This window comes from Rosa rugosa, chromosome 3, assembly GCF_958449725.1.
Source record: "Rosa rugosa chromosome 3, drRosRugo1.1, whole genome shotgun sequence".
Classification (NCBI taxonomy): domain Eukaryota; kingdom Viridiplantae; phylum Streptophyta; class Magnoliopsida; order Rosales; family Rosaceae; genus Rosa; species Rosa rugosa.
Genome location: NC_084822.1, coordinates 41,384,167 through 41,452,265, shown reverse-complemented (window position 1 = coordinate 41,452,265; position 68,099 = coordinate 41,384,167). Strand labels below are relative to the sequence as shown.

The 68,099-nt window shown below is 38.3% G+C and overlaps 3 protein-coding genes, 5 long non-coding RNA genes and 1 pseudogene across 10 annotated transcripts in view; 3 read left to right on the top strand and 6 right to left on the bottom strand.

Moving 5' to 3' along the window:
• The window catches only part of LOC133737743 (uncharacterized), a 2,566-nt pseudogene extending 2,006 nt beyond the window's left edge, over window positions 1-560 (bottom strand).
• Window positions 561-1,433: 873 nt separating this feature from the next.
• On the bottom strand, window positions 1,434-5,045 carry LOC133737741 (uncharacterized). The gene has a single exon (XM_062165245.1). The coding sequence runs from the start codon at window positions 5,043-5,045 to the stop codon at window positions 1,434-1,436; it is 3,612 nt and encodes a 1,203-aa protein (XP_062021229.1).
• A 62-nt stretch (window positions 5,046-5,107) lies between these two features.
• On the bottom strand, window positions 5,108-6,490 carry LOC133737740 (uncharacterized). The gene has a single exon (XM_062165244.1). It carries the CDS (start codon window positions 6,488-6,490, stop codon window positions 5,108-5,110), a length of 1,383 nt encoding a protein of 460 aa, XP_062021228.1.
• A 9,622-nt stretch (window positions 6,491-16,112) lies between these two features.
• On the top strand, window positions 16,113-19,176 carry LOC133740219 (uncharacterized). The gene is made up of 3 exons (XR_009861074.1): window positions 16,113-17,370; window positions 17,882-17,958; window positions 19,035-19,176. It is a non-coding gene; the product is annotated as an uncharacterized LOC133740219 (long non-coding RNA).
• Window positions 19,177-21,431: 2,255 nt separating this feature from the next.
• Window positions 21,432-26,733, top strand: LOC133735896 (uncharacterized). Its single transcript, XR_009859329.1, has 3 exons — window positions 21,432-24,927; window positions 25,439-25,515; window positions 26,592-26,733. It is a non-coding gene; the product is annotated as an uncharacterized LOC133735896 (long non-coding RNA).
• A 3,715-nt stretch (window positions 26,734-30,448) lies between these two features.
• Window positions 30,449-34,294, top strand: LOC133735946 (uncharacterized). The gene is made up of 3 exons (XR_009859357.1): window positions 30,449-32,484; window positions 32,996-33,072; window positions 34,153-34,294. It is a non-coding gene; the product is annotated as an uncharacterized LOC133735946 (long non-coding RNA).
• Window positions 34,295-40,982: 6,688 nt separating this feature from the next.
• LOC133735498 (protein FAR1-RELATED SEQUENCE 5-like) lies at window positions 40,983-45,398 on the bottom strand. Of its 3 annotated transcripts, XR_009859062.1 has the most exons (5): window positions 45,230-45,398; window positions 45,081-45,134; window positions 44,815-44,950; window positions 41,784-44,542; window positions 40,983-41,701 (listed from the first exon to the last, which is right to left on the bottom strand). XR_009859062.1 is itself a non-coding variant. In XM_062162906.1 (4 exons), exon 4 carries the CDS (start codon window positions 44,525-44,527, stop codon window positions 42,074-42,076), a length of 2,454 nt encoding a protein of 817 aa, XP_062018890.1. In that variant the 5' UTR covers window positions 44,528-44,542; window positions 44,815-44,950; window positions 45,051-45,134; window positions 45,230-45,398; the 3' UTR covers window positions 41,671-42,073. The 3 variants fall into 3 exon arrangements, 2 of the variants coding, with proteins under 2 accessions (XP_062018890.1, XP_062018889.1); XM_062162906.1 differs by having other exon boundaries at window positions 41,671-44,542; window positions 45,051-45,134; XM_062162905.1 differs by having other exon boundaries at window positions 41,671-44,542.
• Window positions 45,399-59,809: 14,411 nt separating this feature from the next.
• On the bottom strand, window positions 59,810-63,163 carry LOC133741386 (uncharacterized). The gene is made up of 3 exons (XR_009861864.1): window positions 62,751-63,163; window positions 61,306-61,370; window positions 59,810-60,436 (listed from the first exon to the last, which is right to left on the bottom strand). It is a non-coding gene; the product is annotated as an uncharacterized LOC133741386 (long non-coding RNA).
• A 4,500-nt stretch (window positions 63,164-67,663) lies between these two features.
• Window positions 67,664-68,099, bottom strand: part of LOC133739559 (uncharacterized) — a 1,565-nt gene continuing 1,129 nt past the window's right edge. Inside the window, exon 2 of the long non-coding RNA XR_009860684.1 lies at window positions 67,664-68,099. This exon is cut by the window's right edge and continues 109 nt beyond it. This is a non-coding gene — a long non-coding RNA (uncharacterized LOC133739559).

Below are 68,099 nucleotides of genomic sequence, written 5' to 3'. Positions count from 1 at the left end.
TAACTTTGCCATAAAAGAACTAGTTCACCCAATAAACACTAACCAAAACATTAAATCTTAAAAATCCCTAACCTTAGGGAAAGAAGCAGCAGATGTCATTTCAGAAATAGCCCCATCAAGTTCCATCACAGAGTCCACATAATCATCAGAGCTGCTAAAGCTCCCCAGAAACTAACCATACAAAGCCAAAATCAAAACTTTGCACCAAATAAACGACAAGAATTCTGAAATACCCTTAAAATTGAAACCAAATATGAATTGGGGGAGTAGTGAATACTCACATTTTCGAAGAAGAGGCCCCATTGGAAGGCCTTCTTGATATTCTGGGAGTCCCAGTGAGCAAGACGACCAGAGGATTGGTACCCAGAAAGCAGAATCAGAATATCGACGAACCCTTTAACCAGTTTCATGAATTCTTCCAATGAAATATCTGGGTGGCTCCAACTCATTGTCTTGTTCGCCCCGTCAAAGTTTTCACTGTGCAATTACTTGTGTTTTTTTTTGGAAATTTTCGAGGACTGAAAGGAAGCCGGAGATGCGTTGATGAAAAGAAATAAAGAATGAATGGGTAAAGTGAATTGGACGATGCAATTCAGCAATTGAGAAGAAGGGTTGGCTATTCTGATTTTCCCGCCCTCCGGGACCTTTTTTTTTGGCCCATTTTCAAGATATTAATTAAGCAAATAAAGGCTTTTTTTTTTTTTTTTTTTTTTTTTTTTTTTTATTTATTTAATAAAGATGAAAACAAAAATACAAGAGGGATGGAGGACTAAGCCAAGGCCAATCCCAGAAAAGATACACCAATATGGAAGCATAGCAAGGAACATTCTAGAATGTTCATAACCAAACTCAATATATTGTGCATCACATGGCCTCCCTCGGACAAAGGGAAAGATCCTGACCACCTAGACAATGAGAAAAGGATGAACAGTGGAGGCTGCAAAGGAAGGCAGCTTTAACGAGCTTCACATGGCTCCCAAACGCACTCACCAGACAGGAAAAAGGCATCTGAACGAGAGTTTGTATGGCAATTTCAGCTGTAGGCTCGGTTTTGATTTCTAAACCCCACTTCTGCACGCGTGAAGAAGCGTGCTCCACCGCGCAGTACCAGTTGGTTTTTTAAAGCATAAAAAACCGGAGGAGCCTGAAGAGCAGGTACACAGATCGCAGTATCATACACCCCACAGCAGTCCCAAAACAATGGAAACAGTGGGGGAACGAAGATGATGTAGACCCACATTTGGACCCGTGAAAAAGCATGCTCCACCACATTGTTTCAGTTGGATTTGTAAAACACAAATAACAGAATAAGTGTCCGAAGACAGATGGTAGTATGAACCCCCTCCCCCCCCCCCCCCCCCCCAACAGTCCCAAAACTTTGAAATGCGTGACAGTGTTGGGTAAGGAGCTGTGGGAGACTTGAATAAGTGTTATCATGGTGGATGATAGAGTGAAACCAGTTCCAAAGAATGGAAGGACGGAATAAAACTAGCAGCAGCAGCTGACAATTGAGAGATCCCAAGAATAGAGTAAATAGAAGCAATTGTGTGCTTTTTGTAGGGATGGAAAGAAAGTTTAGCAGACTCCTTGAACAACTCCAAAAGCTGACGCTGGGCATCCAAAACATCAAACACCTTAGCCTCAAAACGCAGCAGATTTCTAGTGATCCAAATATACCAAATTAGATTGCCAATTACTAGAAACCAAAGCTGACGCTTATGTTTAGAGAGAGTAGAAGCAAAATCTCCAAAAAACACTTCCTCAAGAGTATTCCAAGGGGAGAAAGAATGAGAAAAAAGAAGACAAATCCATTTCCATAAAGGCACAATTTGAGGACAGTGTAGGAGAAGATGCGTATATGACTCGGCATGACTACCACAGAAAGAGCAACAGGATGGGAGGGAAAAACCTCGCCGCTGCAATGCATCATCCGTAAGCAGCCGCCCATGAAGAGCTTTCCAAACAACAAGGCTTTTGCGTGGCTGAATTGCTTTGTTCCATATGACTTGACCCCAATTCCGACGATCAATGTGACTTGAAAAGAAAGTAAAGGCTTCTTTAGCTGTCAGAACACCTGAGGAGGAACCAGGCCACAAAAGGGAATCAGTTGTGTCTTCCACAGGCAAAGCAATTTGCTTTATTTTACCAGCAACTTGAGGAAAGGAAGCTATAAAATCTTCTGGAAGAACCCAATTCGAATCCACAATAAACTCATGCAGTTTGGCTTGGAGCGGAATGGCGCCAGCTACTCCAATAGTGGAAGCTAAAGGCTCACCTAACCAATTATCAAACCAAAAGGAAATTTTCCGACCATTGCCAACACACCATTGTAGAGAATTGAAGAATGTAGGCCAAACCTTTTTGAGACCCAACCAAACTGAGGATTTTTTAAAAGATTTTAGAGGTTGAAAGTCTTCATTTAAAAACCGAGTCCTTACCAAAATAGAAGCAGGAGAGGAAGAAGAGAGCACCTCCCAACACCGCTTTATTAGAAGAGCACGATTAGCCTCAAAGAGATCACGTAATCCCAAACCTCCTTCCACCTTGGGTTTACAGCAAATACGCCAAGCTAGAAGAGGCATGCCTCTTTTTAAAGGATCACCAGTCCAAAAAAAATTCCTAATACAAGATTGCAGGTCACGAAGCAGGCATGTCGGCCACTCATAAATTTGGAAACTGTAGACCAAAATGCCTTGTATCACTGACTGAATAAGCTGAATCCTACCTGCTTGTGAAAGCAAAGAACCTTTCCAAGATGCCAGTTTACATCGTACTCTATCTGCAATGGCCTGAAAATATAGTTTTTTTGGACGTCCCTGGAATATAGGGACGCCAAGATAAGTGAAAGGAAGAGAACCTTGCTTAACACCAAGAAACTTCCGGATAATAAAACGACGACGGGCGGCATATTTCCCCAAAAAAACTAGAGATTTTGCTCTGTTGATTCGCTGCCCCGAATTCAAGCCATATTCCTCCATAAAAAGCATTAGATTTCTCAACGAACGCTTAGTACCCCGCATGAAAACCATAATATCATCTGCAAAAAGAACATGAGAGGGCGGAGTAATACCAAGAGGAGCTGACATCAAGGCAGTACGCCCATCCTCTGCCAACTTGGTGAGACCCCTACTCAAAACCTCTTCAGCAAGACAAAATAGAATAGGTGATAAGGGATCACCTTGTCGAACACCCCGAGAACAGGAGAAGAAACCCTCCGTTGCACCATTAATAAGAATTGACAAGTGTGCAGAATTCAAAATAGCTTTAATCCAATCCGCAAAAGGATCAGAAAAACCAAAAGCCTTCAGTACGCGAATTAAGAATCTCCAGTCCAGGGTATCAAAAGCCTTTTGCACATCAAATTTAATTGCTATGTTTCCACCCTTGCACTTATGATCCAGGAGGTTGATGCACTCTGATGTCAATATAATAGGATCTGCAATAGTGCGACCTTTAAGAAAAGCACTTTGATTTGGGGATATAATCCGAGCTGCAATACAACCCAATCTATCTGCTATAATTTTTGTGATAAGCTTGAAAACAAAATTCGCCATAGCAATAGGACGCAGCTGTGTTACCGAGTCTGCACCAGGAACTTTAGGAATCAAAATCATCAAGTTTGAGTTAAAGTGGGGGAGAATGTACCCATGAGTGAAAAAACTTTGAACAGCCTGGATAACATCCTCACCAACAATCGACCAGCATTTCATATAGAAAACTCCCCCAAAACCATCTGGACCTGGAGAGCTATTATGATCCATGGAACACATAACTTGAAAAATTTCTTCGGAAGTGGGAATTGCCGTAAGCTGAGCATTTTCTTCATTAGTTACAATCTTGGGAATTACTTGAGAAACCAAACCAGTGTCAATAACAGAAGAATCAGCAGTGAAAAGGTCGCTAAAATAATTAATAACATGGTCACTGATCTCCTTCGGATCGTCAATAACACGGCTGCCATCCCTCAAAACCGATAAGGAATGCTTAAGTTGACGAACCTTTACCATTGCATGGAAGAAAGATGTGTTACGATCACCTTCTGAAAGCCACTTAATCCTTGATTTATCACAGTAAAATCTTTCTTGATGAGCAAGGGCCATATGAACTTGAGCGCTAGCCACACTTTCCTGGGAAAGCCTGTCATCTGAAGGCCCCAAACTAGCAATTTCCTGCTGAATTCTGTCCAAGTCCAGAAAAGAATTCTCCACCATTTTGTTGACATCCCCAAATTCAGTTTTATTCCAAGCCCGAAACCGTTGTTTAAGAGTCCTAAGCTTAGAAGCCAACACAAACATTGGATTACCAAAGAATTGAGCACTCTGCCAGACATCTGTTACCAAAGAAAGAAAACTTGGATGATCCAACCACATGCGTTGAAACCGGAACGGTGGTCGCTGAATTAGCATGAGCCTTGAGAAGGACACTAAAAGAGGAGAATGATCTGAGGAACAACGAGGGAGGGTGGAGCACTCCAACTTGCGCCAAACATCAATCCAAGAAAAATTACTGAGACACCGATCGAGCCTCATTTCAACATTCGCACTAACCCCCCTTTTATTCGTCCAAGTATAAGGCAAGCCCTTAGTAGGAAGATGAATTAGTTCACAATTAGTTGACATATCTTGAAACTCAGAACAAGAAATGGCACTGGGAAGAAGTCCTCCTCTTTTTTCATGAGCTCCAAGAACACAATTAAAATCTCCCAACACTATCCATGGACCTTGAACAAAGGTATTTTTAACCTGTAGAAGATCTCTCCAAAGCAGACGACGGTCCGGCACCGTTGTCTTAGCATAAACCCAGGTGATAACACACTTGACAGTGTCCAGAGTGCAGGAAACCGTGAGCTGCTGATCAGTAGCTAGTAACACGGTCGGTTGAACAGCCTGATCACAAAGGAGCCAAATATTTGGGGGTTGGTCTCCCCGATCATTCACTGCAGCCGGAAACATCTTCAAAGAATGCCAAAAAGAAGATTTAAGTGCACTTAGATTAATAAAAGGTTCAGAAATACCAACAATTGAAGGTTGGTATCTATGAACCATCCTACGCAAGACTCTTTGAGTGGGGGCGTTACCCAAGCCCCGAGCATTCCAAAAAAGAACCTTCATAGGTTAAGGCGAGGAGTGGGAGCCCTATTGCGGGTGGGATAGCGGTCAGAAACTTGCTCCTGGACTGTTTCCTTATGCGTTTTCTTCTTTTGCTTCTTTCTCTGCGATTTAGAAAGAACAATAGTCATATCATCTTCCTTCCCTTGAACAACTACTTCATCTCCCTTCGTCACTATTAGGGAGGTGGGGCTAGAATCATGTTCATCGTCCGAAACCTCAGCCGCAACCTGGCTTGAATGCTGTATGTCAGAAGACTGATTAATTGGCTCAAGATACACTTGATCTGCCAATTGCTCAATTAAATCGTTGGCAGCCTCCGCAATGACTTCTTGAGCCAAAATGGCGAACCGATTCTCCGTGGGGTCATTATTAGGAGTTGCTGGTCTCTCAGTGGCTACTCCCCCTGGACTACCATCTCTCCCACTGCCACAAGGCTCACTGATTCTCCTGGAAACTTGTATAGGATCTTGGTCACTTTGCTCCTTATCCTTCACCCTATATTCCTGGCGAACCACCGACCTTGAAACTGTGGAAGGTTTCTCAACATTGCGAGGCTTTGGGTTGTCACCATGCAATCGTCTACAACGATCCACCATATGCCCAACCATACCGCAATGAGTACACTTGTTTTCATAAATAATCTCAATGGGGAAACAAAGTGACTCACGCTCAACCATTACCGACGTTGGCAATTCGCTAGCAAGATCAACGTCTACCAGCACTCGAGCATAGTACCCAAACTCCCTCTCCTTCGTAGCCCTGTCTAACTGCAAGGGCGTACCCACTCCACGTGCAATTTCCATGAGATGCTGAGGGTGCCAGTAGTCCTGGCTCAAGCCATACAGTCTGACCCATAGTTGGGCATGTGTTTGTGGAAGGACATCACCAGGCACAAAGTCAGGTTTCCATTGAGCCAGTCGAAAGAGCCCATCGGCAAGGGTGCATGTACCACCTCCCCAAACACGTCGCAGATCCTCTTCGGTGCCAAAGTGAATGTCAAAATACCCCTTCCCAAGCGGGACCAAGCGCCAAGGAGCTGCCGGCCTCCATAGATCAGCAAGCAAGCCCTTGAGAACGGGAGTTTTCATTGGGACAGAACCTTTTCGCAGTAGCAATCTACCAATAAGATTGGTTTTGAAGTTTTTCAATTGTTCCTGATAGAGAGCTTCATTGATTTTGACGTATGTCTTGTCACCACGAATGACTGGAGCAGGCAGTTGGCTAAGTGAGACCGAAGACTCAACTGAGTCAGAGAGAATGGAGGCGAAAGTTTTTGCCTTTGGAGGGGGTTGAGGACGAGGGAAACCCTCCTCCAAGGGGCGCAAGAAGGCCCATGGACACCCACCCTCGCTTGGATTTCCTGCGCTTGTCGCCGACATAGAACTTGGTTGTTCGGTGTTTCAATTCAATAAGACTACTAATACTTTAAGTTACGCACCTGTTACTTTCGCTATAATCTGCATGTTGCTAGAAAGAAAACCCTAGCTGCAAGTGAGTCCCTCTAAAAGCTTTTCTCACTCGTCCGGCGACGCGTTCTACGGACGTTGTTGCCGGACGGGTAGCCTTGTCGCCGTTTATTGGAAAATAGTGGCATCTGGTCCTTGATCAACAGGTTTTGGGTTTCGAACAATGAGATGCAGGGCTTTTGGCCGGCAGAGATTTGGTAGGAGGATCGGAAGGTGCGCACGTGGTCAGAGTTGGACGGAGGAGCCTTACGGGGACGTCATGGAGGGGGAGGCTGGACCGATCTGGCTTGGAAGGTCTGCTGGTGGTTAGCGGAACGGGGTTGCCTTGATCTTTGGAGGCTTCACTAGGCGGAATCCGATCGGATGGGATCTGACCTCCGATCTAGTCTGGTCTGGTCTGGGACGGGAAACCCCAGATCGGGGGTGATGGCTGGTTCGTTCCCGATCTGGCTTTGGGGGAGCGGTGGTGTTGAGGTGGTGGTGAAGTGTGCGGAGAGCGATGGTGTGTTTGTTCGTGGCTCCGATCGTGGTGGAGGTGGTCCGGTGGGAGAGGTGGTGCGACGGCGATGGTTTCCTGCTCGCTTGGATGGACCTCGGGCCTGTGTGACTTTGGGCCCAGACCCTGCTGTAGTGGGCCTGCTGTGGGCTGAAGATGGGGTTGGGTCTCAAGTTTTGGGCCTGGCCTTAGGTTTTAATTTCTTTTATGTTTTTACTTATTTATGTTGTTTAACTTTATTGCGCATTATGCGAGCATTAAGTCCCTACCAATTTGGGTTAGGGCTTATGATTTGGGGTTTTGGTTTGTGGTATTAGCAGGTGTTCTAGTTGTGTTAGGTATTAGTTGTTGGGTCGGGCGCACTGTAAGTTGTGGCAGAGACAATCTTCTCTTTGGTTGTCTAGAGGGTCGTTCCTGTTCTGGAGTTGGGTCAGTAGCAATGGCGAAAAAGTCTAGCCGTGGCATAGACAATCATCCTTGGCCTTCTAGTGGGTCGTTCCTTTCTGGTTTCGGGTCGGAGGCGATGGCGATTTGGAGCATCAGTGGATTGACGGTGTTGACATTAGGGTGGTGACGGTGTTGGGTTTACATTAGTCCCATGTCCGACGGTCCAGCAATTCACTTTGGTCGGGTTCGAAGTCACAACGAGTGTTGGCTTGGTCGATCAAAGGCAGGTCAGGTGGACTTTGGGTGGCGAGTTAGTGTTGACAAAGTTGAGTAGTAAGGATCCACTGCTCCTGCGCATGTTGTCTTTGCCATATAGTTATTGTGCAAGTTTTTTTAGTCAGAGCCCTTCTGGCTCCTTCAGTCAGTCATTATAGAGTTCCAGTGTGAAGTCTAGTGGCCATTTCTGTGTACGAGATGTTGCCCAAATTCATTGTAACCAGTTCATTATTAATGAAGTTTCTTATTGATAAAAAAAAAAGTTACGCACCTGTTTAGCGGAAACTTAGTTAGGCTTACAAGTTTGGCGAATGTGAATTTGATATCAAAGAGGTCCAGCGTTTGATTATCCGATTGTGAAAAACACATTCTGGTAAGAGCTTTATCTAAATCAAGTCCCAGCTCGGAGTGGTGCACACTTTGCCACCACCGTTCTATAGAGAAGAAATAGGTTTAAGGTTAAATTTTCAAATTCCCTGGTGTGTTTGGATAGTAAGTTTGATTAAAAAATGGCTAAAATTTGATATCACATGTACAAAAGTTATAATAGATGATAATAAGTAAATTAAAATGAACGATATTAGATTTTTCTATAATATAAATTTGATGTCTCTACTTATTATAGCTTTCAGGCCCAATATATTACAACTTGCTTTACAGTTGCTGTTCAGTCGCATGAAATTTCCTTCCGCATTGCAATTGCTATTCAGGAACCATGAACTTCCTCTTTGGCATGTAGTTCCGCTGAGTCATACCAATAATACATGAAATACATTCCAAAAATAGTATGCTGCGAGTCATTCCAGAAAAATATGCATGACTTGGTGACTAGAAATATAATGTCATTGAAACAGAAAGTACCTCAAAGAAAACACCAAATTAAAATCATACATAAGGTATTTGAAAATATGCTATGAACAGAATGACATAAGGCACCTGATTCAGAACTTTCCATTGATCTGCTCCTATTCGATCAAGTTTGTTTGTAATGCAATTCTTGGAACCTCGTATCTTTTCATTTGCCGATTAACAGTAATTGACTGACTGATCACTACACCACCAACACTACAAATGAAAGGATGTCTCCATCAAGAACAACAAAGCTCTCTCGACCTCAATGGTGAAATCAACGTGATCAGGGGTCTCAATATTGTTAATTTGCAATAGCGAAGTTCCATTTTTATAAGAGATTCTAATGACATGAAAGGACTGCAAAAACATCTTTTCCCTTTCATTCTGGAACTTCATTATAGACCTTATGTCTTAAGAAAATAGTACCTAAAATCTCAGGCCATTTGGATTTTATTTCAAGTGCTAAATAACTAACCAAAATGTCTTACAGATTTGTTGTGACAAAAAACAGATATGGCTAGCCAATTTCACAATGACATAACTATCTGAAATAAAGTCTGAAAATGGTGTCATAAGTTTTGTTGGAAAGTTAAGAATCTCTACGTTCAGTTTGTGAACAAGTTTGAATAAAGGAAACTACTGAAATCAAATGAAACAAACAGAACATGGTGACAATTGAAGAATTTCCTGATGCAGACCCTCAACTTTGAAAAATCATAACTTACTCTAGAAAACTTCTTTTCATGAGATTTCAATTCTGAAATGACAAACATAAATTGACACAGAAAGAGAGAGAGTTTAGAGGCAGAGATTGGAGATTGTAATGTGTGTATTATTCTCCTCACATAAGAGGGTATTTATAGGAATACAAAGTTAGTGTGAATGCTCTAAGAGAAACTCAAAATGATAACTAAGCTCATCATCAAACAACAGCTCATGGCTGCTTCAATGATGATTTTTGCCATGCTTGTTATCTCTTTACAAGCTTTATGCCACACAAGTCTTCATACCTATGTTTATACACTCAAGTACTATGTTTATACACTCAAGTACCTATTATATGATATAGCTATCATACATTTATACATTATACTACAACACTCCCCCTTGGATATTTCATGTCAATAGTATTGTCTATGCGCTTCAAAGTTGCCTCGTTAAAAACCTTGCCAAGTAATAAAACCCTGTGGGAAAAAACAACCTTGGTCGAAGGAGAAAAAGAGCACAACGCGCGTTGAGTGTGGAGTATGTTTCTGGATACTCCCCCTGATGTCGATATCTCCCCCTGATTGCTACAATCGTGGGAGTTCGGATAACTTTCTCAATCCGATGCTCTTCACATTTTCTCTAAGGTGGATTTAGGTAACGACTTAGTGAATAAGTCCGCTACATTATCCTCTGATCGGATTTGGTTCACTTCAATCTTCAGAAGCGATTGTTGTTGCTGATTGTAAAATAACTTAGGCGATATATGTTTGGTGTTGTCGCTCTTGATGAAACCTAACTTCATTTGTTCAATACAAGCTGCATTATCCTCATAAATGCATGTAGGTTCATCTGTGGTAAACTTCAAACCACAATTTCCTCGGATATGTCTTATTACAGACCGTAGCCATATGCACTCTCGCACTACTTCATGTAGAGCAATAATCTCTGCATGATTTGAGGAAGTAGCAACAAGGGTCTGTTTTGTAGATTTCCAAGATATCGCGGTGTTTCCCATGGTAAAGACGTAACCTGTTTGGGAGCGACCTTTGTGAGGGTCAGAGAGATACCCTGTATCAGCAAAGCCCATCAAAACATCATTATTATTTTGATGGAAGGGAGGAGGAGAACGTTGGCCACCATGGACGGTGTCACCAGCGTCTTCTTTACGGAAGGTGGCTTTTTGCCTTGTGGGGTCCGATCCCATGCTTCTGTCTTTTCTTTTCTCTCTGTAAAAACAAGCCCATATCAATCGTACCTTTCAAGTATCGAAAGATTGTCTTTATACCAATCCAATGGCGGCGTGTTGGCGCAGAACTATGTCGAGCTAACAAGTTCACTGCGAATGAGATATCCGGTCTTGTGCATTGAGCTAAATACAATAGTGCACCTATTGCACTTAGATAGGATATTTCAGCCTCTAATAAATCCTCGTCCTCATCCTTTGGACGAAACGGATCTTTTCTGGGCTCAAGACTACGGCAGATCATGGGAGTACTCACAGTCTTTGCTTTATCCTCATTAAAGCGCCTTAGTAATTTTTGAGTATACGCTGACTGATGGATCATAATCCCATCACTACGGTGCTCGAGTTCTATTTCGAGATAAAACCGTGTTTCCCAAGATCTTTCATCTCAAATTCGGATTTCAAATATTTAGCAGTTTCCTTTAACTCATCTAGAGTTCCAATTAGGTTCATGTCATCGACATAAACTGCTATAATTGCAAATCCGGAACTTGTCCTTTTAATGAACACGCATGGGCATATTTCATTGTTAACATATCCCTTCTCAATCAAGTAGTCACTTAGACGGTTATACCACATCCGTCCGGATTGTTTCAATCCATATAGTGATCGTTTTAATCTTATTGAAAACGCGCTCCGTGGTTTAGAGCCACTTGATTTGGGTAATTGAAGTCCATCTGGAACCTTCATATATATCTCTGAATCTAGATCCCCATAGAGATATGCTATAACCACATCCATAAGCTGCATGTCAAGCTTTTCGGAAACTACCAAGCTGACAAGGTAGCGGAACGTTATAACGTCCATTACGGGAGAATATGTCTCCTCGTAGTCGATTCCAGGGCGTTGTGAGAAACCTTGTGCCACAAGGCGGGCTTTGTATCTAACAACCTCATTTTTCTCATTACGCTTTCTAACAAAGACCCATTTATGGCCAACAGACTTTATATTTGGGGGTGTCAACGTTATAAACCCAAATACATGTCTCTTTGTTAGTGAATCCAATTCAGTCTGGATCGCATTTTTCCATTTAGGTCAATCTGCTCTTCGTTGACATTCTTCAACGGAGCGAGGTTCGATATCATCGTTTTCTATAATTCCTTTTGCAATATGATATGCAAATGCATCATCAATAGCCATAGAATTTCTATCCATCATCACATGTATACTGTTGTAATTCATGGAGATCTCTCTATTCTCTGGAATTGGTTCTGTCATTGGAGCGTCCCCCAATGATGTCTCTTAGAAATAACCATAATCCGAAATATTCTCATGAGATGGATTATTTGTAACGATGATTAATGGATTATTTTGTGCCAAACTCGTTTTCTTTCTTGGACGAAAATCCATCGAACCTATGGGCCTCCCGCACTTCCTGGCAGGAGCCGTGGGCCTAGCCACTGCGTCACCCATATAGGGGACGTTGGTGCTATTAGCGTCATGTCCTCTGGTTTTAGGGACATCAATCCTTACAGGCACATTTGCAGCAGGTATGTGTGATCTCGTCACTTTAGCGATATCAAAAAACGCATCAGGAATTGATTCTGCCACGTTTTGAAGATCGAGAATTCTCCGCACTTCAATTTTGGACTGTGCGGTTTTGGGATCAAGATGAGACAAAGTGGGGACAGACCACGACAAATCCTGTCGTTCCTGTTGAACATTAGTGTTCATGTCTCCCCCTAACGATGGGAAGACTGTCTCATCAAAGTGACAATCCGCAAATCTGGCGGTAAATAGATCCCCTGTCAAGGGTTCTATGTAGCGGATAATGGTTGGAGAATCATAGCCAACATAAAGGCCTAATCGTCGTTGAGGACCCATTTTGGTGCGCTGTGGCGGCGCAATTGGCACATAGACTGCACACCCAAATATGTGTAAGTGTGAGACATCAGGCTCATACCCAGTCACCATCTGGGACGCAAAAAAGGGTTGGGTGGCAGTGGACATCAGACGAATAAGCACAGCTGCGTGCAATATTGCATAACCCCAAGCAGAAATAGGGAGATTGGTGCGCATAACCAATGCTCTAGCAACCATTTGAAGTCTTTTAATGCCAGCTTCCGCGAGACCATTTTGGGTGTGTACATGTGGGACAGGATGTTCAACCTCGATCCCAATGGACATGCAATAATCATCAAAAGTCTTTGATGTAAACTCTCCAGCATTGTCAAGACGAATTGACTTAATAGGATGATCAGGGTGGTGAGCCCTTAATTTAATGATTTTTTCTAGGAGTTTAGCAAATGCAGCATTTCTTGTGGATAAGAGCATGACATGTGACCAACGTGTCGATGCATCAACCAACTCCATAAAATATCTAAATGGTCCGCAAGTTGGTTGGATAGGTCCACAAATATCACCTTGTATTCTTTGCAAGAATGGTATATTGTCTTTAGTGTCCTTTGCATAGGATGGTCTCGATCCTACCTTTGCTAAAGAGCAAGCTTTGCAAAACGAATGATATGCTTCAGAAGTAACTCTTTGGACCAATCTTTGGTTCGTACTTCTTTTCGTTTTGAAGAATGGATGTCCGTGAGAAGTTTTTAATATACGGAACATCATATCACGACCTGGATGTCCCAAACGGTTGTGCCAAAGCCTGTATGTGTCAGAATCCCATAGATTGTCATTCATGACATGGTTGGATTCAATGACTCGAATAGTGGTTGCATACAATCCACTAGAGCGACACATAAGTTTTTTTAATACTCGTGTATTTCCGTAGTTATTAGAGGTGATGCAAAGGAACTCTTGTCCATTCTCACAATGTGTTTTCACATGAAAATCATTGGCTCTGATATCTTTAAAACTTAATAGGGTTCTTCCGGCCCTTGGAGCATATAGAGCTTCGGCAACATTAATATTTGTGCCATTTGGTAACAGAAATTGAGCTGGTCCTCGACCATGAATCAATTGTGATGGTCCTGCCATCGTAGTTACTGAGGATTGACTAGGCTTCATCCATAAGAATAATTGCCTATGTCGGAATATAGTATGTGTGGTGCCACTATCAAGAAGGCATTCCAATTCTCCGGAAAACATACTGAAAAATAATAAAGTTCGGAATATTAACACATGTCCATGACATTGAATGATGATACTTTATTAATAAGGAAAATAGCCAATGATTACATCAAAGTTTTCCAAAGTCTATTCCAGAAATAAAATCAAACCTAGACAAATTGTAGTCACTCAATCCGTTTGGTAACTCCAATAAAATATGACCAGGAAAGTAGAGAGATGTTGGTGGAGCGAGGCTCGCTTAAATACCCCGATCTCAATCACTTTCCTAGACATCATATTTCATTGGGTGCCCCACTGAGAAAGAGTTAATACAATTGTCATTTATTGATTAAGGCACATTTGCCGTTCTTGGAAAATAGAAAGGACTATTTTAATCAAAGTCTGCGGTATCCTTGTGCTCTTCATTTACAGCTTCGAAGTCCTCAATGGTGAGATTGACATCTTCACCATTTTCATCTTCTGCAAGATAAACTTTTTGCTCACTCAGGTCCTTATATGCCCTGTATTTTGCAACGAGTTGTTCACTTGCCTTGCATAGCTTGAACCAATGCTCGGTTGATCCACAGCGATAACACACATCATTGTGGTTGCCTCCCTTTAATTGAGGTGCACGTTGTGCATGTGGTGGATATTCCCTAGGAGGGTTTCGGCTGCTGCTACCACGTCTCATGGTGCGACCTCCACGGCCCATATTGCTACTTCCACTGCTCATAGTGCTACTTCCACGGCCCATGGTGTTGCCATATCCACCTCTCCCACGTGTGGAGTTACCATCACGTGTGCCCGCTCTAAAGTTGCGGTTTCCTCCTTTATTGGAGCAGTTATATAGACTCATTCGTCCTTCATATCCCCTGTTATTATGGTACCGTTCCTTGCGCCCTCTTTTGGGTGCAATATAATTCGCCTCACGAACGCTCTTGGTTCCGATGGGCCTTGAATTATAATTCTTTACGAGGATGTTGTCGTGCTTTTCAGCTACCGACAAAACATTTATGAGCTCATTAAACCTCGTAAGTCGTCCAGCACTGAAGTCAGAGCGATATTGCTTTGACAGTATAAGTGCATCGACGGGGAAGGTGGAGAGAGTCTTCTCAATTAGCTCTTCTTCTGTGATAGGTTTTCCACAGAACCTCAACATGGCTTTGAGGCGAAGAGCTTCTGAGTTGTATCCAGAAACAGACTTGAAGTCGGAGAAACGTATATTGTTCCACTGAACCTTCAAGTCAGGGAGGAGGGTATCTTGGATATTGCCAAAACGCTCCTCTAGCGCTACCCAGAGCTCTCTTGCATTCTTGATGGACATATACTCCAACCTGAGTGCTTTGTCCATATGACGTCGCATCAAGATAACTGCATGAGCATGCTTTGTCGGTGTTCGAACGAACACAAGATCCGGGTTAGATCCCTGGATTATGGGCAATATTCCCTGTGAGGTGAGGTGGTTCTCAACATCGGTTACCCAGCTGTGGTATTCCGAGCCTGTTGAGTCAAGCATGGGAAAGTCGAGTCTAGGTTCATTCTACATCCTGAAAATAAGAAGAGAAGATATATTAGTTTCGGAGCTATACTTCCACGAAAACTAAAATAATAAGATTTCCGAGCTATGCTACCAAGAAATCAATTTCCAAGATATTTGGATTAGACCGAAACAATGATGTTTACATGGTCATAAATCAATGCTTACGGACGCTCTTAGTTCGAAGTCTTATGAACACTCTTAGTTCATCGATTACGAACGCTCTTAGTTCATTTAGCGTGAATTTCTATAATTCCGCTTTTTAATTGCAAGTTCCCAAGGAAAGGAAAAAGAGAAAAAGGAGTAAAAACTCAAAAGCCGGAACTTTTAGTAAAGAATACCTTGGAATAGTGTTGCCCGAAAAGTGTCGGAAAGTCGCCGGAAAAGTGTCTGAAAATTTACCGGAAAAGTGTCGGAAAGTCGCTGGAAAAGTGTCCATCGCCGGAAAAGTTGGTCGGAAAGTGGCTGGAAAGTTGGCCGGAAAGTTGCTCGGCAGGTGCTCCGCAGCTGCTGCGCAGGCTTCGGCAGATGCGCTCGGCAGGTGCTCGGCAGCTGCTGCGCAGGCTTCGGCAGATGCGCTCGGTAGGTCTCGGCAGATGCGCTCGGCAGGTCTCGGCAGCGGTTTGATTTTTCCGGTGGTCGGTTCAGGCGGTTTCCAGCCGGTTCTGGCGGTTCTGAAACCGGTTCTGGGCTTCTTGGATCAAGGGATTTGATATGTGATAGGGTTTGGAGGTTTTTTGTAAGTTTGGAAAAATGACTTCGATTGATGATGAACTTCCTCTACTCTTATCAATTTTCGATTTTGATTCCAGAGCAATTTCGTGCTGATAACGTGTTTAAGAACAAACATAAATTGACACAGAGAGAGAGAGAGTTTAGAGGCAGAGATTGGAGATTGTAATGTGTGTATTATTCTCCTCACATAAGAGGGTATTTATAGGAATACAAAGCTAGTGTGAATGCTCTAAGAGAAACTGTAATACCCGCAATTTTCATTTTCGTTTCATGAATTAGTACGAAATGATTAAAGTGATTTTGCACGAATATTACTCTAATTAATTCATCTTTTTGAATTATCGAAGTCCCGAAACTTTTCTTTTTAACAAAAGCTCGGATTGTGCGATTCAAGAAAAATCGACTTTTCTACGTACGGAATTTTGGAAAACTTCCTTCATGAAAGTTGTAGAGCTCGTCGATACGATCGCGTGCATATGTGGAATGCAATTTTCGGAGCTCGTATGATTAAGTTACGATTATTTGAAATTAGGGATTCTTTTTGAAATAGAAAATTATATTTTCTTCTTTCTTTTTTCTTTTCCTTTCCCTTTCCCCGGTCCCTCCTCTTTCTTTTCTTTCTTTTCCTTTTCTCCCCATGGTGCGCACTACCTCTCACTCTCTCATCCATCAGTTCATGCAACACTAGAATAATATCCAATATTTATTACTTGGTATTTGATTTTGAGTTAGTGGGTGTCGGTGGCAATCATCCTTTCATCACTTTTCTGCTTCTTCTTCTTGGATTCCATGGGGGCAGCAGCAACAAGCAGCCCATTAGGCGTTGTCTACCGCAGAATAAAGAAAGAGAAGAGCAAAGAGTCTTTGCTTTAATTGCGATGAGACTTACCCAGAAGGTCACTTTTGCAAGAAAACAATTATGGCCATTCTTGAGGCACCGGCACCACTCGATACAGATCGCACTACCACCTTCCTGTCTTCTCTTCCTTCTCCATTCTCTTCTCTCTCCACTGAGATTGCTTGCTCGGTCTAGTCGGCCACCGAGTTGACTCACTTCCTCGTCCTCCAGAGCAAGGAGCTCCAGTCCGTGCTCGAAGGATCCGATTCGAAGTTCGTCGACCTGTTTGTAAAAGATTTGAGGTTTTGGTGTTTGAGAAGGGTTTGAGTACTGTGGGTGAGTGAGGGACAGTTCAGAGGTCCAATCCAGTTATAGAGTAATGCTTTGGCTGCTTTGGAAGCTATTGATTTGGATGTGGCTGAGGAGTTCTGCATTTTTGGGAGGACTTCGGATCTGTGGAGTTGAGAAATGAGAGTGAGGGAGTGAGAGTTCGGTGGAGCTTGCAGATTTTGATGTTAATGTGATGATGATGTAGGTGATGATGATGATGATGTGGGTGGTGATGATGGTAATAATGTAAATGGATGCTACCCTTGTGCTGCCGGAATTGGATGCAAACTCATTTTGGCATGATGACAGATTGAGTTACATGAGCATGAGGGCCATGAGGTGCAGCAATCATCGAGTTCATGACCTTGGCAAGATTCGGGATAAGGTGAGAATCCTATCCTTATAAATTAGGAATTCAAGTTAGTTATATTAACTGACTAATTGTTGAAAAATTAGTTATTTATGGACAAGCATGAAATGGCCTTTGTGTGTAGAAAATTATTGTTGTTAGTTAAATTGTCGACGGAGTTGAATTAGTTCGTGGAGTTGAGAAATTGTGATAACAATGGTCTGCATAAACATTTTGTAAAAATGTTAGTGAGTAAAGAAAAGAAAGGTTTATATATATTGGGTGGCCTTAGTAAATTGTAGTGCACCTAATATGTCAAATCGATATCACAATTTTAAGAAATTGTTCGGTAATTTGAGTTAATTATCGAATTAGTCTCGATTGGTCAAAATTGGTCAATCCTGGTCAAACCAGGAAAAGTTGGGTTGAATTGGATTGAAATTGGGAAGTAATGATTCGGAATGCGATTTGTGAGAATCCGACCGTTGGATTTCCGTATATGTGTGGTTTATGAATGATTGCTAAGTCAAGATCATTATTGGACTAGGTGATTGACGGTTTGAGTTGGTGGACGATTGTGGATCGTATTTTGAGCTGAATTGAAGACGCAGCGGGATTATCGAGGTGAGTAAACCTCACGTGGTTCATATTACGAACCCAATACAATTAATTGCTTTATTTTGTTGCAATCATATGAACTATTGTTGGTGTTACTAGACATTCCTGTGTGAATGTCTGTATATATATTATTACGTGAAATAATATGTATTGTTGGAGTTGTGTTGAGTTATTGTTGAGAAACAATATATTGTGAGAGATATTGAGTTTATTGTTGAGAAACAATATATTGTGAGAGGTGTTGAGTTTTATTGTTGAGGAACAATAAATTGTTGTGATCTGTGGAGATCACTAGGTCACGAGGTGACCATGGCATCTATTAGTGAATCACGCTCTCGTACCGGGCTGGTGGTTATTAATAGTATTAAATCGTAATCACGTCTGTGGCCGGACGAGTGGTTACGTTCAGTTAGAGCTCTAGTCTGTCTGCCAAATGTGGAGTGACCTTATGAGTGAAATTGAGAGTAACTCATAAGTGTCAATATATATATGGTAACCTTATGAGGGAAATTGAGAGTAACTCATAAGGGTCTATATATATATATGAGTCTGTCTACCAAATGTTGGGAAATCTTATGAGCGAATTTGAGAGTAACTCATAAGTGTCTATATATATATATGAGAGTGAGGGATCTTATGAGCTAAATTGAGAGTAACTCATAAGTGTCTACATATATATATGAGAGTGAGTGATCTTATGAGCTAAATTGAGAGTAACTCATAAGTGTCTATATATATATATGAGTCTGTCTACCAAATGTTGGGAAATCTTATGAGCGAATTTGAGAGTAACTCATAAGTGTCTATATATATATATGAGAGTGAGGGATCTTATGAGCTAAATTGAGAGTAACTCATAAGTGTCTACATATATATATGAGAGTGAGTGATCTTATGAGCTAAATTGAGAGTAACTCATAAGTGTCTATATATATATATGAGAGTGAGAAAGTAACGTGGGTTTGTGGTAGTCTTGAAATCTAATAAATCAACAGTTCTTTCTTGTTTACTCATACTGGCTGTAAAAAGCTTACCGGGTTTTGTGTTGTTGCAACTCCCGGTACACTATTCAAATTGTGTAGCGGGTAATCCTACAGGACAGGAGAACCAGGACGGTGATCGTGCGGTTAGAGCAATTGTTAGAGTTTTACAACAATTGTAAGTTGTGAGGTGTGTTATGCTCATTTGAGCTTTATAATATATTGTGAGAGTGAATTGTAATAATGAACTCGAAGTTTCGAGATTTGGTTTTTTGTAATTGTAATTATTCAGGTTTCGGATTTGAATTTATCATTCAAAATCCGGGGCGTGACAGTTTGGTATCAGAGCGTAAGGTGCATATTTGGTGATGTGTCAATACCTTCCGAGTGATGGCCCGTCTGCAGCGGATCCCCATCGTGTGCTCTTCGGTATTGGCTAAGTCATTGGGTATGCGTGAGTGTTGGGAGTTGTTTAGGCCGCTAGGTCGTTTAGGGAACGTGAATACCTTCCCTATAGTATTGACTTGGTTAATATGAATTTGTATTTGACTTATACTGTGTTTTAAGTGTTATACGTGTCTTAGCCAAGCATACTATACTCCTTAGGTGATGGAGATTCGAAGGGGTTGTACTTAGAACCTTACAGTTGTCTTGTAGGTTCGTATTGGAATAAGTTCAGTGGCCGCGAGTTACAATCCTTGAGGAATAGGAACCTCTTGATTCAACTCTGTTAAGTCAACGAGGATTGTTTTATGGAAATGAGGTTCTTTTGATTGTTGAAGTGTTTGGTTGAAGACATGGTGTGGACCTATGCACGTACCTAGTGTGGATACGAGTATGAATTGTTATAAATTTTGTCTTCTTAAGTTGGACGTACAGATGTTTAGATGAGGTGTACGTATCAAGGATTAGATATCTTGTTTTATAAAGAGACGTCTTAGTGGAGTTTTGGTAATTGACATGTGATACGTGATTAAAGTGACTCTGAGGCAATTATGCTGACCTTGTGTGAGATTGAATTCTTAGTGTAGACTAAGAAGGTTGTGTGGTGATTTTATATACACTACGTGATGAACTTTTAGAAGGAAAAGTTATGAGTAAAAGTATGGGTTTTTCCCTGATGTCTATAGCAGACTTGTGAATATAGTTTTGTTCAAGTGAATGAAATTGAATTTTGAGGCCTATGTATGGTGCAGGAAGAAGCATGGAGGACATGTTAGAGTCAGGCAAGGGTTTGCCTTTGGTGATTGATTTTAGGTGATATAGTTAAACGCAATTTCAGATATTGATTTTAGTGACTTTGTTAGGTATCCATAGTGGTTCAAGTGAATTACTATGTGATATGGAGTTTGATTCGATTTCTGAATCGCTAAATGTTAGGGATTGAATTGTGGTGAGTTTTTGTTGAAGCAATTGATAGATGGAATTATCGAGATTCTATAAGAGTTGTAAGAGTAACTCTAAAAACGTGGGTTTTTCCTAGCTAACTCAGGATGTGTTTAGCTTTATAAATCCCTAATCCTATCGATGAAATTGTTGTGTTTGGTTTGACTCAGAGGATACTAGCTAGACCTCGATGCGACTTAATTGATTGTTGGATTCTTTTTGAGTGATTGTTTTTATTGCATCATTATGAAAGATGTGTGCAGTAGAGTTGTTTATGGTTTTGAAAACAGTATTGGGTGACCAAGGTTCGATCCTTGGTGTTGTTGTTGGTTAAACAAACAGGAAAGAAAACATGCACACCATCTTATTGAGTTTATATTACAAAAAAAAAAGAAAAAAAAAAGAAAAAAAAAGCGAGGACTATGCTATACTAAGCCTAGTCAGCAGCTCCGGATGGGTTGAGGCTGAGCTCAAGAGAAACGTTTGAGCCACTGTGGTAACCGCCTGAGCCACCAGAATAGTAACCAAAAGCGCTACCTTCCTCGGAAGTAGCCTTCAGGTTACCAAAGACGTCCTCGCCGTGCACGGGGAACAGAGGAAGAGTTTGAACCTCCTGGTGATCTCCTCCTCGTTGTTGCAGGGATGTTTGTCCTCCTGTTGTGTCAAAAGAGTTGGACTGGTATTAGTGTTGAAGTGTGAGGAAGAATATGAAACAAAATTTAAATCAAGAAATCCTTCATTACCAGTAGAATAGGTGGAACCAAAGTTGAGATCAATGGATCTACCATCATCAGTAGAACTAGTGGACCCAAAATTGATGTCAATGGATCCACCAGCTGGCCCAAAATTGATGTCGATGGATCCACCAGCACCAGTAGAACCAGTGGACCCAAAATTGAGATCAATGGATCTACCAGTACCAAGAGAACTAGTTCTCATGGGCACTGGAGCAGCCTGATTACACCTATTCATCTGCTTCTCTCGAGCCCTGACGTTCTGGAACCAAAAGTAAATGTTCTTACCCTCAACATACCCATACTGGTTCAGCTGGAGACAGATCTCGTGAATCTGCTCTGTAGTTGGGCACTTAAATCCCTTGACATAGTAAAGATCCTTGAGGATTCTTATTTGTTCTGGAGTAGGAATCCACCTGGTACGGCTTCGCCAGAAATCCATGTTGGCACTACTTCCAGCTGCTTGGGTGTTTCCTCCCTCCTCTGTTGGTTGCTGTTGTTGTGGTTCCATTTGTTGCGGGGTTTGGAGCTCCATTAGTTGCAGAGTTCGTGGCTCTTGGGTCATGGGGTGAGAGGATGTGGAAATCGAGGAATACATGGTTTAGTGTTTGAGGGAGATTTTGTTAGAAGGATTGGAGTTGTTGAACTGGTGATTGGAGATCTGAGATTCTCAGAGGAAAGATGAGATCGAATCTTCAAAGGGAAGAAAAGATCTGAGAAAGAAGGATTAAGGATTTGGAGGAAAAGATTGAAGATCTGAGAGTGAAAAACTGGGGATTTGAGAAGAGAAAGGCTGAAGAGTTGAGAGAGAAAGGCTTGAGCTCGGAAGAAAATTTCTTTTCTTTTGGAGTGAACAGTTTTTCCCCAGAATGCACCTATTTATAGAACAAGGTGAGCAGATCTCCACCGTTGGATGAACGATCTCAGAATTTGAATCCACGCGTTGGATTAAAGTCATCCGAAAACCCGGAAAAGTTGTTGGCGCGTGGAGAGCGTGTAAGGGGACAGGCCGAACCTCGAGATGCTGTGGCAGACAGCTTTAGCCGAAAGCAGATTTGACTGCCGTAAATCACGGAAGGGATAAGCCGTGACACAAGTGGGCCGTACTTGGGCCTGTCTCGGATCAAGGCATCACTGTAGCTGTGGGTGGAGGCCTGATGGGCCGAGTTTCAGAAACAGTTTTGGACATGATGGGCCGAGTTTCTGAAACAGTTTTGGATGAGTTGGGCCGAATTGTTGAAACAGTTGAAACAGTTGGTTTAAATAAAAGGATTGGTATGGATAATAACGTGAGCAGCCGTGCTCGAGTGGTTGAGTGTACAGTTCGTGTACAAGAGGTCTGAGGTTCGAACCTCGCCTCTCGTTTATTTTTATTATGTTCGTTTATGACATAATAAGTATAAAATTTGTACACATTATATTAAGCACAGCTTGTGCTCCAGTGGTTGGGGGACAAAGGTTTCGTGCGGCAGGTTGAGGTTTCGAACCTTGCCTTCCCCGTTATTTTATTTATGTCACTTATGACATAATAAATATAACACGTGAGCATATATTAATGAAGGCAGCTCTTGCTTCAGTGGTTGGGAGCAAAACCTTCGTGTTCGAGGTCGGGAGTTCGAACCTTACCTCTTACAAATATTTTTGGATCTCGTATATGCTTGATATACGGACGTATATACGGTATGTACGGTATACATAAGTATATACGGTCTGTACGGTATGCATACGTATATACAGTTGTACGGTATGCATACGTATATACGGTCTGTATGGTATGTATACGTATATACGGTATGTACAATTTCATACCGTAGCCGAGCTGGAAGTTGGTGGGCCGATTGGTAGGCCCAAATAGTAAGCCCAAATAGTAAGCCCAAATGGTAGGCCCAAATGGTAAGCCCAATTGTTCGGCCCGAATAGTAGGCCCAAATGTTAAACCCAAAGTGGTTTGGGCCGGTTCGAAATGTGGATGGTCCGATTTCTTCAGGCCCAATTGGCCAGCCCTAGTGCTTAGCCCAAGGATTGAGCAAGCCCAAGTCATCATCATTGGGTGACATAATTTATTGGCGTGCTTTTGGGGATGATTTGTTTTGAGTGATGCATCTCTATGGTTGTGAAGAGTGGTGCATGCTTAAGTTTTACTATGGAGATTTACCGTGATGCTAATTGAGTAGCGAAACACTTTGTGGGAGTGATTACTGTGCTTGTATGCCAGTACAGAGTGATGATCTATGTGAAGATCTATGTGATGATCTATGTGAAGATCTATGTGATGATCTATGTGAAGATCTATGTGAAGATCTATGTGAGGATCTATGAGATGATCCATGTGATGATTTTGTGTAATTGATGTGGAGTGATGTTGAGCAGTTGTTTTGTGAATTTACATTGTGATGAAAGGATTTAGTGGCCATAGAAATGTATTTTTATACAAAGGGCTGAGGCTTTGTAGATTACTACAGATTTGGAAAAGATGGAGATTCTATGGTTAGGTCAACCTTAATCGAGAGGAATTGACTTACGCTCAAATTTCGGGACGAAATTTCTTTAAGGAGGGTAGATTGTAATACCCGCAATTTTCATTTTCGTTTCATGAATTAGTACGAAATGATTAAAGTGATTTTGCACGAATATTACTCTAATTAATTCATCTTTTTGAATTATCGAAGTCCCGAAACTTTTCTTTTTAACAAAAGCTCGGATTGTGCGATTCAAGAAAAATCGACTTTTCTACGTACGGAATTTTGGAAAACTTCCTTCATGAAAGTTGTAGAGCTCGTCGATACGATCGCGTGCATATGTGGAATGCAATTTTCGGAGCTCGTATGATTAAGTTACGATTATTTGAAATTAGGGATTCTTTTTGAAATAGAAAATTATATTTTCTTCTTTCTTTTTTCTTTTCCTTTCCCTTTCCCCGGTCCCTCCTCTTTCTTTTCTTTCTTTTCCTTTTCTCCCCATGGTGCGCACTACCTCTCACTCTCTCATCCATCAGTTCATGCAACACTAGAATAATATCCAATATTTATTACTTGGTATTTGATTTTGAGTTAGTGGGTGTCGGTGGCAATCATCCTTTCATCACTTTTCTGCTTCTTCTTCTTGGATTCCATGGGGGCAGCAGCAACAAGCAGCCCATTAGGCGTTGTCTACCGCAGAATAAAGAAAGAGAAGAGCAAAGAGTCTTTGCTTTAATTGCGATGAGACTTACCCAGAAGGTCACTTTTGCAAGAAAACAATTATGGCCATTCTTGAGGCACCGGCACCACTCGATACAGATCGCACTACCACCTTCCTGTCTTCTCTTCCTTCTCCATTCTCTTCTCTCTCCACTGAGATTGCTTGCTCGGTCTAGTCGGCCACCGAGTTGACTCACTTCCTCGTCCTCCAGAGCAAGGAGCTCCAGTCCGTGCTCGAAGGATCCGATTCGAAGTTCGTCGACCTGTTTGTAAAAGATTTGAGGTTTTGGTGTTTGAGAAGGGTTTGAGTACTGTGGGTGAGTGAGGGACAGTTCAGAGGTCCAATCCAGTTATAGAGTAATGCTTTGGCTGCTTTGGAAGCTATTGATTTGGATGTGGCTGAGGAGTTCTGCATTTTTGGGAGGACTTCGGATCTGTGGAGTTGAGAAATGAGAGTGAGGGAGTGAGAGTTCGGTGGAGCTTGCAGATTTTGATGTTAATGTGATGATGATGTAGGTGATGATGATGATGATGTGGGTGGTGATGATGGTAATAATGTAAATGGATGCTACCCTTGTGCTGCCGGAATTGGATGCAAACTCATTTTGGCATGATGACAGATTGAGTTACATGAGCATGAGGGCCATGAGGTGCAGCAATCATCGAGTTCATGACCTTGGCAAGATTCGGGATAAGGTGAGAATCCTATCCTTATAAATTAGGAATTCAAGTTAGTTATATTAACTGACTAATTGTTGAAAAATTAGTTATTTATGGACAAGCATGAAATGGCCTTTGTGTGTAGAAAATTATTGTTGTTAGTTAAATTGTCGACGGAGTTGAATTAGTTCGTGGAGTTGAGAAATTGTGATAACAATGGTCTGCATAAACATTTTGTAAAAATGTTAGTGAGTAAAGAAAAGAAAGGTTTATATATATTGGGTGGCCTTAGTAAATTGTAGTGCACCTAATATGTCAAATCGATATCACAATTTTAAGAAATTGTTCGGTAATTTGAGTTAATTATCGAATTAGTCTCGATTGGTCAAAATTGGTCAATCCTGGTCAAACCAGGAAAAGTTGGGTTGAATTGGATTGAAATTGGGAAGTAATGATTCGGAATGCGATTTGTGAGAATCCGACCGTTGGATTTCCGTATATGTGTGGTTTATGAATGATTGCTAAGTCAAGATCATTATTGGACTAGGTGATTGACGGTTTGAGTTGGTGGACGATTGTGGATCGTATTTTGAGCTGAATTGAAGACGCAGCGGGATTATCGAGGTGAGTAAACCTCACGTGGTTCATATTACGAACCCAATACAATTAATTGCTTTATTTTGTTGCAATCATATGAACTATTGTTGGTGTTACTAGACATTCCTGTGTGAATGTCTGTATATATATTATTACGTGAAATAATATGTATTGTTGGAGTTGTGTTGAGTTATTGTTGAGAAACAATATATTGTGAGAGATATTGAGTTTATTGTTGAGAAACAATATATTGTGAGAGGTGTTGAGTTTTATTGTTGAGGAACAATAAATTGTTGTGATCTGTGGAGATCACTAGGTCACGAGGTGACCATGGCATCTATTAGTGAATCACGCTCTCGTACCGGGCTGGTGGTTATTAATAGTATTAAATCGTAATCACGTCTGTGGCCGGACGAGTGGTTACGTTCAGTTAGAGCTCTAGTCTGTCTGCCAAATGTGGAGTGACCTTATGAGTGAAATTGAGAGTAACTCATAAGTGTCAATATATATATGGTAACCTTATGAGGGAAATTGAGAGTAACTCATAAGGGTCTATATATATATATGAGTCTGTCTACCAAATGTTGGGAAATCTTATGAGCGAATTTGAGAGTAACTCATAAGTGTCTATATATATATATGAGAGTGAGGGATCTTATGAGCTAAATTGAGAGTAACTCATAAGTGTCTACATATATATATGAGAGTGAGTGATCTTATGAGCTAAATTGAGAGTAACTCATAAGTGTCTATATATATATATGAGTCTGTCTACCAAATGTTGGGAAATCTTATGAGCGAATTTGAGAGTAACTCATAAGTGTCTATATATATATATGAGAGTGAGGGATCTTATGAGCTAAATTGAGAGTAACTCATAAGTGTCTACATATATATATGAGAGTGAGTGATCTTATGAGCTAAATTGAGAGTAACTCATAAGTGTCTATATATATATATGAGAGTGAGAAAGTAACGTGGGTTTGTGGTAGTCTTGAAATCTAATAAATCAACAGTTCTTTCTTGTTTACTCATACTGGCTGTAAAAAGCTTACCGGGTTTTGTGTTGTTGCAACTCCCGGTACACTATTCAAATTGTGTAGCGGGTAATCCTACAGGACAGGAGAACCAGGACGGTGATCGTGCGGTTAGAGCAATTGTTAGAGTTTTACAACAATTGTAAGTTGTGAGGTGTGTTATGCTCATTTGAGCTTTATAATATATTGTGAGAGTGAATTGTAATAATGAACTCGAAGTTTCGAGATTTGGTTTTTTGTAATTGTAATTATTCAGGTTTCGGATTTGAATTTATCATTCAAAATCCGGGGCGTGACAGTTTGGTATCAGAGCGTAAGGTGCATATTTGGTGATGTGTCAATACCTTCCGAGTGATGGCCCGTCTGCAGCGGATCCCCATCGTGTGCTCTTCGGTATTGGCTAAGTCATTGGGTATGCGTGAGTGTTGGGAGTTGTTTAGGCCGCTAGGTCGTTTAGGGAACGTGAATACCTTCCCTATAGTATTGACTTGGTTAATATGAATTTGTATTTGACTTATACTGTGTTTTAAGTGTTATACGTGTCTTAGCCAAGCATACTATACTCCTTAGGTGATGGAGATTCGAAGGGGTTGTACTTAGAACCTTACAGTTGTCTTGTAGGTTCGTATTGGAATAAGTTCAGTGGCCGCGAGTTACAATCCTTGAGGAATAGGAACCTCTTGATTCAACTCTGTTAAGTCAACGAGGATTGTTTTATGGAAATGAGGTTCTTTTGATTGTTGAAGTGTTTGGTTGAAGACATGGTGTGGACCTATGCACGTACCTAGTGTGGATACGAGTATGAATTGTTATAAATTTTGTCTTCTTAAGTTGGACGTACAGATGTTTAGATGAGGTGTACGTATCAAGGATTAGATATCTTGTTTTATAAAGAGACGTCTTAGTGGAGTTTTGGTAATTGACATGTGATACGTGATTAAAGTGACTCTGAGGCAATTATGCTGACCTTGTGTGAGATTGAATTCTTAGTGTAGACTAAGAAGGTTGTGTGGTGATTTTATATACACTACGTGATGAACTTTTAGAAGGAAAAGTTATGAGTAAAAGTATGGGTTTTTCCCTGATGTCTATAGCAGACTTGTGAATATAGTTTTGTTCAAGTGAATGAAATTGAATTTTGAGGCCTATGTATGGTGCAGGAAGAAGCATGGAGGACATGTTAGAGTCAGGCAAGGGTTTGCCTTTGGTGATTGATTTTAGGTGATATAGTTAAACGCAATTTCAGATATTGATTTTAGTGACTTTGTTAGGTATCCATAGTGGTTCAAGTGAATTACTATGTGATATGGAGTTTGATTCGATTTCTGAATCGCTAAATGTTAGGGATTGAATTGTGGTGAGTTTTTGTTGAAGCAATTGATAGATGGAATTATCGAGATTCTATAAGAGTTGTAAGAGTAACTCTAAAAACGTGGGTTTTTCCTAGCTAACTCAGGATGTGTTTAGCTTTATAAATCCCTAATCCTATCGATGAAATTGTTGTGTTTGGTTTGACTCAGAGGATACTAGCTAGACCTCGATGCGACTTAATTGATTGTTGGATTCTTTTTGAGTGATTGTTTTTATTGCATCATTATGAAAGATGTGTGCAGTAGAGTTGTTTATGGTTTTGAAAACAGTATTGGGTGACCAAGGTTCGATCCTTGGTGTTGTTGTTGGTTAAACAAACAGGAAAGAAAACATGCACACCATCTTATTGAGTTTATATTACAAAAAAAAAAGAAAAAAAAAAGAAAAAAAAAGCGAGGACTATGCTATACTAAGCCTAGTCAGCAGCTCCGGATGGGTTGAGGCTGAGCTCAAGAGAAACGTTTGAGCCACTGTGGTAACCGCCTGAGCCACCAGAATAGTAACCAAAAGCGCTACCTTCCTCGGAAGTAGCCTTCAGGTTACCAAAGACGTCCTCGCCGTGCACGGGGAACAGAGGAAGAGTTTGAACCTCCTGGTGATCTCCTCCTCGTTGTTGCAGGGATGTTTGTCCTCCTGTTGTGTCAAAAGAGTTGGACTGGTATTAGTGTTGAAGTGTGAGGAAGAATATGAAACAAAATTTAAATCAAGAAATCCTTCATTACCAGTAGAATAGGTGGAACCAAAGTTGAGATCAATGGATCTACCATCATCAGTAGAACTAGTGGACCCAAAATTGATGTCAATGGATCCACCAGCTGGCCCAAAATTGATGTCGATGGATCCACCAGCACCAGTAGAACCAGTGGACCCAAAATTGAGATCAATGGATCTACCAGTACCAAGAGAACTAGTTCTCATGGGCACTGGAGCAGCCTGATTACACCTATTCATCTGCTTCTCTCGAGCCCTGACGTTCTGGAACCAAAAGTAAATGTTCTTACCCTCAACATACCCATACTGGTTCAGCTGGAGACAGATCTCGTGAATCTGCTCTGTAGTTGGGCACTTAAATCCCTTGACATAGTAAAGATCCTTGAGGATTCTTATTTGTTCTGGAGTAGGAATCCACCTGGTACGGCTTCGCCAGAAATCCATGTTGGCACTACTTCCAGCTGCTTGGGTGTTTCCTCCCTCCTCTGTTGGTTGCTGTTGTTGTGGTTCCATTTGTTGCGGGGTTTGGAGCTCCATTAGTTGCAGAGTTCGTGGCTCTTGGGTCATGGGGTGAGAGGATGTGGAAATCGAGGAATACATGGTTTAGTGTTTGAGGGAGATTTTGTTAGAAGGATTGGAGTTGTTGAACTGGTGATTGGAGATCTGAGATTCTCAGAGGAAAGATGAGATCGAATCTTCAAAGGGAAGAAAAGATCTGAGAAAGAAGGATTAAGGATTTGGAGGAAAAGATTGAAGATCTGAGAGTGAAAAACTGGGGATTTGAGAAGAGAAAGGCTGAAGAGTTGAGAGAGAAAGGCTTGAGCTCGGAAGAAAATTTCTTTTCTTTTGGAGTGAACAGTTTTTCCCCAGAATGCACCTATTTATAGAACAAGGTGAGCAGATCTCCACCGTTGGATGAACGATCTCAGAATTTGAATCCACGCGTTGGATTAAAGTCATCCGAAAACCCGGAAAAGTTGTTGGCGCGTGGAGAGCGTGTAAGGGGACAGGCCGAACCTCGAGATGCTGTGGCAGACAGCTTTAGCCGAAAGCAGATTTGACTGCCGTAAATCACGGAAGGGATAAGCCGTGACACAAGTGGGCCGTACTTGGGCCTGTCTCGGATCAAGGCATCACTGTAGCTGTGGGTGGAGGCCTGATGGGCCGAGTTTCAGAAACAGTTTTGGACATGATGGGCCGAGTTTCTGAAACAGTTTTGGATGAGTTGGGCCGAATTGTTGAAACAGTTGAAACAGTTGGTTTAAATAAAAGGATTGGTATGGATAATAACGTGAGCAGCCGTGCTCGAGTGGTTGAGTGTACAGTTCGTGTACAAGAGGTCTGAGGTTCGAACCTCGCCTCTCGTTTATTTTTATTATGTTCGTTTATGACATAATAAGTATAAAATTTGTACACATTATATTAAGCACAGCTTGTGCTCCAGTGGTTGGGGGACAAAGGTTTCGTGCGGCAGGTTGAGGTTTCGAACCTTGCCTTCCCCGTTATTTTATTTATGTCACTTATGACATAATAAATATAACACGTGAGCATATATTAATGAAGGCAGCTCTTGCTTCAGTGGTTGGGAGCAAAACCTTCGTGTTCGAGGTCGGGAGTTCGAACCTTACCTCTTACAAATATTTTTGGATCTCGTATATGCTTGATATACGGACGTATATACGGTATGTACGGTATACATAAGTATATACGGTCTGTACGGTATGCATACGTATATACAGTTGTACGGTATGCATACGTATATACAGTCTGTATGGTATGTATACGTATATACGGTATGTACAATTTCATACCGTAGCCGAGCTGGAAGTTGGTGGGCCGATTGGTAGGCCCAAATAGTAAGCCCAAATAGTAAGCCCAAATGGTAGGCCCAAATGGTAAGCCCAATTGTTCGGCCCGAATAGTAGGCCCAAATGTTAAACCCAAAGTGGTTTGGGCCGGTTCGAAATGTGGATGGTCCGATTTCTTCAGGCCCAATTGGCCAGCCCTAGTGCTTAGCCCAAGGATTGAGCAAGCCCAAGTCATCATCATTGGGTGACATAATTTATTGGCGTGCTTTTGGGGATGATTTGTTTTGAGTGATGCATCTCTATGGTTGTGAAGAGTGGTGCATGCTTAAGTTTTACTATGGAGATTTACCGTGATGCTAATTGAGTAGCGAAACACTTTGTGGGAGTGATTACTGTGCTTGTATGCCAGTACAGAGTGATGATCTATGTGAAGATCTATGTGATGATCTATGTGAAGATCTATGTGATGATCTATGTGAAGATCTATGTGAAGATCTATGTGAGGATCTATGAGATGATCCATGTGATGATTTTGTGTAATTGATGTGGAGTGATGTTGAGCAGTTGTTTTGTGAATTTACATTGTGATGAAAGGATTTAGTGGCCATAGAAATGTATTTTTATACAAAGGGCTGAGGCTTTGTAGATTACTACAGATTTGGAAAAGATGGAGATTCTATGGTTAGGTCAACCTTAATCGAGAGGAATTGACTTACGCTCAAATTTCGGGACGAAATTTCTTTAAGGAGGGTAGATTGTAATACCCGCAATTTTCATTTTCGTTTCATGAATTAGTACGAAATGATTAAAGTGATTTTGCACGAATATTACTCTAATTAATTCATCTTTTTGAATTATCGAAGTCCCGAAACTTTTCTTTTTAACAAAAGCTCGGATTGTGCGATTCAAGAAAAATCGACTTTTCTACGTACGGAATTTTGGAAAACTTCCTTCATGAAAGTTGTAGAGCTCGTCGATACGATCGCGTGCATATGTGGAATGCAATTTTCGGAGCTCGTATGATTAAGTTACGATTATTTGAAATTAGGGATTCTTTTTGAAATAGAAAATTATATTTTCTTCTTTCTTTTTTCTTTTCCTTTCCCTTTCCCCGGTCCCTCCTCTTTCTTTTCTTTCTTTTCCTTTTCTCCCCATGGTGCGCACTACCTCTCACTCTCTCATCCATCAGTTCATGCAACACTAGAATAATATCCAATATTTATTACTTGGTATTTGATTTTGAGTTAGTGGGTGTCGGTGGCAATCATCCTTTCATCACTTTTCTGCTTCTTCTTCTTGGATTCCATGGGGGCAGCAGCAACAAGCAGCCCATTAGGCGTTGTCTACCGCAGAATAAAGAAAGAGAAGAGCAAAGAGTCTTTGCTTTAATTGCGATGAGACTTACCCAGAAGGTCACTTTTGCAAGAAAACAATTATGGCCATTCTTGAGGCACCGGCACCACTCGATACAGATCGCACTACCACCTTCCTGTCTTCTCTTCCTTCTCCATTCTCTTCTCTCTCCACTGAGATTGCTTGCTCGGTCTAGTCGGCCACCGAGTTGACTCACTTCCTCGTCCTCCAGAGCAAGGAGCTCCAGTCCGTGCTCGAAGGATCCGATTCGAAGTTCGTCGACCTGTTTGTAAAAGATTTGAGGTTTTGGTGTTTGAGAAGGGTTTGAGTACTGTGGGTGAGTGAGGGACAGTTCAGAGGTCCAATCCAGTTATAGAGTAATGCTTTGGCTGCTTTGGAAGCTATTGATTTGGATGTGGCTGAGGAGTTCTGCATTTTTGGGAGGACTTCGGATCTGTGGAGTTGAGAAATGAGAGTGAGGGAGTGAGAGTTCGGTGGAGCTTGCAGATTTTGATGTTAATGTGATGATGATGTAGGTGATGATGATGATGATGTGGGTGGTGATGATGGTAATAATGTAAATGGATGCTACCCTTGTGCTGCCGGAATTGGATGCAAACTCATTTTGGCATGATGACAGATTGAGTTACATGAGCATGAGGGCCATGAGGTGCAGCAATCATCGAGTTCATGACCTTGGCAAGATTCGGGATAAGGTGAGAATCCTATCCTTATAAATTAGGAATTCAAGTTAGTTATATTAACTGACTAATTGTTGAAAAATTAGTTATTTATGGACAAGCATGAAATGGCCTTTGTGTGTAGAAAATTATTGTTGTTAGTTAAATTGTCGACGGAGTTGAATTAGTTCGTGGAGTTGAGAAATTGTGATAACAATGGTCTGCATAAACATTTTGTAAAAATGTTAGTGAGTAAAGAAAAGAAAGGTTTATATATATTGGGTGGCCTTAGTAAATTGTAGTGCACCTAATATGTCAAATCGATATCACAATTTTAAGAAATTGTTCGGTAATTTGAGTTAATTATCGAATTAGTCTCGATTGGTCAAAATTGGTCAATCCTGGTCAAACCAGGAAAAGTTGGGTTGAATTGGATTGAAATTGGGAAGTAATGATTCGGAATGCGATTTGTGAGAATCCGACCGTTGGATTTCCGTATATGTGTGGTTTATGAATGATTACTAAGTCAAGATCATTATTGGACTAGGTGATTGACGGTTTGAGTTGGTGGACGATTGTGGATCGTATTTTGAGCTGAATTGAAGACGCAGCGGGATTATCGAGGTGAGTAAACCTCACGTGGTTCATATTACGAACCCAATACAATTAATTGCTTTATTTTGTTGCAATCATATGAACTATTGTTGGTGTTACTAGACATTCCTGTGTGAATGTCTGTATATATATTATTACGTGAAATAATATGTATTGTTGGAGTTGTGTTGAGTTATTGTTGAGAAACAATATATTGTGAGAGATATTGAGTTTATTGTTGAGAAACAATATATTGTGAGAGGTGTTGAGTTTTATTGTTGAGGAACAATAAATTGTTGTGATCTGTGGAGATCACTAGGTCACGAGGTGACCATGGCATCTATTAGTGAATCACGCTCTCGTACCGGGCTGGTGGTTATTAATAGTATTAAATCGTAATCACGTCTGTGGCCGGACGAGTGGTTACGTTCAGTTAGAGCTCTAGTCTGTCTGCCAAATGTGGAGTGACCTTATGAGTGAAATTGAGAGTAACTCATAAGTGTCAATATATATATGGTAACCTTATGAGGGAAATTGAGAGTAACTCATAAGGGTCTATATATATATATGAGTCTGTCTACCAAATGTTGGGAAATCTTATGAGCGAATTTGAGAGTAACTCATAAGTGTCTATATATATATATATATGAGAGTGAGGGATCTTATGAGCTAAATTGAGAGTAACTCATAAGTGTCTACATATATATATGAGAGTGAGTGATCTTATGAGCTAAATTGAGAGTAACTCATAAGTGTCTATATATATATATGAGTCTGTCTACCAAATGTTGGGAAATCTTATGAGCGAATTTGAGAGTAACTCATAAGTGTCTATATATATATATGAGAGTGAGGGATCTTATGAGCTAAATTGAGAGTAACTCATAAGTGTCTACATATATATATGAGAGTGAGTGATCTTATGAGCTAAATTGAGAGTAACTCATAAGTGTCTATATATATATATGAGAGTGAGAAAGTAACGTGGGTTTGTGGTAGTCTTGAAATCTAATAAATCAACAGTTCTTTCTTGTTTACTCATACTGGCTGTAAAAAGCTTACCGGGTTTTGTGTTGTTGCAACTCCCGGTACACTATTCAAATTGTGTAGCGGGTAATCCTACAGGACAGGAGAACCAGGACGGTGATCGTGCGGTTAGAGCAATTGTTAGAGTTTTACAACAATTGTAAGTTGTGAGGTGTGTTATGCTCATTTGAGCTTTATAATATATTGTGAGAGTGAATTGTAATAATGAACTCGAAGTTTCGAGATTTGGTTTTTTGTAATTGTAATTATTCAGGTTTCGGATTTGAATTTATCATTCAAAATCCGGGGCGTGACAGAAACTCAAAATGATAACTAAGCTCATCATCAAACAACAGCTCATGGCTGCTTCAATGATGATTTTTGCCTCGTTTGTTATCTCTTTACAAGCTTTATGCTACACAAGTCTTCATACCTATGTTTATACACTCAAGTACCCAGGGGCGGCCCTGAGGGTGTTCAAATGGAGCAGCCGCACAAGGCCTCCTGTTTTCGAAGGCCTCTAAATTCAATTTTGTAATGGCTTTAGATAAATATATAGGTCAAGAATGTTGAGAGTTATTGAATTATTGTTCAGTTCAGTTGGCCACTTTACCTTAAGTTGTTAGGCTTGATTGGTCTTGGGTTCAAAACCCATGGGTGCTTAGCTCTGTTTAATTTTTCTTTGCCTATTTTGTGATCTTCTCTCTTCTTTTAATACATATTTTTTTTCTTTTCATTCCTAAGGCCTCTCAACTTTCTTCTTCGATCTTCTGTTATGTTTCTTGACTCTCTTTTTTTCTCTATTTTTCCTTGTTGATGTTTTTAGGCGTCCACTATTTTCTTCTTCTATTTATACCAATCATTTTTTCTTAGTTCTTTTAATTGAGATCGTGATTAATAAGGCATCATTTAAATTTTTGCACTAGGCCTCTTAATTTTCAGGACCGGCACTGCAAGTACCTATTACATGATATAGCCATCATACATAAATACTAGTTAGTACCCTGTGGTTTATGTCCAAAATCAATTCAGTCCCTGGACTTCTAATTTCATCAAAAACACCCCTGCACTTTCAAGTTTGATCTAATAGGTCCAATTCGTTAATATTCTGTTATGGGTTCAAGTTATAGTTGGATTATTTGTTGAAAAACTATTTATTTTTAATAGTAGGACTCATTACTAAATTGACTATGCAGACCACCTCGACACCACATCATAAAACATAGGCCATATATGAGCCACATTAACAAGTTAAATAACTCAATTGTCGGAAAACTAACAAATTGGACCTATTAGATCAAAATTGAAAGTGCAGGGGTGTTTTTGATGAAATTGGAAGTTCAGGGACTGAATTGATTTTGGACCTAAACCACAGGGTAGTAATTTGTATTTAGCCCTACATTTATACATTATACTACAACATTACAGATTTGTTGTGACAAAAAACAGATATGGCTAGCCAATTTCACAATGACATAACTATCTGAAATAAAGTCTGAAAATGGTGTCATAAGTTTTGTTGGAAAGTTAAGAATCTCTACGTTCAGTTTGTGAACAAGTTTGAATAAAGGAAACTACTGAAATCAAATGAAACAAACAGAACATAGTGACAATTGAAGAATTTCCTGATGCAGACCCTCAACTTTGAAAAATCATAACTTACTCTAGGAAACTTCTTTTCATGAGATTTCAATTCTGAAATGATCTTTAAGATGTCCACTGAAACTTTCACGAAGACACCAACTTCAAATACCCAGCCGAAATGTACAGATTTTAGTAAAAAGGCAAATGGGTAAAAAACTACAAAATGCAGACCTCTGTTTTTAGCCTAAAAATTAACCACTAAATCTTAAATGAAATTGTACGAATTAGACAGATATTAAGTCTAAAGTATAAGCTTTCAACACATTCGAATGGTTTCTAAAATGAAGGTCTAGATCAAAGGATATGGTTGCTCAAAGTTAACTAAATGATCATGGTACAGAAATTTCCCAATTAAATGTTACCTCAGTTCCTTCTAACTTTAAGGTTCCTGATCAGTTCTATCACTTCTATGGATGTGCAAAATATGTATAGAGGTTTGTTCATCACTGTTGTCAAAACGAAATAAGAATTCGAACCTAACAGCAACCTAAGAAATACTCAGGACACCCACCTTCAAAAAAGCCAAGTTTCTTATCATATTAATCTGTTTCTAGGCTTGCATTCAGTTTGAAAATCATTTAGGTTACTAACTGTGCAGAAGCTTAAGCCAATTTAGACAAGAACTAAGCTAAACATAAGAACAAGAATAACAATTGAAATATCTTATAGGATTGAATTCACCTTTGAATCCCATTCAGAATATCAATCAAACTGCTCTTGCAAGTTCCTCCTTCCTTCACTTCAGGTATCTCTCACGTCCATGTTTCTCTTTTCTATTTTGTTTTCCGATCCTAATTTTGTTTCTTCTTTCTTTTCCTCTAATCTCCTCTCTTCTCTCTTAATCTATTTCTTTTGTTTTCTTCTTTTCTTTCATGCTCTTATTCCTCAGATACGTATTCTTCTCTCTCTCTCTCTCTCTTTCCCTCTCCCCTCTCTTTACTTTCCTTTCTTTTCTTCTGGCCCTCAATCTCCAAGAGTTTCTATTCCCTTCTCTTTTTCCAATTTATGAAATTGAACTAAGCTCCTATTTATACTAATTCAGTTCTTGGACATCAAGCAAAACAATCATAATTAAATCTGCATATAGATATTTTTGTTCATCCCCATCACTTTATGACTTGATCACCAAGCATTCAATAGATATACTTGATTGTACAATCCTATCTCTTAATAGAAACCTTCATCAGTATGTATTGTAGAGATAGGTATGAAAGTTCTTATCCCTATATAACTTCATGACCATGGTTATATATACACACATATTGGATTTAATTCAGCTCAACTTATCTCTAACAAGAGATTGCTACATACTTGAGCAGAAAGATGCATGTGCTTAATTACCAAGGCATATAAATATCAATTTGTAGCTGTTACATTATAACATTTGACATAGTCGAAAATGTCTCATTTCCACTTCGTGCTTTAAATATTTCAAGCTACGATTAGTACTTTAACAGATTCATTGATTGGGTTTATAAGATCTCGTCCAAAAATTCTTAAACCCATTCATTAAGTAAAACTAGTTTCCTACAAGTCTATATGTAATGGGTGATAGACTGCTTGAATACACACACACATAAGCTCGTAAAGAAAATATTATCACTTGAATATGTACTAAAAATTTCAGGTTGTTACAACACTACACCAACATATCTCTGGTTCCAACTTCATTAATATTATTTCTCCTAAATTAATGTAATGTAAGAACCTAACTAGTTCTTCCCTCCTTCTGGTGCTCCAGGTTTCAATTGAGAATACAATTAGCAACAAAACAATATCCAAGTCCATTTCCATAAGTTTTTCAATATAAAGAAAAACCTCTTAAACATTCCAAGTATAGCTGTAACTTTGTCATTCTATCATTTTGCATATCCTAAGCTCAAAACCCGAACTTCATCAGTGCATTTCTTACTATTCAAAACTTACATTCAGCTTTCTTGGACCACTAGTTAAAATTAATCAAGGGATATAGAAATTTGATAATTGATCACCTCATCATTATCAACAAGTTCAAAACTTTAACAATCCAACCAAACCAACACCACTACTTAGCTAAAGGGAACTTCCAAACTCACATATTGATGTGCAAATGAAGTAAAATAAATGATGAAATTATGATTTTACCTGATAAGCATTCCAAGTGCAGTAAACTGAATGGTAATTCCCTTCCCACCCCCCAAAAAAACAAAAACAAAAATCGATGGAATCCATTTTGGCGGCGACGCCGTCTCGACCTCTGACCTCATGAATCTCGTGGATCTTTCCGGTGTACTAGAGAGCTCTCTCGATATACGAAGCCCTAATCACATCGTTCGTGCTCCTCAGCAATCGGCATCACTCATAATCAATCGAATAGAAGACCAGAGCGGTATGACGAACCTGAAACGGCAAGCCGTATTGGAGATCCAAAAGGCAAATCTTCGACGAGGGTTGTGGCCCAACCGGCTACTGAGGGTTGTGGCACTGGCTGGGAAACAATGAGGACATCACGTGCACCCCATGTGCTGAACAGTACTCGCGCTGCACAATAGACAATCCCCTCCGTCACATGTGTGACGCACTCCAACAGTCAACACCCCCAACACCCATCATGTCTTAATAACCGGAGCTTCTTCTACCCACCCAGGTGGGTGCTCACCTGGGGTCTTCAACAGTGCGTGCAATACACGCGCTGTTAGGATCCTAAGCCAAAAAAATGTTAGGTTGCAGTAAAACTTGTTTTACTACACTCACCCTTGCACGTGATATATGAGATAACCTAAAACAAAAAGAAATCTCTTTATTTTTCTTAGCAGCCGCATAGAATGGTTAGAACCCAAATGAGAAGAGGAGACACAGAAATTGGGAAGGAGAGATCGAATCAAGCTGATTAAACCTCAGCATCTGTGCCTTCTGCCGATTCTCCTCTTTCTTGAAGTCGACGCCGTTCCGGAATCAGGACCTCCCCTTTCCGGCTACTTCGGTGCCTTCCGGCGAAGCCCCTCTTTCTTGAAGTCGACGCCGTCCCGGAATCAGGACCTCGCCTTTCCGGCTACTTCGGTGCCTTCCGCCGATTCCCCTCTTTCTTGAAGTCGACGCCTTCCCGGAATCAGGACCTCCCCTTTCCGGCTACGGCTACTTCGTCATGAGCATCGGGGTAATGGGCGGTTGAGCAACTCAAGCGAACCGCCTCTAGGCTTCGCCATCTTTGGGGCTGCGCTTTGAGGACCAGAATATTCATCTGGGTTTTGGGCGATTTGATCGCAGGTTATTCATCTGTTTGCATAGTCAATTGTTTTTGTTTATATTTGTTCCTGCGCATCATAAATATTGAATAGTGAATTAGAGTTTTACCAGAATGTATCACCAGAATTTCTGAACAGGTGATGGGCTTCATGATGGAGGAGCATAATCAGAAGAATTTTGAAGAGTCCAACTCAGGACCAAAAGGGGTACATTTGGTGGATTCGGCTAATTTGGATGTCACATGTTTAGAAACAGAAATTGGGAGGTTGACATACACAGTTGATTGCATGGAACCCAAGCTGGAGGATTTAAGATTACATGTATTTAACTTAGAACATGCGATGCTTGAAATATTGAATGGTGATTGTATTGAGGAAATTGTTTCTGAGGTTGTCGAAATTGTGAGTTTAAAGGCCAATAAGACTCATAACCTGTTGAGTCGAACTGTTGGTACAACCTTTGTGGAGCAAATGGATGAGGATTTGTTTGGTGAACATGGGAGAAGCAGTCAAGACCCACTAAAAAAATTGACCAAGTCACCAGTGCTAGATGGCTATGCTGATGAGGGACCCCATGAGGAACTCATACATGATGAGGTAGCTTCGTGAACACTCCCAGCCCCTTGGTAAACTGATTAATGTACAGAATGCTATATTCTTTTTAAGTTATTTTTCAACTAAAATTATGTGATACTATTAGAAAATTATATTGTCACGCCATCATATCAACGCCGCTCTAACTTGCAAACTCTATTTGTTGGTGAACACAGCACAAACCTGACTCCGTTACGAGGGTTAAACAGCAGCCACAAAAGACTCTTCGTTCTCGAAAGCAACAAAGGAGTAAACCCAAAGCCCCAATTTTTGCAATAAGCGGTCTCATCACACCTGAGAATGCACATCTCATGAAATTTTTATTTAGGAAGAATGGAATTGGAGAAGACAAGTGGAGGTAAAAAATTATGCTATTATTTTGTGTGATTACTTATCATTATAATTGTAGGCTCTGATATATGTTCCTAAGTTATTGTAATTGTAGTTTAGTCTGATATGAACCTGGTTATCTCTTTATTCATGAAATTTTATCCACTGTTGTCAAACTAATATTGGATTTAATAGCATAATACTATATCTAAGTTCATCTGTGTATGTTGGAACCCGGTCATGTTATCATACTGAAAGTAGGAGAAGGGGGGCCTTCAGTTAATCAATACAGGGTCAGATTTATATTCCTAACTAAACACTGTTAAATATTCGTGCAGTGAAGTAGTAGCTAGTTATGGTGACTACGCCGTTACTAGAAAGGAATTTCAGTGTCTCTCTCCAGCAACTCCACTATCTTGCAAGGCTAGAGTCTCATCTATTTCCCATTGTACATATAATTGATTAGATATTTATTTTCTCACTCATTTAATGTCCACTTATTATTACCAGGTCATAAACATATCTGCGGCGTATTTGAATGAGCCGGAGTCAGAACATTGGTTTCTCCCTTCCTTTTTTGGGGTATGAACATCTGTTGCCCAAAACATTGCTAGAAAATTTGAAATTATTGCATCCACATGGTTTGGCTAACAGATCATTTCATATCGCAGGAACGAGCGAGGGTAAAAGATGAATCATGTAGCTATGCTAAGTGGCTCACATCAACCATTGAGATGTGTGGTCTTAAGAGGTTTCATCGCCGTCTCCAACAATGCTCCAAGGTAAATTTCTGCAACCATAGTTCCATTATACTTGAAATTTTATTGAATGTATATTCTTTACCGTATTGAGGACTATGATGTAGATATTCATTCCCTTGCACGAAAATATGGAAGAGCACTGGATTCTGTTGGTCATGCACCTCCCTGAAAAAAAGGCAGAGGTGCTGGACAGCTTCCCTGATGTAAGGTCACGTGAGAGGCGAATGGATCATGCAAGAGACGTGGTTAGTTCCACATAGACAATGCCCCTTTTTATTAATTGCATTCTTTGTCTATGATTATGATGTGATATCAATGTGGGCAGATGGCAATGTTGCAGAAGGTATTTGGTACTGAAACAACATGGTCAAACGCCAAATTTTATCATTTTCCATCATTCACTCTTAACTTTTCGGACTTTAACCCAACGCATGAACAAAAATCTGAGAGCGGGGTATTTGTTATAAGGCACATGCAGTACTACCGTGGCATGTGGTCAACAACGGTTAGTACCGCAACTTACCTAACGACTTTTTTGATGCAATAGACTGATTAAATATTTACTTTTTGTACTTTGGTGTCAGTTTCATTCGGAGGACCAGCGTACTCGATTGGCACTTGAAATTGTTCTTCATCCAAGGAATGAACACCGTCAAATATTGATTGGAGCAGCAGCAGGAGCTTCGATGCCGCCAATAGGTGAAAGTGAGCTATTCAAAAATATTCTTCTTCCACCAACCGGAAGAAAGTTTCGTAGCCACCGTAAGCGGCGAGATCATGTGTCGAAGGACGTCTAGGTTATATCTTGGTCTTAAGTATTAATTAAATGACAGTTTGAGTAATTTATTGTGAGAGCCCATACCCAAAACAGGGTCGTTTTTATTTTGTTTTTGTTTGGTTGTTGTGGTAGTTATATTTTCAGTTTTGGCATCACTTTATCAGTTTATCTAGTGCTACTGTTTTCATAGACTTTGTGGTATCCTTGTGTATTATTTTTGTTTCCAAATAGGGTGCTCATCTTTGACCCTGACTGGAACCCTTCAACTGACATTAATCTGAAGCAGTGGAATCCCAATTGATCTGTTTGATGAAGATTCAATAAATAACTAACATCGCAAATTCATGAAACACAGCTAATTAAGCAAGTAAGACCAATACACACCTGCAATTGATGCTCAGAAAGGCTGCACGAATGTGTTCCCACCATTTAGATTTGCAGATGGAGCACTCAAGGAAGCCAAAAAGGTGTCGTGACCGGTAAAAAAATCAAACGTCCTAGATTCTTCAACATGATGCAACATATGTTGACTGCTAGTTTGATTGAGGAAAGCATCATCCTCATCAGTCTGACCAATGTTTGTGAAACCAGCTGGACCCTTGTATCTGTTGGAACCCGGAATAGACTGCAAGCTAGCATCAATGGAGGTGTTCCGTGCTCTTTGGAGACGAGGTTCATCCTTTTCCCCCCCCATTTTGTGCAGCTAGCAGTGCACAAGTGCGTACATTATGACCTGGCCGGCTGCAAAATCCACAACCCCTCCCTCCTGGCTGATCCCTCTCAACCTCAACACTGGTGGAATGCCTGGAATGTGTGCCCTTGGTTTTGCACACGTTCGGATCCCTAATCACATTAGGGTGTAGACCATCAACAGTTTCTGGTGGCTGACTATCTTTGCATCTCTTGAATGTTTTGGACCTAACCATTAGTCGACTAAGACAGTGAGTGATTTCTTCATATGCCTCATCTGAGAATGAAGCTGAATGACAGATTTGAGCACAATCACCCATCATTTGCCCATAACGGGCAAGCTGCAAATCCTTGGCGGGCATTATTCCACTACTGAGGGTGCTGGTATTTTTGGTACAAGCCTGTTTTATCCACCTCTGATTAACCAAAGATTCTGGAAGGGTAGTCATATTCATTGTCTTCATGACTGTGAAGATGTGGCAGTAAGGAATACCATCCGACTCAAAGAGGTGACATGAGCATACGAAAGAAAGGTTGGGCTTACCTTGATAATGTGTCACATGCCATGTCCTTTCAGGTTTACCATATTGGGTTACAAGATGAAGTGTTGATCCTTGATTCTCATAACGAACACGGTCAGCAACGAGAAACTTTGACTCAAAAAGATTTTGATCTTTTATGAGGAGGAATACGTCGTGGGTAAACCTTGCACTAACCTGCTGTTGAATACACCGCATGTGGCTGCCAATAACCGGGTGCGAGTTCATTGATTTGAAGTCATCGTTAAGCCCATTAAACCTGATGCGTTCAATTGTCTTGTCCATGCGTGGCAACACTTCACACAACCTCATGTAACGACCAACCCCACCTTTTAAATTTCTGTGCATTGCCTCGCATCTTTGAGTGGTACACATACCACCGAAGAAATGGTTCCTAAAGAAAGCCTCTGCCCACCTCTCCCTCTTGTTGTACATTGCAGCAACCCATTTGTTGTCTTGAAGCCCATTCATTGTCACCATGTAATGCCACGACTTTTCCCACTCATCAACTCCGAGTCCGGCAAAAATTAGGTGGCAAAAGTCCCTTTGGACATCCGCATCCCTAACATTTTTAACAACATTCTTAGCAATGTGCCATGCACACAATCGATGTCGGGCCTCCGGAATGAGATTCACAACTGCATTTCTCAATGCTTCGTCCCCGTCAGTGAGGACTGATATTGGTTTTTTTCCCTTCATGGAAGTCAAAAAGGCCGTAACCACCCAATTGTAGGTGTCCTCACTCTCATCAGCCAACAATGCACACCCAAAGAGTACTGTCGCCCTGTGGTTATTTGCACCAACGAAGACGGCTAATGGTTTGTCGTATATGTTGGTCTTGTAGGTGCTATCAATAATCAAAACATCCCCAAAATTATTGTAATCTGCTAGAGACTTGGTATCTCTCCAAAACATATTACCCAGCCGGCCTTCGGCATCAACACTGAACAAACAGAAAAACTCCGCCTCTTTAGATGCTTTCAAATTCATGAAACTAATTGTAGACTGGGCGTCACCATCAACCATGAGTTCCTTCCTTTCAGAGTCCATCTTGTTATACAAATCTTTTATGAGGAAACCAACAAATTCATGTCCCCCGGCTTGGTGGACCAACAACTCATAAGCCCGGCATGTACCAACAGAGACTTTCTTAAGTGCTGTTACCTGAGCAACGTCATGGTCCCGAACCTTGCGGTGGGATCGAAGGAAGGGAACAAACTCTGTTGTAGCAAGGTCGTGGTTATGTTCGGTGATGAATTGGACCACACGGAAGACACCACTTTCCTTGCATCGGCGTGCTGTGATACGGGCTTGACAATTACCTCTGGTAATATTTCTTTGTGGAGGGCGCTGCCTTTTTTTTTCATGTTCACCATCACCAAACTGCTTCCCAGAACGTTTCATACTTCTTGTATCAGCATCTTCCACGATTGGTTTCTGGTTAACTGTCTTCCTCTTGCAGACCGGTTTTGTCCCATGAGGTTCACTAAGATTTTGGGCGCATGAAATGATTTCTGATGCAAAACTAGGATCAGGCTTGCCCCTTTTTTTCCTCTCACCCTCCTTTGAACACACTAACTGTCTTCTCACCACCACTCGTGCTGCATTTCGACACAACTTTTCCTTTCGGAAACTGAAGCCCATGGCAAGTGAATAGTAAGCATAGAATGTGTCCACTGCCTTGATGCTGCTAAACTCAACACCAATCATATCAGAGGATCTAAGATCTTCATACTTCTTGCCATTGAAGTGTAGACAATCCAGATTCTCATCCATATTTGCACTCTGCGAAGCTTCCTCATCCGAGAATAACTCTTCGTACTCATCTGAAAAGTCATCCTCATCTACAGACCAACCATGGTAATTCGGTTCACTGAATCGCATGCCGCTCTCATCCATGATTTCACTCCCTATCTGCAGTGCAAAGAAAGTAGAATTTTAAAAGTGGGCAAGATTCGTATAATCACATGCTTTCAAATTGAAAAAAAAAAATATAATCACAGAAAGCATAATCACAGAAAGTATAATCACAGATTATAGCCTTTGATCCATGCTTTCAAAAAAGAAAAAGAAAAAAAAAGTATAATCACAGAAACAAAAAAGAAACATTATAGTCTTATGTAGTGTGTGATTAAATAACTCCAATTATACAAATATGTACGCATTCAAGCATTATAAAAGTATACCTTATTGTGCTCTGTACGTAGAGGGAGTGAGGGACGAACATCAAGAAGCCAAGAACGGTTTTGTCAGATAGCTGAATTGCATACCCAACTTCGGAGCTTCCCTTGGTGTTAAAGGTTTAACCTTTTTATCCCTAATCTATAACAAACATTTAAAACTCCAAATCAACCGCAGTAATATATCTAAACGCAACTCAAAACATTACAATCTGTCAAGGAAAAGAGCAATTCTCTCTTACTCCTCGTTCACTCTCAGTTTCATAGCATACCAGAGCAATTGATTTCGACCGCAATGTTTATTTGACCACGAAATCTTCAATCCACTGCTAAATCAAAACCCACGAAATTGAATTTGATATCAATCCTTAACCCTTAAAATTGCCCCAAATTGAATTGATTAAATTGAAATCATACTTACATTGAATTGATTGATTGCCTGGAATTGAAGAGGGAGACTGACAGAAGTAGGTTACCTTGATCTCTGAGAGAAGTAGAGAAGGTAAAAGTCTGAAAGACTGAGAGGAAGTGAAAGGAATCGTCCGGCGAACAGGTCATACACTCGGCCACTCGGGGTTCCAGTTCGCCACTTCGGCAGTTTATTGCTTGGGGTGGGCTTGACAATCCTACACCCAATTGGTAAAACCAAAAAAAAAAAAAATCAAGCCCAAATTCTTCCGGTGGGCTTCACTCCTCCCAAGCCACTACCACTAAGTTACCTCATATTTATTTTTTTTATTGAAATCTTTTTAGTAAGTTATACCTCAAAATTTATGTCAATAATTAACATTAGTCACATAAACATTTGCATGTCAAAAAAAAGACCAATTAACCCAAAAAAAATTGTGAAAATATATTGTTAAGTTATTTTTCAAGTGGACGTAATAATCATTTGAATAATGTATTATTATAGTAATTGAATAGCTCAAGTTGATAATTTTACACAATACCTACTAAGACGCTATAAATATATGTGTAATCTCAAATTTATCATCTCATAACCAAAAAGGCTGAGGAAATAGAATTCATGAAATTCAACCGTTGGATGTTTTCATGAATGAAGAAATGGTTATGATCAAAATTTCAATTATTTCTGTATTCGTTTGGGTCTTGATCTTTGTGGTCAACCGTAAACCCTAAATACACATAAAACTAATATGCACATAACCACTCATCCACAACTTCTTTTTTCGAACTGTCAGGTCTCACACACTAGTGGGTATGAGCTATATAAACCAATTTAAACATTCGGGAAATTCTAGTTTCTTGTGGTTCAGCTCCTCTTAGGAAAGTATACGCGTAAAAAGGGTAAACCGTTTTGTTCCACATTGAAATGACGGCGGATGGGGTTAATAATTTTACACGGTACCTACTAAGACGCTATAAATATATGGGTAATCTCAAATTTATCAATTTTCAATTTTGATTATATGGATCGCAAAAAATCTTTATATGCCTACTAATGTATTCTAACTTGTTTATTAGTTGTACGGAAAAGTAAACCTTTCATAACCAACAAGGCTGAGGAAATAGAATTCATGAAATTCAACCTTTGGATGTTTTCATGACATGAAGAAATGGTTAGGATCAAAATTTCAACTATTTTCATCTTCGTTTGGGTCTTGATCTTTGTGGTCGACCGTAAACCCTAAATACACATAAAACTAACATGCACGTAACCACTCATCCACAACTTCTTTTTTCGAACTGTCAGGTCTCACACTCTCGTGGGTATGAGCTATATAAACCAAGTTAAAAATTCAGGAAATTCTAGTTTCTTGTGGTTAAGTTCCTCTTAGGAAAGTATAAGCGTAAAAAGTGGTCGATCGTTTTGTTCCACATTGAAATGACGGCGGATGGAGTTAATAATTTTACACGGTACCTACTAAGACGCTATAAATATATGGATAATCTCAAATTTATCAACTTTCAATTTCGATTATATGGATTACATAAAATCGTTGTATGCCTACTAATGTAGTCTAACTTGTTTATTAGTTGTATGGAAAAATATACATCTCATAACCAACAAGGCTGAGGAAATAGAATTCATGAAATTCAACCGTTGGATGTTTTCATGACATGAAGAAATAGTTATGATCAAAATTTCAACTATTTCCGTATTTGTTTGGGTCTTGATCTTTGTGGTCAACCATAAACCCTAAATACACATAAAACTAACATGCACATAACCACTCATCCACAACTTCTTTTCTCGAACTGTCAGGTCTCACACTCTCGTGGGTATGAGCTATGTAAACCAATTTAAAAATTCCGAAAATTCTAGTTTCTTGTGGTTCAGCTCATCTTAGGGAAGTATAAGCGTAAAAATGGTCGACCGTTTTGTTCCACATTGAAATGACGGCGGATGGGGTTAATAATTTTACAAGGTACCTACTAAGACACTATAAATATATGGGTAATCTCAAATTTATCAATTTCCGATTTCGATTGTATGGATCCCACAAAATCTTTGTATGCCTACTAATGTAGTCTAACTTGTTTATTAGTTATATGAAAAAATATACATCTCATAACCAACAAGGCTGAGGAAATAGAATTCATGAAATTCAACCGTTGGATGTTTTCATGACATGAAGAAATGGTTATGATCAAAATTTCAACTATTTTCGTCTTCATTTGGGTCTCGATCTTTGTGGTCAACGATAAACCCTAAACCCAATTAATATTTTTCAAATTAAATCCATTTGATTTTCATGTCACTAATTGCCACCAAATTTGAGATAATAAATTCAGTTTATTATAAATTAAAAAAAAAAATCCAATTGCCACCATATTTCAGATAATAAATTCAGTTTATTATAAATTGAACCAAAACAAAAAAAAACAACAAAACAAAACAAAGTGAAAACCAAAAGGGGATGAGATGGCTCGAACCTGAGCTGCCACCCCCACCACATCATGCATTAGCCACCGCGCCAACACCAACACTTGCGTTTATTGACCTTGGTTTATCAACTTTAGAAATTTCCGCGATCACATAGTGATCATCAAGAACAGTAACTAGCTAGCAGATTTTTCATACAAAAACGAAATCAGATGCCGATCAGATGCATCGATTTCAGCTAAAAATTTAAAGATATTGGGAGCGAGAGGAGCAGCGAGTGAGAGGCGAGTTAAGTCGGTGGTTGGACGGACTCGGATCTGGCTGATTCTTCTTCTTCCTTCTCCAAATCCTGCGATTTCAAAGTCTATAATCCCTTCTTCAACATTCTTCCAACTACAATCAGAAATCCAACTATTCACCCATAAAATTCGATCCACCATTTAATTCCTAAACCCACATATTCTAAATCAAGCACGATCTAGCTTCACAGTCGACTTCTAGAAGAGGATCAGAGTCTTGATTGGCTTCAGAAACTTCAACTAGCAATGGCGGAGAAGATGAAAAATAGGACTGCAGGACGTCTGTCTTTCTTCCTTCATAGCTTCTATCGTGAAATTGGATGCTCTTCGTTCCAGCATAGATATCTATTTTGTTTCATTTACCAGTTCTTAGGATTTTTACCTCTTTGACTGTGGTGTTTTTGTTCAAACACGCTAACGGCGCTGACGGACTGGCTTTGTTAACAAACAACTGATCTGATGGCTCAGATCGCGTAGTCGCCTCAGAAAGCTAGATCTCCTGACAACGCATTAGGTGACCACCCACCCAGGTGGGTAGAAGAATTTTCGCTTAATAACAAGCATGATTAAATCCAATCATTATCCTCTTCTTTGTCGCCTTTATTCTTATACAACATCATCATCTTGTCTTTTACCCTTCCTGGTACACTTTATTGAAAGATCCTTTCTTGCAAGGGTGTAGGCACATTAGGGCCAGAAGGTTAAATGACCCTTCTCAACTTTTGGAAATAGTCGCTGATTGGTTGAAATTTTAGATGTTTCTATGTAAATATTATATTTTAATATGTGATTTGACCATTCTGACACCGAAAAAATTTACTTTAACAGTTTTGGCCCATCACCAAGACTACCACGTGCAACTTGGACTTGCAAGACTCCAACATTCTTTTAAATTTCTATTATATTTTATTAAATGATCAATTAATCAATGATTACCTCATATTTATTTAGTTTTTTTTTTTTAAATTTCCTTTATCCTAGTCAAATTTCTATGTTGTTAACTATATTTCCCAAAGAATTCGTCTTTTGTCTTTCTCAATTTTCTCTCCTACGAACGGCAAGACTTGAAATCAACTAGAGAGTAAGATTTGTTACCTTGTTAATAAATCACTTCAATTAAAGAAATTTCTTTAATTCATTACAAAGTTTAAATTTTTTTAGAGATTAGTCAATTTAATTTATTCTACCATGAAGATCATACATAGTGATTTCCGAAACTAAATGGAAGATATGTGGATGAGTGGCAGTATCATTACATACATTGGGAAAGATATATTTGCTTGTATTGATGATGAAACCACCATGTATAGAGTTCAAAATAATTAAGAGCAATCGTCGCAAACAATTATAATTGGTTTGAAGAGTATGTTTGAGTATATTAATAATTTATGATTTTCTTTTATCAAAAGAATGATATATAAACTAGTATATTTAAATTAGTTTTTTAACAATAAACATATGCGATTTTATGTTATTTGATAAAATTATATTTTTGTTTAATATAATCATTATGATTTGAAAAATGACCCTCCTAATTCATATTTCTGGCTACGCCACTGCTTTCTTGTACGCTTATGAAACGAGGATGAGTGAGTTCTCGTGAATCATACATACTGGAAATTCATCAGTTGCTCTCTGTTCTCCACACTGTAAGCTAAGCATATGTTATTGATATAATTACTCTCTCACTCTCATGGAATTAACATTCTTTTGTGATAATTTAGGGTTTGATCTCCTTGTGTGTCTGGACAGTCGAAGTACTCGATCTAGAGGCAGTGGATATTAACTGTATCACTAAAATCTTCAGACATGTCCAACCGGGCCAATGATGCAGTATCGATTCAGCTGAGGTTAGTTGTAATACCCCGAAAATTCGTAAGTAATTCCTAAATGCTTTGGGAATTATTTAAGAGTTCGTTGATACGATTTCGTGGTTCGTGGATGGAGCGGAATTATTTTCGGACGAATAATTATTCGAAGTGCACGTTTTAGGGGGTTACGAAGTTTGAATTTTCATACATTAGGATTATGCGGAAACTTCCTTCACGAAAGTTGTAGAGCGCGTCGATACGAGTTCGTGGACATGCGGAACGCAGAAATCGGAGTTCGTATGAAGAAGTTATGGCCTTCGGAAAAACTTTCTATTTTGGTATATATGGGATTTTTCCGAAAAATATCAGAAAATCTGAAGTTTCCAAAACGGGAAACTTTTTCTCTCCCTTCAGCCCGAGCCCAGTTTCGCCCCCTCACCTTCGCCGGCTTCGTTCTCCGCCGTCCGGCCGCCATAGGCCGTGATTCTTCTCATGATCTCTTCGCCTCAATCCCCTCTTGAGGTCTGTGGAATAATTGGAGCATGAAACGAGCTGTGGAGGGCGGTCCAAGGCCGGGAAGTTTGGCGGCGGCGATGCTTCGAACCCAGATCGGAGATCACGTTTCCGGCCACCATAGCCGGTGATTCTTGAGGGCTTTTGAATCCCAGAGGATGTAGATGCTTCCCTCCAAGAGGCTTGCAACGATTCAAGATGTGGAGGTCGAATTTTGATGATTGTGATTCTAGGGTTCATCGGTTTTCTGAACTTGCGAGGTAAATTCCGGCCAAATGGCTTTGATTCTGACTTTGTGCTAGTTATGAATGTTTCAATTGGAGTTGAGATGAAGAACTTTGATGTTGGAGGTTTTGTCAAATTTTGACTTTGGTGTGGTGGCGGTGCCGCCACTGTGGTGGTGGTTTCCGGCGGTCTCCGGCCACCTCTGGGGCAATTTCTGCTCTTCATTGTGATCTACTCATCGATACGAGCATTTCGATATATAGTTTGTAATTTTTGGAAATCGTATGAGCATGTTATGAATTTTCCAAGTTTTAGGGTTTTTGATTCGTTTCGGTTTTCGATCCGTGAGGATTTGACCGTCCGATCGACTTTTAGTTTTGATTTGTTGATCGTAGAGCTATTCCGATGACTTTGTGTGGTCACGGATGAGGATCCGACCGTGGGATCGTCGTTTAAGTGTGTTTTATGAATCGGTTGCTAAGTTAAGGTCGTATTTGTTTAGGTGATTGACGGTTTTGGTTGGGCTAACGGTTGTGATTGTGATTTTGGGTTGTATTGAAGACGCAGCTGGATTTAGAGGTGAGTAAATCTCACATGGTTCATTTACGAACCGAATTATTTAATTGTTGGAATTGTTGTGATAATTGTAAATCGTTTTCAAATTTAATGCTTTGTTTGAAATAATATGAACTCGATCGACTACGGTTCATAGGGCTACGGCTCCCAGGTAAAAAAATGAATTTAAGTATAAAATGAATTTCTTGGTTTTAAAGTGTGTGAACTATAGTTGGTATTAGTGGTCATTCCTGTGTGGATGATTACGTATATATATATTTACGTGGTATATATATATATATCTGGATGGTGTGGCATTGTGATATGTAGACTTTTGATGTTTTCATTCACATTATTGAATTGAACTTCCACTTATGCCGGAATTATATTTGAGGACTTATATTGTTGAATGAGTGATTGAAATTATGATGTGACAATTGAGAGTCGGGTGGGATTTCTTTAAATGGCTGAATTCTGAAGGTTACTGTGGTTAACCTGGGTGCAATGTCATCGTAAGGCTGAACCTCGACGGAGGCAACAGGTTACGGTATGGTTAGAGCTCTAGTCATGTTGCATGCATAGTTTCATGATGGTAACTGGGTTACTGCATCATGGGTGTGTAGTCTGTGTTTACGTAGTTTCATGATGGTAACTTGGTTACTGCATCATGGGTGTGTAGTCTGTGTTTGCATAGTTTCATGATGGTAACTTGGTTACTGCATCATGAGTGTGTAGTCTGTGTTTGCATAGTTTCATGATGGTAACTGGGTTACTGCATCATGGGTGTGTAGTCTATGTTTACGTACCGTCATGGTGATAACGACGTTACTGCATCATGACTGCGTAGTTTTCGGAGAATGTTCTGGTGTTGTTTCCTTAATTCATATGTGAGAATTGGAATGCTATGAATTCTATTGTTGATTTAATTGTAATCTCCTGAACTAAACTTTCGATGCAGTGATTACTATAATTTGAATTGGGTGACTTTAGTGATCTCCTGAACTAAACTTTCGATGCAGGGATTACTATAATTTGAATTGGGTGACTTTAGTGATCTCCTGAACTAAACTTTCGATGCAGGGATTACTATAATTTGAATTGGGTGACTTTAGTGATCTCCTGAACTAAACTTTCGATGCAGGGATTACTAATTGTTACCTAGTGTGATTATATGTTTGGTTGTGTTTGTGGAGTTAAATGTTGTTGCTTTAATTTATCTCACGAATTGAGAAATTATAAGCATAAGTGACGTGAGTCATTTTAATTTAGTTTACTCATACGGGCTGAAAAGCTTACCGGGTTTGTTGTTTACATTCCCGGTGCACTATTCTATGGTGTAGGGGTTATTGTGCAGGTTAGAATATCGGGTGATCGTTATCGAAGCTGAGGTGGACTTTCCGTCACGTGGTGTAGAAGGGCGCTTTTACTTGTAGTCTTCCGCTGTGTAGTGAGTTGGTGAGAGAGGTTACACGTTGAATTGATATTCAGTTTAATTTGTAAACTATTGTAATGTAATATGTGACTCTAAAGAACGAGTCGGTATTAACATTGTGAGTTCAGTTTGTTTGGTGCTTAGTTTATTTGAAAAATTTTCTAAGAGTCTTCTTGTGATTGTTTGTTCTCGCGTTTCGGATTTGAATTCCTTTATTCAAAATTCGGGGCGTGACATTAGTTTGAATGAATTTTAATCTAGAGTAGGACAAGATTGGATTTAGGATTTAAATTTGTTCACCACCAATCAATACAAAACTGTCATGTGTTATAAAACACAATTATAGTTAATCATGATGTTTTATTAAAAAATTTGAATCCAATTAATCTTATCCATGTATCATGTCCAGGCAAACAAACGGCCCCATAGTGTTTAGGCTAAACCCTCCCTAATACATTAATTATACCAGTCACTACATGTCTACATTCACGACATCGCCTATTAAAATAACAGATTTCAAAAGTATTATTTCAAATTTGTCGAAATGTAATTACATAGGCTTTTCTTTATCCCGGTTTGGCTTGGTCTGCTCCGTATTCAAATTCTGGTAAATCCTTTTCCATCTTGTGTCTCGTAGCACAAGAAATGTGAATTTGCGCCATAATAAGCAGAGAGTTGCTCCTTTTAGCAGCTTTATTGCTGGACTTGGACAGGGAAATGTCATTGTGAATGTGGCTATTACGCACTTTGGTGATGAACTGATGATTGTCATAAACCCTGCTAATTAACTCTAAGTTTCTTATGCATATGGGAAAGTTAACACACAATATTAATTTGTTGTGTCTTTGTTCAGAAATTTAGATGGGATTAGTTTAGAGGAGGAATATGACAAGGAAGATGGACAGGGGCCAGCAGAAATTCTTAAAGCACGAGAGGAGACAATGCGTTGGTGGAATACATTCTTCATTATGCTCTGTGCATTTGCGGTCTTCATTAATCCTTTGTTCTGTTATATCCATGTCATTGAAAAGGACAAAATGTGCATCTCCTACGATCTAAAACTGGCGTGGACATATATTGGTCTGCGAGTAGTCATTGATATCTTTTATTTTATCGACATTATCATTTTCTTATGTGGAATCTGTAAGACACGTAAGGGTAGGAAATTTGGGGCATGCTGCTGGAAGCAAAGAGCCGATCAAAAGTCGACAGGAATTTTAAAACAAGTAATCAAAAGACGGTGCTTCCTACTGTTATCTATCCTGCCTCGCATTTTGGTCGCCCTTCCTATTCCAGAGGTAAGAGCTACCTTTTCAAGTCAAGTGTTTTCCAATTTTGTTGATGAGTCCACATACATTAAATTAGTCAATATTCTCTCCAACGTAGTCACTCACATCTCCCTAAATGAATATGAACTCAGAAGTTCGCCGCTTTCTCATAGTAGATAGTAGAACGAATTAAGAACTATTCTGTTGTTTAATTGCTTTATGCTTTGGGCTCGGCAGCCCTTTTTTCCCCTCTTTTGCCTTTTGGACTTTAGTGAATGCTCTTTCTGACCAAAAAAAAATAAAAAAAAATGAATATGGAGTTTTACCAAAGTTGTCGGGCTCTAGTTCTCCATCATTTCCATAGTTTTAGGGATTCAATTGATACATCCTAATCAGATTTTGACTTTTGGCTTAACTGATTGCATAATGTGTACAGGGACTCTTGTTCTTTGCAGTATTCGTGGTATATTTTGATGCAGTTAATGCTATTTTTATTATCACCCCTTTCCAATATACGCTACGGATTGTTCTCCTCTACGGATCAAAAAGATGACGTCCTATCAAAGCGACAACAACAGGAAGATGGCTTAAACTGTTGTTGGATTTTCTTCCATTCATTCTTGCTTCTCATGTAAATCTTAATCTCGTAACTCCTCCTATTTAGGAAAAGAAAATTCAATCTTATCTTAAATAATTGAGTGTTTCTATTGGGACCTCCAAATTTGCTCACTTGACCTCACTCCATTATGAATTATTAAATGACATTTATAACCTCCTATAAAATGACTATTAAGGATAATAATTATACCAAAAAGATATTATGTTTATTTTCTCTAGAGTTTCCAATTCAATAATATTAGATTGCATTCTTTATTATTTTCCTTACATATTTTCATTTTCCAATTTCACTACATACTCATTAAAGCATTTATATATATTTAATAAGAATTAAAACTAATAGATCATGTGACATAAAAATTTCTATCATTTGTTGAACGCATATTGGTGAGAGAGAACAAACGAAATTCTATTATGACATAAATCTAAGTCTATCCATTATATTTGCAAATTTAAAAAAATTATGAAATATTTAATGATTACTCTTTTTTTTTTTTTTTCGCACAGTTAAAACAGAAATAGTTAAAAATAAAAAAAAGAATAGTTCATGCTAAAACATTTTCTCGTTAGTTAGAAATTAATTTTTGAAACCCAACACCTTATGTTTGATTTTTTTTATTGAATAAGATACTTATGTTGTCTGATTAAGGAATGAACATTTAATTAAGATTTATAGAGTAATTATATCATTGAAATAGCTAAGTTTTTTTATTTTAAAGATGAATTTTTTTTTCAAATTATATGATTGAGGTTATTTGAGGAAGTTTAGTGAGGTTTAGTGATTAAATTTAGTATGTGAAAATTTAATAGGAGGTGCAAAGAGTACGGATGTCAAGTGATTAAATTTAGAGGTTCCAATAGAAAAATTCTAAATAATTTCTAACAACTACACAACGCTTACTTTCAGTCTGTTTAGAGTTAAAAGTTATGGGCAATGATATAGGGCCTCAATGAGGCCTAAGATTTGTGGCCTCAATCCTAGGTGTCAAGCCATGTCACCTATACACCTCACTAATTTGTCAAATCATGTCATGTCATTCTTGAATAAAAAGACTATCTTATCATTTCAAAATCTAATTGCTCTAAATTATTTTAGTTTTCTTCTAGAAAAAATATATTATTTTCTTTTTCTTTTTCTTTTTTTATTATATATATATAATTCGTCTAAAAAAATTTATATTTATATATTTTTGTGAATATATATATATATATGTTGTTGAATATATAACGGCTCTAAATTATTTTGACTTTCTTCTAAAAAAAAATATTGTTTGGTTTTTTTTCCTTTCTTTCTTTTTCATTATTTTGGATTTTTTTTCATTATACATATTCAAAAAAAAGTATGGGTATATATATATATATATATATATATATATATATATATATATTAATATCGTAATTATAATCCATGAAATCTGGTAAATTGAAGTAATATTTAAATATTTTAATAAATAAATTTAATAAAATTAATGGAAGATTAGTTACCTTACATTAACAAGTTAATTTGAAAAGTCAAAAATTAAATTGGATTCACAAAAATGGAAAGAAAATGTATTTAAATCGTAATTTTAACTCATAAAATCTGGTGATTGAAAACCTAGATATCTAAATTGATTGGGAAGTTGATATCTGAAAAGAAATTGCTTAATATGGAATACAATATATTGCACATGAGGAAATTAATTTTTGAAAGTATACTTGTTTTGTTGATCCCAAATTTTTCAATAGACAATAATGATTTTTAAATGTGAATGATAGCTTCTATTTTAGTGTAAATATGTCATTAGAAAAAGTTCCCAGTGAACTCTACTTGTTCATTATTAGTTACTTAGTACTTTTTTGTTCGTATAAGACATGTTAGTACTTAGCTGACTTTCAATTTCAATGTGAATGATATATGGATTTAATTTTAGTGTGAATATATAATTATATATATATATATAGACACACACACAAACACATATTTGTATATAATTTTTTTTTGACGAATTATATATATACAAACATATATATATATATATATAATTATATATATAACGAAAAAAAGAAAAAGAAAAAAAACCAAAATAATTTAGAGCCATTAGATTTTGGAATGATAAGATTGTCTTTTTACTCAAGAATTACATGGCATGATTTGACAAATAGGTGATGTGTGTAGGTGACATGGTATGACACCTAGGATTTAGACCACAAATCTTAGGCCTCATTGAGGCCACAAATCAATTTCCTAAAGTTATCAATGTTGTTGGCTATATGATTTATTTGCAAAAGTTTAGGTTCTGAATACATTATCGACATAAATGCATGGTTTTAGAAGATACATAAATAAATAGAATTAAAAAATATTCAATTTTTCTGGACTAATTTTTTCACAATCCTTATTTAGTTAAGTTAAGCTACTAATTTGCAAGGACTAAAAAATCGAAAGTTTAGGCGATATTTCGTCGAAATTTTCGGTTTTTTTGGGTGTTGATATTTCCATGACCATCCAAATATATTTCGATGGATATTTTGGAAATTTCCCCAAATTTCGGGAAATATCGAGAAATTGATGATATTTTGCGAAATTTTGGGTAATTTCCGTGACCATCCAAGTATATTTCGACGGATATTTTAGAAATTTCCTAAAATTTCCGGAAATATCGAGAAATTGATGATATTTTGCGAAATTTTGGGTTATTTCCGTGACCATCCAAGTATATTTCGACGGATATTTTTGAAATTTCCGGAAATATCGAGAAATTGACGATATTTTTCGAAAATTTTGGGTAATTTCCCGAACCTTCCTACTCTTCCCACCCTTTCTCACATCAGTCACACGCAAAGTCACCACCACTCTACCACCCTTTCTCACATCAGTCACATGCAACATCAACATCATGTGGCTAACATATAGTTGGCCAAAAATTTCAATAAAAAAAATCAACAAAATCACCAGGCTCAAACCTTGGTCACTTCATTGCTCTTTGAGCAAGAGCCTTAGCCAACTCTGCTGCACCTACACTTGTGTTATCATTGCAACATTCTAATATATATTCATTTTGCCTAGAAATCTGAAAACTTAGGTAAATGTTCAATCAATAACCAACATAGAACAATCAATTACATTTTGAATTTTGTGCCTCATAGTCTTCTACGTGATTCTAAGTTACTCATGCAATTCAAGGTGTAATGTATGATATGTACAAAGAATGTATATAATATGTAATGGCCTAGCCTCTCATTGGGTTTCCGGCCATCAAAAAAAAAAAAAAAAAAGATGTTTATTTCTAAAATTTTCAGAGTTGTAGGCGATTCAGTATTTACCGTTTCATCTTAAATTATTACAAATTACTATATAACAATGTTTATTAAGGTTTTCTTTTCATATATAGTAGACAATTGATTAAATAAACATATCTAAAAGTTTTACTTAAAATTTCCATCATTTTTCTTGATTATTTACCGAAATCGATATATCCTCGATATTTCCGTTTCCGGGACCATCGAAATTTCCTCGAAACTCGATATTTTGGTTCTTTCTAATTTGATCATTATATAAATCACAATCTCTATTCGTCCTAAGCTATTTGGAGCGTTGTGGTACCATCTTGCTGTACAAAGACAAATGGATTGTTGGAGGCCACATTGTAAAAGTGTTTGAGGATATAGATGTGATAGACTTGTATCCCTTACCTCTGGCGGAAATGGGAAAATCGATGTCACACGCTTGCGAAAATTGTGCCCCATCGACAATGAAGATAAAAATGTTTTTGACTTTGGCATATATCTTTATGCTCTTCAATCGAATTCCACAGGTTCATTCAAGCTTCCACTAAGGATCTCACAATCTTTTTTGGTGGGCCCTACGGAATCTCAGGTTTGCATGTCTCCAACTATATTGATTTGTATAGAAGGCTATAACAATAACGTTGTAATGATCAATGATATTATTATCCATCTTTTTAGTGCATATGTTGTCTATCTAGCCACAGTACAATCCAGCAACAAGAACTAACTTAGTTTTATTTTATTTATTTATTTATTTTTGCTGCAGTTCTTTTGGTTCAAATCTCCCGACCAGCTTGCATACCTTGAAAATCTTCTTTTCAATTGCGATATCTATAAGTGGCATGACGCTATTTTTAGTATATTTCAATGCAAGAGTAAAGGTTGGTGAGAGACCGATTAACCTTTGTATGAAATGCATTTATGGGAAACTTCTACAATGTGTTAACGTATGACATGCATACAATTGCCTTAAAAGTGGTAAAATGAGTCCTCAAAATAGTAATGTTAGTCCTCAAAGTGGTAACATGAGTCCTTAAAGTGGTAAATGTTCTTAGTTACCACATGAGTCCTCAAAATAGTAATATTAGTCCTCAAAGTGGTAACATGGGTCCTTAAAGTGGTAAATTTTCTTAGTTTACTATATGAGTCCTCAAAATAGTAATATTAGTCCTCAAAGTGGTAATATGAGTCCTTAAAGTGGTAAAAATAGTTGATGTATGAGAAATGTTAACATACCATAGCTTTACCCGCATTGGGTAAAGCTATGGTATGTTAACATTTCTCATACATCAACTATTTTTACCACTTTAAAGACTCATGTTACCACTTTGAGGACTAATATTACTATTTTGAGGACTCATATGGTAAACTAAGAAAATTTACCACTTTAAGGACTCATGTTACCACTTTGAGGACTAATATTACTATTTTGAGGACTCATGTAGTAACTAAGAAAATTTACCACTTTAAGGACTCATGTTACCACTTTGAGGACTAATATTACTATTTTGATGACTCATTTTACAACTTTTAAGGCAATTGTATGCATGTCATACGTTAACATATTGTAGAATTTTCCCAAAACTTAATTAAAAGATAGTATTTTTTTTTTACTCAAGCCATATGCATTTCTTTCTATTGTGTTTCGTAATTGCAAGAATATATAGTTGATTTCTGCTTTGGTAGTCAAGTAATTTGTACTCAGTAGTATACAATTATTGTTCGATTTGAATTCAATTGTGGAGAATAATAAGCATTCCAACTACATGCCTTATTATTATTACCAGTGGATCTAAGCCCAACAGTAGCAAGGACCAAAATATCGAGTTTCGAGGAAATTTCAATGGTCCCGGAAACGGAAATTTCGACGGAAATATCGAGGATATATCGATTTCAGTAAATAATCAAGAAAAATGATGAAAATTTAAAGAAAAACATGGAAATTTTAAGTAACACTTTTAGATATGTTTATTTAATCAATTGTCTACTATATATGAAAAGAAAACCTTAATAAACATTGTTATATAGTAATTTGTAATAATTTAAGATGAAACGGTAAATACTGAATCGCCTACAACTCTGAAAATTTTAGAAATAACCATCTTTTTTTTTTTTTTGATGGCCGGAAACCCAATGGGAGGCTAGGCCATTACATATTATATACATTCTTTGTACATATCATACATTACACCTTGAATTGCATGAGTAACTTAGAATCACGTAGAAGACTTATGAGGTACAAAATTCAAAATGTAATTGATTGTTCTAGCTATCATCATTTTCTCCATCCACTCCACCTATTCACACAATACATAATACAAGCTTCACTATCTTTTATCATTAACTCTTCAAGAGCAAGAAGGAGAGGGAATCTAACAGGACCCGCCCCGAATTTCACCCTGAAATCCAAGGTGGCCCTGTGGGGCCCACCTTAGGAATAACTCTACCAAAAATTCGGCAGAGTCACCCCTAAAATGGACTACCCAAAACCTGTAAAAACACATTCACACTTCTAATAACCCATCCTTATTCTTCTGGAGCCGCCCTGCTCCCCAAATCACAACAACTCCACAATTTACAACTAAAAACCGAACATTACAACATAATCCAACATACACAAAGGCAACACCCAAACTTTACAACAATTGTCCCACAGGTTATCAGAGCAATCTAAAGAAAATTAAGAATTCATAATACAAGTAGGTTCAATGATTAACCTACAATATGAAAACAACAGCAGCAGGTGCTATGCCCCGAATCCTACTATGTCGAACCCGCTACTCTGCAGACTGGGCATTTGAAACCGAAGGGCCCACGGGAAAAGCACATAAAACATTAGCGTGAGTGGACAAAATAAATAAATAAATAATTGTAAAGAAAAGTGGGTTTTATGCTTTTCCACATTTATTCCTTTTAAAAACCCGATGCATGCAACAATTAAGAAAAACACATTTATCAACAAATCCAAGATTCTCGTAAAAACACACCAGCCCTGCTGGTTACGATAACATCGGACTAGCCCCGCTAGTCAAGTCACGAAAAAGTATGGGGAAGAAGTTATCACCATACGAGAAGGGAGCCTCCCAGGCTCGGGTCGGAGTGTCCCACACTCTTGAGCATCCCATGCTCTGCTCTACTCACCCAGGAACACAGAGTAAGCGGGGAGGAGTACTAATAGGCTAGCTAGCAATAAATATGACGACCCATGTATGGTGGGTTAAAATCCATACGAAAACTGAAAACCAATAAGGCTTCCCCAACACCTCACGAGAAAAAAATACATATTCCAATGACGTGACCCCGCACGCCAAAAATATTCTCGAAAGCAGAAATAAATAAGTGAGGAATAGTATCTAATATAATTCCCTCGAGAAATCCCATTTCCAATAATATTCCTTAAAATCTTAAAATCGACGAATAAAATTATAATCTTAAATTCCGGAAATACTTCGGAAAATAATTCGTCGAAATCACATAAATCATAATCTCCATAATCTAAATCATATTCCCGAATGCAAATCATAAATTCAATTCCAAATATAACCATTTAAAAACAAAACCAAATTTAAATGCTCGATAAATAAAACGATAATTAAACACATCATTACTTGCGAAAATAAATGCATGCATCATTATTTAAAAACAAAAGTCCACTCACAGTATACAGCTAACGTGATATCCAAGCGTAAGGATCCTCGTCAAGCGATGAGTCAATACCTCGTCCTGTACACAATTGTATTCCGTAAACAACAATCCGATAAATCAATATGATTCTATATTGAATCCCAAAAACCCCACGTAAACTAGCAACTTCATCTCTTTTCGAATTCAAGCCAAACTTCACCATTAATATCAATCCGTCGATTAAGGTATTCCATAGCGGAATAAGGGAAATCCGAAGGTCAGATTCCCACAAATCGACAACCGAAACCAGTGGCGTAGCCAGAAATATGAATTAGGAGGGTCATTTTTCAAATCATAATGATTATATTAAACAAAAATATAATTTTATCAAATAACATAAAATCGCATATGTTTATTGTTAAAAAACTAATTTAAATATACTAGTTTATATATCATTCTTTTGATAAAAGAAAATCATAAATTATTAATATACTCAAACATACCAGATATCTTCAAACCAATTATAATTGTTTGCGACGATTGCTCTTAATTATTTTGAACTCTATACATGGTGGTTTCATCATCAATACAAGCAAATATATCTTTCCCAATGTATGTAATGATACTGCTACTCATCCACATATCTTCCATTTAGTTTCGGAAATCACTATTTATGATCTTCATGGTAGAATAAATTAAATTGACTAATCTCTAAAAAAATTTAAACTTTGTAATGAATTAAAGAAATTTCTTTAATTGAAGTGATTTATTAACAAGGTAACAAATCTTACTCTCTAGTTGATTTCAAGTCTTGCCGTTCGTAGGAGAGAAAATTGAGAAAGACAAAAGACGAATTCTTTGGGAAATATAGTTAACAGCATAGAAATTTGACTAGGATAAAGGAAATTTTTTTTAAAAAAAAGTTAAATAGATATGAGGTAATCATTGATTAATTGATCATTTAATAAAATATAATAGAAATTTAAAAGAATGTTGGAGTCTTGCACGTCCAAGTTGCACGTAGGTACTACTTGGTGATGGACCAAAACTGTTAAAGTAAATTTTTTCAGCGTCAGAAGGGTCAAATCACATATTAAAATATAATATTTACATAGAAACATCTAAAATTTCAACCAATCATCGACTATTTTCAAAAGTTGAGAAGGGTCATTTGACCCTTCTGGCCCTAATGTGCCTACGCCCTTGCCGAAACTCCACACTTCGAAAATTAACAATCAATGTCAAACTTCTCCAAAAATTCACCAAAATCACATATTCAACCTCTTCAAAAATTATAGGATTTAATTAACAGAAAAACTGAAATTAAAAAGCAGCCCTACGCGCCGCCGGCGACCACAGTGGCGGCGCGGCCACAGCCGCCACCAGCTCCAGTGGTCACCAAAAATTAACAGTAGCACCTCCTCAACAGACCCATTAATTCTTTCAACTGTGACCAAGTCAGAAAATGAGCGGAAGTACCTCAACAATTAAAGGGAAGATTGAACTCGAACCGTGAATAGTAACTCAAAATTTCAAACGTTTGATTCTTCCTCCACGCCTCAAATCGCTGCACAAGACTTGGGATACATCTTCTGTGACTCAAGGCGCTTCTAAAGAACCCAACTTTCTCGTCTGGGGTGGCCGGAATTGGGAGAAATCGGCGTTGACTCCTTTTGCTACAGTAAACTTCCACGGGCCGATGCGTCGTTTTTCGGCCAAACCGCCGTGAGCTACCACCACCGGCGCCTAGAAGGAGCGGAGACGAGTCCAAAGATGCTTGCTTTGCGTCGTGAGGTGGCCGGAGGAGGGAGAGAGCCGGAGTTGCAGGCTATAGAGAGAGAGAGAGAGAGCGATAGCTCGGGGAGAGAGAGAGAGAGAAAAACGCGGGGAAGGGGGAGAGAGAGAAAAGTTACCGACTACAGTTAAAAGTTTGAATTCATACCATCTACCATGAACAGTAAATTTAGTATTTTGCTCATAACTTTCGCATACGAACTCCGATTTTTACGTACCACGTATGTACACTCTCGGTTTAACGTCCTCTACAACTTTCATGAAGGAAATTTTCTCAAATTTTGAACCAAACAAAATGTCGACTTTTAGGGCCACTAAAAGTACCGAAACGATAGTAAAAGTGAAAATAGTTGTCGTTTACCGTCCAAATGACCAGTAAACGGGTAAATTCAGGTTCGGGATGTTACAGAATCACCATCACCACCAAGACGTGAGCTTGGGGACCATCCAACACACCACTAAGCCAACTCTATCTCTTTTACTCTAGATTATATTAATTTTGGTGTTTAATTTGATTATGAAGTTAGTATATGTAATTATGAGTGAGTAGTACTTTGTTGGGGCTAGGGTTGAAATCCCTAGCCAAACTTGTATGAATTATTGTTTTAATTTACATTTGATGTTATTTGTGATTTTCATGTTCATATGTTAATTCAAGAAGTGAATGCATTCATTCATTAATTCAAGAAGTGAATGCATTCATTCAAACTTAACTAATTTGAATATGTTGTGTTTGTCATCTCATGAAAAAATATTTAGGGAGTAGTTAACCTTGAGCATTGATAACATGATAGCATCCTCTATGTGCATGTGAAGGTTGTGAGTTAAAATCCCCTAGATCTAGGATTGGTTTGCTTGCATGATTATCTAGGAACAATGAATTGAGACTTAACCGGTAATAGGATTTGTTCTTAGGTAGTTAATTGTAGACTTATCCGGTTGGAATTGATACCATTAAAGGAGTTTAAACCTTTGTAGTCTTATCCGGATGCAAAGAGGGTAGTTGGGAAATTAGAATAGCATCACTTGTATTTGAACTTCAATACTTGCAAGGGAGGTTAGTGGTAGACAATCCAACCCCTAACTTCATCCATTATATTACTAGTTTATATTTGAGCATTTAGTTTACATTTTAGCATTTAGTTGTTTTCAATTCAAAACTATCTAAAAAAAAAAAAAACCAAAATCAAATCACTACTCCATCTTGCACATACTCACCATGAGCCTAGATTTTCTTGTGAATTTAGGTTTGTGATTGTACATTTGTATATTCTAGCTCTCCTTAGGTTCACACCCTAGATAGTGAAAGGAATCCAATCCTCGTGGGTTCGACAACCTTTCTTAAATCCCTATACTATTATTTGTACCCCTTATAGTTGAGGGTAGCTATTTGGCTAACAGAGACACTAACAGAAAAACCCGAATATGGTGATGAAAACATGCAAAAACCAGTAAATGAAATCCATAAGGCTTCCCCACATTTCTCACGAGAAAATAAATATATTTCAATGACGTGACCAGTGGCGTAGCCAGAAACATGAACTAGGAGGGTTAGGATTCAAATTTCAACGATTAAGCAAAAATAAAATTTCATCAAATAATTGGTTTCACAAATCATTTTCTATGATCTTTATGAAAGAATAAATTAAATTTATTAATCTCTAAAAATTTCTGAACTATGCAGAGAGTTAAAGGAATTCTTTTAATTGAATTGAAGTTATTAACAAGTTAAAATAAAAGCTTACTGTCTAGTTATGTTGAAGTCTTTGCCGAAAATTAGATGAACTCTTTGATCATATAAAGAGATACAAGCGTGGAAAATAAAAAATGATTAGGAGAAGAAAAAAAAAAAAGTTAAAAAAAATCTAAACATATACCGGATAATAATTGTTTAATTGATCAATGAATAAAATATAATAAGAAATTAAAAGAATGGTGAAGTTGTGCAGTTGTCCAAGCTGTTGATAATTGGTAAATTAATGATCAAAACTGTTTCGACCATTGTTTTGTCTTTTTTGTCAGAATGGTCAAACAACATAATTAAATATAGGGAAAATTACTGGTCCCCCCTTTAACTTTTGGTGCGTCGACAGTTCAGTCCATGATATTCTAATTTTAACAGATAACTCCCCAAACATTCAAATTTCACACAATTTGATCCAAAATTACCATTTTACCCCTCACTTATTTTTTTTTATTCTTCTCTCTCTCTCTTTTATACATATGTATATATATATATATGTGTGTGTGTGTGTATATATTTTTTATTCTTCTCTCTCTTTATATATATATATATATATATATATATATGTGTGTGTGTGTGTGTGTGTGTGTGTGTGTGTGTGTGTGAGTATATATGTATGTATGTATGGTATATATGTATGTATATATTTTTATTCTTCTCTCTCTCTTTTTATATATATTTATATGTATATATGTGTGTACATATATATATATATATATATATATATGTAGATATATATGTAGATATGTATATAGATATGTATATGTGTATATATATATGTGTATATGTAGATATATATATATATATATATATATATATATATATATACATGTATATCTAATGTGTTTATGTATTTGGTAAGTCTATATACTATGTTTATGTTTCATATTATAAAAAAAATTCACAACTTTTATATATCTAATGTGTGTGTGTATATCTATATATATATATGTATGTATATGTATATGTATATGTAGATATATAAATATATGTATAATTTTATACATATGTGTGTGTGTGTGTGTGTATATATGTATATGTATATGTAGATATATATATATATATATATATATATATATATATATATATATATATATATATATGTATGTATGTATGTATATGTAGATATATGTATATATGTGTGTGTGTGTGTGTGTGTGTGTGTATATTAGATATATAAAAAAAAGGAAGTGAGGGGTAAAATGGTCATTTTGGACTAAATTGTGTGAAATTTGAATGTGTGGGGAGTTATTTGTTAAAATTGGAATAGCAGGGACTGAACTGTCGAATCCTAAAAAGTATAGGGGGGGACCAGTAATTTCCCCTTAAATATAATATTATGTGCTTTCATTCCAACCAATCAGGGACTATTTCAAAAAACTGAGAAGGGTCAAATGACCATTCTCGCCCTAGTGTATCTACGCCCTTGGACGTGACCCCGCACGCCAAAAATACTCTCAATTTCAAACTAAATAATCAAGAAATAATAATAAATCAACGGCGTGTCCCCACGCCAAAATATTCTCCAGTCAATGATGAATAAGCAAGGAAGTTCAATAATGAACTAATATTCCATGTTGGAGAATACTTTGGAAAATACTTCGTTGAAAAATAACATAGATCATAATTTTGAATCCGAGCATAACAAAATTAATATCCGAAAATCACAACCGGAACAATTCATAATCACTTCATGAAAAACATCATTGAAAGTAATTCCACGAGATAAAATCAAAATCAAAATCCAAAAACAATCATATGCTCGAAAAGTAATATGATAATTAAGTAAAGCAATTGTTCAAGAATTAAATGCATGCATCAATCTTTAATAAAATAAAAGTCCACTCACAATACTATTTAGACGATCACGCGTGCGAGTTCCTTCATCGAGCAATAGCTCGGTACGTCGCCCTGTACATAAATATAATTCGTGAATAACGATTCGGCAATTAAATACGATTCTAAAATCTTAGCCTCCTAAATCAAACTTCCAATTTCTTTTCCAATTTAATCCAACTTCACCCCTAATACCAACTCATTAGTTTAAAGGTTCTAGGGCAGAACCAAACTCATTAGTTTAAAGGTTCTAGGGCACAACCAACTCATTAGTTTAAAGGTTGTGGACCTCATTATCTTCTTTCTCACGGCTGCTAAGTGCACATCATAATCGTGCTATGAGACTATCTTAAGAATAGCTTCCTCAAGTGTCAGTCAAGAAATTGGTACGGAAACCGTAAATATATTGCAAGCATTTCATTGCTCATTGGTTTTTCAAACATATTCCAGGTTGATAAAGAAGCAGAGGACTTATGCAGGCAAAGGAGGAGACTGCTGGAGGTTATAAGGTGGCAGTTTGCGTATGTATCTTGATTGCTGGAAGACCCCACTCCCTTCCTGAATTCGTTTTTGCAGAAGTCTTAGTTTATAATCACTATTTGTTAAAACAATTTTATTCCTTTCAAAAGTATATGCAATGTCGTTGTATAATATAATAAAGTGAGCTCATGTTAAGGGTTTAAGATATTTAGGCTGACAATAAGGTTCCATTGTGTTTTTAGTGTAGAAATTGCAATTCAAAATACTAAATATGTTGTCTTTCAAGGAGAGTTGCAGAAAACAGGGATCTGATGTTGTATTGTGCGTGAAGTTGAAGTTCTAGCCATTGATGGAGCATTTGTGAACTACTTATTCTTTTCATCGTTCATTTTGCAATCCACAAATGCAATGTGAAAAAAATGTCATGCATTGTAGTATGGTAATTTTCCTTGGAGATGGAAAGTAGAGCATGAAAGAAATGTGCTCTGGGTAACTTGAAAGAAACAAAACAATGCGTTCTCTGCTCAACTTGAAGCCATATGGTAATTAAAAAGTATGAAATTCCTATTTGCACTTATCCCTTGGGATGAGAAGATATTACTGAAACCTTTACGATACAAACAACCGGATCTAAACACTTAAGACCCTACTTCACAGTCTAGACTATTGTCACAAGTTGGTACTTTTCATACTACCTCTGGTAACCGGAAATAGCCTCTTTGGTCTCCATCTGATAACCGGAAAAAACCCCATTTCAACCGCATTTTTACACGCAATATGCACCTCCCTGGTCAAAGTCACCACCTGAACACTCCAGTCTCACTCATTCCCATGAAACTAGTAATTAAGATCAATCACTAGTAGCATAAGAAAAGAAGACCAAAACCTGCTGTAGGTTAAACCCAAAGCCTTAAGCTCAAAAGAAAGCAATTTAGAATCATTTTGTCGAACATCTTGTGCGCATAACAATTTGA

What these genes read in the sequence shown, in the direction of transcription:
- LOC133737741 (XM_062165245.1), bottom strand. Translation starts at nt 5,045, where the DNA reads ATGGTTCATAGATACCAACCTTCAATTGTTGGTATTTCTGAACCTTTT.
- LOC133737740 (XM_062165244.1), bottom strand. Translation starts at nt 6,490, where the DNA reads ATGTCGGCGACAAGCGCAGGAAATCCAAGCGAGGGTGGGTGTCCATGG.
- LOC133735498 (XM_062162906.1), bottom strand. Translation starts at nt 44,527, where the DNA reads ATGGATGAGAGCGGCATGCGATTCAGTGAACCGAATTACCATGGTTGG.